This window comes from Heterodontus francisci, chromosome 19 (genome assembly GCF_036365525.1).
Source record: "Heterodontus francisci isolate sHetFra1 chromosome 19, sHetFra1.hap1, whole genome shotgun sequence".
NCBI lineage: Eukaryota > Metazoa > Chordata > Chondrichthyes > Heterodontiformes > Heterodontidae > Heterodontus > Heterodontus francisci.
The window spans coordinates 79,559,515-79,631,603 of NC_090389.1; the positions used below are offsets into that span (position 1 = coordinate 79,559,515).

A 72,089-nucleotide genomic window follows, 5' to 3' on the forward strand; every position below is an offset into this window, starting at 1 on the left:
ACAGAATTCATTTTAACAACTGAGGGGGTTAATTTCTTCTGGTAGCATTTTAGTGATTAATGCATCCGCATAAAATTGCTTTTGTGATTTATGGCAACCCAGTCATTAAAGCAGGCACTGAGGAATTTTTTCTGTAAATGTGTTAACCAGTGCAGTACCAAAGCCCTAACAAGAACAATCATAATTTGAAGAACACACACTAATCCCCACCCTAAAGCTAAAATTCTTTCTCTCTCTCCCTCTTCAGGTCTTTCACATGATTCATTACCAGCTTGCCGAGGTAGTAGAAGCTCGTCTTTGGAGAGGGGGCAGCCTGCATTGCTTTGAATTGTGGCTGCCACCCCCTCAGGCGTGGCCACGTTGATCTGGAGGGCGCGTTGTCTGAGCTTGGGCTGGTTGAGAAAAAAAAGGAAGCGGCGCAAGAGAGAGAGAGAGAGAGAAAAGGACAACAAAACCTGTCCACACACACACACACAGGCAAAGAAATAAAAACCTTGTCGGTAAGTCCCTTTCTATCAACCTTACCTCAAATTGGGGAGATCCTTCGACCTTTCTTAGAAATAGAAATTGATTTTAAAAAGCCTCTTTTATCGCTCCCTTTTTTTTTTGGAGAGGGGGGACTTTTCTCTTTAACAAGAATTGGTTCTGACAGGACATGTTTTTGTCCTCAATTGACAGGATTGTGAAGAAGGGGGAGGGGGGGAAAGCAGTTTATTTTAATTATATATTTTAGATTCTTACGCTTGATATATTGTGCGTGTCTGGTGTGTTAGTCTCTTGATGTCTTGGGTTGGATTTCACTGTTTTTTTTACCTCATTTTTTTCCTCTTTTTAATCATCTGTTGCTGACGGCCGCCATCTTGTGTTTGGAGGAGTTTTTTGGGGGTTTGACCCAACCCAAGGAAAGTATGAGCATCTTGAAGGGTGGTGGTGAGGGAGCACTCTGATCTTCATAGAATTTAAAAATAATATATTAAAAAATTAACGGAGATTTTTTTTTTAAAAAAAAGGTTAATTAACAGCCCCCATCACCTTCCCTTTTTTTCAAGTATAAAGTTGGTGTTTACAGGTCAGTATTGCTTTTTCCTAATTGGGGAGGGAGAAGTTTCTTATTAACTTTTTATTTTGTTGTGGTGTTTTTTTGTTAATGCTTTTAAGTCGAATTGATTCCTGCCTTATTTTTTTGCTTTAGACTGGGAATTCTGAAATGTCCCAATTGAGGCCAAAAAAAAAATTGTAGATGGTCATGGTTTTCTTTTAGGGGAAACAATACAAATCCGAAGCCTTTGTGTTTGCATGTTTTATGAGGGGATTTTTTTTTTAAACCTCGAAGGGTTTTATTTTTGAAATTGTAAAAGCGTTACAAGGTGTCTGAATTGCTAACGCGCTTTGCACGTCTGTTGGGGTTGGTTGTACTTAAAATGTACAATCAACGTTTTTTTATATATTTTTAAAAAACGGAAATATCAGCATATCTAAAATGAGGTAATCTATTTTAAAATGGCAACCGCCCTAAATTTAGATTTTCTTTGGCTTCAGTGTCTTGTCTTTTTTTGGCACATTGGCCATATTTTTGTTGAGATTTTTTTCGACTTTTTAAAATGGGGTTGGGGGGGGGGGGGGGTGTAGAAAGTTTTGATTTTTCTTCGTCCTTTTTTGTGTAAAATGTTGCCCTGATTAGAATAGTTGTTAAAATACGTCTAGCATTTGTTGTATTTGGTCTGTGTTAATTTCATCATGGGTCTCCTTTTAAAAAGATGCATATAAGGTCCCCAATAAAAGTGAAATGTTAATGTACTCGGACATGGTGTCATTTCCCTATTTTTTTTCCTCTCGATTTTGAGTAACTAAAGCTGTATTAATGTTATTTCCCAGCTGCAGTCTGTGAATATGTTTTGAAATGGCTGTGGCGGCTTTTCTGTTTTCAAGCCACGTTGACCTTTTTGCATGACACAAATGGAAAGATTTTTATAGTTTATAAATCAACAGAAGGAAGAAAAAAAATAAAGCCCAGGAGATGCATCCCAAAACAACTGATGTCTTGGCTAACTGCACATCTCTGGGGATGGCATTTTCTCAATGAAGGAAGCTTTTATTGTTTCCCATACGCAAAAAAAAAAGGGGAACTGGTTCTGACCCTATTGGGACAGCATAAAGCACAATTTCTTGCCTACATAAATTTTGTAAATGTTTTCAGTTTTATTTGAACTGGATTATTTTTACTGATTTTCCAACGTTTTTTAAAAATTATCAGATTAAAATGTAGTCTGTCATCCAGCATTGCAAAATCTATTGTTACATAGTACCCTGACACTTAACCAGTCAGGCCTGACGTACTAGTTGCAGTGAATTTCACCAAAACTATTTATGTGGCAAAATTTTGAACAAACCTGACCTCCTGTAAATGTCAGAATATATGACCTAAAACAACTTTATTTTTTTTGGAGGGCTTCCCTGATTGCTCAGAGATGGTAACTGTCTTGAGACTGGGAAGATCCTTGGTTTGTTCCCCTGTCTTTGAGTTGGCTAATACAACTGGGACATGTCAAATTGGCTGCAGTGCATCTGGATCAGGGAAGGGAGAACATCTAATGGTCATGTAGAGAATCCTTCTAGGTGTGCATGTTGATAGCCTGCTAATGCCTGTAGTCAAGGCCCACACTTGAATGAGTAATGGACATTTGAGTGTCATATTTTGATGGCATCTGGTGATATACAACTGTACTCTGGTAAGAAGTCAATGCCTGTAGCAGTGGAAGAAAGTTTCAAAATGGTTTACTGCAAGAGCTCTGAGCCAGTTACCACATTCGGTGTTCATGTACCTTCCAGTCAAACTTTGGATGTATATTACATGGTTGTTCTGGTGAAGAAAATGGTGAGAGACTAAAGAAGGGAAATGGTTGGAGAAAAAGGAATTCCATTGATCCTTCTCGTGATAGACAGAAAAATGTATGACCAAACTTTTAGTCATCCCTCCTAATATTTCCTGCTTTGGCTCAGTGACAATTTGTCACTTTTTTAATTCATTCATGGAATGTTGGCATCGCTAGCAAGGCCAGCACTTGTTACCCTGGAGACGGTGGTGCACCACAGCCTTGAACTGCTGCAGTTTGTGTGGTGAAGGTACTCCATTGTGCTATTAGGTAGAGTGTTGTAGGATTTTGACCTAGGGACAATGAAGAAACAGTGCTATGCTTCTAAGTCACGATAGTGTGTGACCTGGGGGGGATCATGGAGGTAGCTTCAATCCTATGTTCCTGCTCCCCTTGTCCTTCTAGGCATTAGAGGACATTTGGGACGTGCTGCCAAGTATCCTATAGATGGTACATACTGCAGCAGTGGTGCACTGGTGAATGTTTAAGGTGGTGGATGGGGTGCCAATCAAGCACACTACTTTGTCCTGGATAGTGTTGAACTTCTTGAGTGTTAGAGCTGCACTCATCCAGGCAAGTGGAGAGTATTCCATCACACTCTTGACTTGTGCCCTGCAGGTTACACTTCCGTGAAGCTCTTTGGAATATTTGCATATGTATAAGGCACTGTATAAAATTATTTTAAGTGGATAACCAGATATATGTCAAGTGAGGAATTCCAGAGCCCATATACTTATCAATGTCCAGTTTTAAAACTGGATTAACTTGGCTAAAGCTAATGTTTAACCAGCACCCTGGAGTACAACAATTCCCTTGTGAAAGGGGCCTCATTATTGTGCCTTAGTTCTGGGAAGTGCACACAATTGCCTACTAATCTGTGCAATAGCAACTATGCAGCAACTTTCCTGGCCTCCTTTGGCACTTTCCAAACCCCGACCTCTACCACATGGATGGACAAGGGCAGCAGATGCTCCAAGTCATAAACCATACTGAGTTGGAATTATATTGCCGTTCCTTTACAGTCACTGGGTCAAAAACCTGGAACTCCCTTTCCAACAGCACTGTGGGTGTATCATAACTAACATGGACTGCAGCAGTTCAAGATGGTAGCTCATCACCACCTTCTCGAGGGCTGTTAGGGATGGGCAACAAACGCTGGCCTTGCCAGCGATGCTCACATCCCATGAAAGAATAAAAAAAGCAATAAAATAAAATCAAAATACTGCAGATGCTGGAAATCTGAAATAAAAACAAAGTGCTGGAAGTACTCAGCAGATCTGGCAACATCTGTGGAGAGAGAAGCAGAGTTAATGTTTCAGGTCTGTGTTCTTTAATCCATTCTGATGAAAGGTCACAGCCCTGAAACTTTAACTCTGCTTCTCTCTCCAGATGCTGCCAGACTTGCTGAGTATTTCCAGTACTTTCTGTTTTTATTATTTTAAAAAAAAAAGCAATATTCTGGGGTATGGTGCATTCTGGTTATGTTACTGGACTGGTAATCCAGAGGCCTGGACTAATGATCCAGAGATGAGTTTTCAAATCCCATCATGGCAGCTAGGGAATTAAAATTCAGTTAATAAAATAAATCTGGAATAAAAAGCTAGTCATGGTAATGATGATCATGAGACTACCAGATTGTCATAAAAACCCATCTGGTTCACTGAAGTCCTTCAGTGAAGGAAATCTGCCATCCTGACTGGGTCAGGCCGATATTTAACTCCAGACCCACAACAATGTGGTTGACTCTTAACTGCCCTCTGAAATGGTCTAATAAGCCACTCACTTATATCAGGATGGGCAATAAATGCTGGCCTTACTGGTAATGTCCACGTCCCGCAAATGAATTTCAAAAAATATTCTCAGTAGGCATGGGATATAAGTACCAATACACAACAAGTAAAAATCACAATTGATCGAATAGGCTTTCATGTGTGATGTTCTTGATTTACTTCAAGCTATTCCCACACTGCCACGAGAATTGACAGACCTTTACAACAACAACAAAACGACTTGCATTTATATAGCGCCTTTAACGTAATAAAACATCCCAAGACACTTCACAGGAGCATTATAAACAAAGCAGGACACTGAGCAACAAAGGGAGATATTAACAAAGAATGACACCGAGCCACAAAAGGAGATAGCAGCTAGAAATCCAGAGGCCCAGGCTAATGCCCTGGGGACACTGGTTCAAATCCCACCACGGCAGTTGGTGGAATTTAAATTCAATTAACTAATAAAAATCTGAAATTGAAAACTTGTCTGAGTTTCACGGCACCATTGCTATCGATTGTCGTAAAAACCCACCTGGTTCACTAATGTCCTTCAGTGAAGGAAATCTGCCATTCTTACCTGGTCTGATCTATATGTGACTCCAGACCCACAGCAATGTAGTTGACTCTTAACTGCCTTCTGAAATGGCCTAGCAAGCCACTCAGTTGTCAAGGGCAATTAGGGATGTGCACCAAATGCTGGCCTTGCCAGTGATGCCCACATCCCATGAAAGAAAAAAAAGATGACCAAAAGCTTGGTCAAAGGGTAGGTTTTAAGGAGTGTATTAAAGGAGGAAAGTGAGCTGGAGAGGTGTAGGGAGGGTATTCCAGAGCTTGGGGCCTAGGCAACTGAAGACACAGCCACCAAAGGTGGTGCGATTAAAATCAGGGATGCTCAAGAAGCCAGAATTAGAGGAGTGCAGATATCTTGGAGGATTGTGGGGCTGGAGGAGCTTATAGAGATAGGGTGGCCATGGAGGGATTTGAGGACAAGGATGAGAGTTTTTAAATCGACATTGCTTGACCGGGAGCCAATGTTGGTCATTGAGCACGGGTGATAAGGGACCGGGACTTGGTGTGAGTTAAGACACGTGCAGCAGAGTTTTGGATGACCTCAAGTTTACGAAGAGTAGACTGCAGGAGACCAGCTACGAGTGCATTGGAATAGTCAAGTCTGGAGGGAACAAAGGCATGAATGAGGCTTTCAACAGCAGATGAGCTGAGACCGATGAAGTCGGGTGATGTTATGGAGGTGGAAATTGGCGGTCTTGGTAATGTTGCAAATATGTGGTTGGAAGCTCATCTCGGGGCCAGATGTGACACCAGTGTTGCAAACAGACTGGCTTAATCACAGACTGTTGCCAAGGAGAGGGACAGAGGCGGTAGCTAGGGAACGGAGTTTGTTGCAGGGACCGAAAACAATGGCTTCAGTCTTCCCAATATTTAATTACAGGAAATTTCTGTTCTTCCAGTCCTGGATGTCGGATAAGCACTCTGATAATTTGACAATAGTGAAGAAGTCGAGAGAAGTGGTGGTGAGGTAGAGCTGGGTGTCATCAGCATACATGTTAAAACTAATCCTGTGCTTTTGGGTGATGATCCTGAGGGGCAGCATGTAGACAGAAATAGGAGGGGGCCAAGGATAGATCTTGGACACCAAATGTAACGGTGCAGGAGCAGGAAGTGAGGCCATTACAAGAGATTCTCTGGCTCCGATTAGATAGATAAGAATGGAACTAGGTGCGAACAGTTCCACCCGGCAGACGACAGTCGAGACGTGTTGGAGGATGGTGTGGGCAACCCTGTCAAAGGCTGCACATAGGTTGGGAAGGACAAGGAGGGAAAGTTTACCTTTGTCACAGTCACATAGGATGCAGCTTGGATGAGAGCAGGGGTTGCAGGGTGGATGAGCAAACTGAACACAGCACTGTAGTGCTGGGGGCCATTCAAATGAGGGGAGTAGAAAGGAGTGTAGTAGTAGTAGTAGTGAGAGTATAGTTAGAGGAATAGATAATGTTTAGATTAGATTAGATTAGAGATACAGCACCGAAACAGGCCCTTCGGCCCACCGAGTCTGTGCCGAACATCAACCACCCATTTATACTAATCCTACACTAATCCCATATTCCTACCAAACATCCCCACCTGTCCCTATATTTCCCTACCACCTACCTATACTAGTGACAATTTATAATGGCCAATTTACCTATCAACCTGCAAGTCTTTTGGCTTGTGGGAGGAAACCGGAGCACCCGGAGAAAACCCACGCAGACACAGGGAGAACTTGCAAACTCCACACAGGCAGTACCCGGAATCGAACCCGGGTCCCTGGAGCTGTGAGGCTGCGGTGCTAACCACTGCGCCACTGTGCCGCCCAGTTCTCTGCAGTCGAGAGCGTGAGTCCCGAAGGCTGTGTTGCCTACCTGGTGCCAGTGTTAAGGGCATCTACTCGGGGATGGAAAGGAACTTGGAGTGGGAGAGGAAGGATCTAGTTGTCGTGGTCCATGTGAGTACCAACGACATAGTTCGGACTAAGAAAGAAATTCTGCTGAGGGAGTATGAGCAGCTAGGGGCTAAATTAAAAAGCAGAACCACAAAGATAATCTCTGGTTCCCTACCTGAGCCACAAGCAAATTGGCATAGGGTAAATAAGATCAGAGGGTTGAATGCATGGTTCAAAGATTGGTGTGGGAGAAATGGGTTTTGATTCATGGGGCATTTGCACTAATACTGGAGAAAGAGGGAGCTGTATCATTGGGATGGCCTTCACCTGAACTGTGCTGGGACTGGTATCATGCCGAATCGTATAACTGGGGCTGTAGAGAGGGCTTTAAACTAAATAGTGGGGTGGAGGGTTCAGGGGAGGGGAAATTTAGAAAGTTCATGAGAAAGAACAAGGCAATATGCAAGGTAGCAATGTGGGTAATAACCAGAGTGCGACAGGAAGGGACAGCGCATAAACATAAGAACGCACCAGCAAATAAGGTCAGAGTTGGAAAAAATGGTAAAAAGACAGAATTTAAGGCTCTTTATCTGAATGCACACAGCTTTCGTAACATGATGGATGAGTTCATAGCACAAGTAGAAATAAATGGGTATGGTATGATGGCCATTATGGAGAATGTGACCAAGGCTAAATATTCAAGGGTATTTGACATTTTGGAAGGATAGGAAGAAAGGAAAAGGAGGTGTCATAGAGTCATACAGCATAGAAACAGGCCCTTCAGTCCATCGTAGGCTAGCTTTGTTAATAAAGGATGAGATCAGTACAGTTGTGAGAGAAAGTGTGGCTTGGAAGATCAAGTTAAAGAATCAGTTTGGGTGGAGAGAAGAAATAGCAAAGGAAAGAAAGAAGTCACTGGTGGGAGTAGTTTATAGGCCCCCTTAACAGTAGCTACACTGTAGGACAGAATATAAATCAAGAAATAATGGGGGCTTGTAGGAAAGGTGCTGCAATAATTGTGGGCAATTTTAACCTTCTTATAGATTGAACTAATCAAGTTGGCAAAGGTAGCCTGGAGGATGAGTTCATTGAGTGTATTAGGGACAGTTTCTTAGAACAGTATGTTTTGGAACCAACCTGGGAGCAGGCTATTTTAGACCTGGCAATGTGCAATGAGACAGGATTAATAAATGACATTACTGCTATGCCACTGCCTCCCTGTGATGTCACTGGACTAGTAACCCTCTGGGAACAGGGGCTCGAGTCCCACCATGGCAGATGGTGAAATTTGAATTTAATTAATAAATCTGGAATTAAAAAGCTAATCTAATGGTGACCATGAAACCACTGTCGATTGTTGAGAAAACCCATCTGGTTCACTAATGTCCTTTTTTAGGGAAGGAAATCTGCTGTCCTTACCTTGTCCAGCCTACATGTGACTCCAGACCCACAGCAATGTAGTTAACTCTTAAATGTCCTCTGAAATAGCCTAGCAAACCACTCAGTTCAAGGGCAATTAGGGATGGAAATAAGTGCTGGCCTAACCGGTGATGCCCATATCCCACAAACAAACAAAAAAATGTAAAGGATCCTCAAGGCAAAAGTGATCATAACTGATCGAATTTCACATTCAGTTTGAGGGTGAGACGTTTGAGTCTGAAACTAGTGTCTTAAACTTTAAAAAAGGCAATTACAAGGGTATGTAGAAGGGTTGGCTAAAGTGGACTGGGAAAATAAGATGTCACATAAAATCGCCGGGTGCTCTGGTTTCCTCCCACAGCCAAAGATTTGCAGGTTGATAGGTAAATTGGCCATTATAAATTGCCCCTAGTATAGGTAGGTGGTAGGGGAATTGAGGGAAGGTGGGGATGTGAGAGGGTAATGGAATTAATGTAGGATTAGTATAAATGGGTGGTTGATGGTTGGCACAGACTTGGTGGGCCGAAGGGCCAGTTTCAGTGCTGTATCTCTGAATAAATAAATAAAAAGTTACTAAGAAGATAAGAGCTCATGGCGTTTGGGGCAATATATTAGCATGGATAGAGGATTGGCTAACACGAAACAAAAAGCTGGGATAAATGGGGCATTTTCAGATTGGCAAATTGTAACTAGTGGAATGCCATAGGGATCAGTGCTGGGGTCTCAACTATTTACAATCTATATTAATGACTTGATGAAGGGACCCAGTGAACTATAGCCAAACTTACAGATGATACAAAGATAGGTAGGAAAGCAAGTTGTGAGGAGGACACAGTGTGTCTGAAAAGAGATATAGATGGGTTAAGTGAGTGGGCAAAAATTTGGCAGATGGAGTATAATGTGGGAAAATCTGAGGTTGTCTACTTTGGTAGACAGATGAGAAAAGCAGAATATTATTTACACGGAGAGAGACTGTCGAATGTGCATTACAGAGGGATCTGGGTGTCCTTGTGCACGAATCGCAAAAAGTCAGCATGCAGGTGCAGCTAGTAGACTGTACCGAGAGTACTGCTGCGTACAGTTCTGGTCTCCTTACTTAAGGAGGGATATACTTGCATTGGGAGCAGCTCAGACATGGTTCACTAGGCTGATTCCTGGGATGAAGGGGTTGTCTTATGAGGAAAGGTTGAGCCTATACTCATAGGAGTTTAGAAGAATGAGAGGTGATCTTTTTGAAACATAAGATTCTGAGAGGGCTTGACAGGATAGATACTGAGAATATATTTCCCCTCGTAGGGGAATCTAGAACTAGGGGCACAGTTTTAAAATAAGGGGTCTCCCTTTTAAGACAGAGTTGAGGAGCAATTTCTTCTCTCGGAGGGTTATTAGTGTTTGGCATTCTCTTCGCCCTGCGAGCAGTCGAGGCTGGGTCATTGAATATATTCGAGGTTGAATTAGACACATTTTTAATTACAAGGCAATCGAGGGTTATGCGTGGGGTGGGGGGGTGGGGTGGAACAGGCAGGTAGGAAGGAAAGTGGAGTTAAGGCCACAGTCAGATCAGTCATGATCTTATTAAATGGTGGAACAGGGTCGATGGGCCGAATGGCCTACTCTTGCTCCTATTTCTTACTCTCTTGTGTTCATTTGTGACTTTGATCAGAGTTGTTTCGGTACTGTGGCAGGGGCAGAAACCTGATTGGAGGGAATTCAAAAATGGACAAACCAGTACTTCACCCTAGAGTTGTGTAGCTTAAAGGCACAACCCAAGTTTGGAAATAGGAGCAGGAGTATGCTGTTCAGCCCCTCAAATCTGCTCTGCCATTCAATTTGATCATGGCTGATCTACCTCAACACCATTTTCCTGCACTGTCCCCATAGTCCTTGATATCTTTACTATCTATCACTGAATCACAGAATTCTTACAGTGTAGAAGATGGCCATTCAATCTCTGTCTTGAATATACTCTATGACTGAGCCTCCACAGCCCTCTGAGGTAGAGAATTCCAAACATTCACCATCCTCTAGAGTGAAGAAATTCCTCCTCATCTCAGTCCTAAATGGCCTACCTCATGTTCTGAGACTCTGTCCCCTGGTGCTAGACCTCCCAGCCAGGAGAAACATCTTTCCTGCAGATACACTGTTGAGCCCTGTACGAATTTTGTATGCCTCAATGAGATCACCTCACATTCTTCTAAACTCAAGAGAATATAGGCTCAGTCTCCTCAATTCCTCCTCATTGGACAATCCCACCATCCCAGGGATCAGTCTTCTGAACCTTTGTTGCACTCCCTCTATGGCAAGTGTATCCTTCCTAGGGTAAGGAGACCAAAACTGTACACACTGCTCTTGGTGCGATCTTACCAAGGCTGCATACAATTGCAGCAAGATGTCTTTACTCCTGTACTCAAATCCTCTTGCAACAAAGACCAACAAACTATTTGCCGCCTTAATTGCTTGCTGCACCTGCATGTTAGCTTTCAGTGACTTATGAACAAGGACACTCAGGTCCCTTTGGACATCAGCACTTCCCAGTCTCTCACCATTTAAGAAATACTCTGCACCTCTGTTCCTACCAAAGTGGATAACTTCACATTTTTCCACATTATATTCTATGAGCCATGTTCTTGCCCACTCACTTAGCTTGACTAAATCCCCTTGAAGCCTCCTTGCACCCTCCTCACAACTTACATTCCCACCTAGTTTTGTGTCATCAGCAAGTTTGGAAATATTACATTTGGTTCCCACATCCAAATCATTGATGTAGATTGTGAATAGCTGGAGCCAAAGCACTGATCCTTGTGGTACTCTATTAGTCCCAGTCTGCCAACCTGAGAATGACCTGTTTATTCTTACTCTCCGTTTTCTGTCCATTAACCAATTCTCAATCCATGCCAGTATATTAGTCCCAATCTCAGGTGCTCTAAATTTGCTTACTAACCTCCTGTGTGGGACTTTATTGAAAGCCTTCAGAAAATCCAAATACGCCATATCCACTGGTTCCCCCAAAATCTGTAGTTGTACTGATAGGCTAGGGTTGTTTTCCTTAGAGCAGAGAAGGCTGAGGGGGGACCTGATTGAGGTATACAAATTTATGAGGGGCATAGATAGGAAGAAACTTTTTCCCTTAGCGGAGGTGTCAGTAACCGGGGGGCAAAAATTTGAGGTAAGGGGCAGGGGCATATGAGGAAATTTTTTTTCACCCAGAGGGTGGTTGGAATCTGGAACATTGTGCCTGAAGGGGTGGTAGAGGCAGGAACCCTCACAACATTTAAGAAGTATTTAGATGAGCACTTGAAATGCAGTAGCATACAAGGCTACGGGCCAAGTGCTAGAAAATGGGATTAGACTAGATAGGCTTGATGGCCGGCGTGGACACAGTGGGCTGAAGGGCCTGTTTCTGTGCTGTATAACTCTATGACTGCTGCTTTTCACAGTTCATGAATGCAGTGTGAAAATATCTAAAATAAATAATTTTGCTGATTGAAGTCCTATGGACAACCTAAGTTGGTTTTATAGAACAGTTGTGCTTAAAATTGGTGAGGAGCAGCAGCCAGAAGAACTTTGTTGGTGTCATTGTGATAGTTTTGTGACTAGTTTCAATATAGATTCTCATCACATTATACCTGTCAGAGAGGCAGTCTATGCAGTAGTTTCCTTTAATGATGCTGTGCTAATCTGTATTGTAATTCCCTGGACTCTGGATATGCATCTATTTCTCTACTGTTTGTACTGAAATACTCCAGAAAAACAGGCTAATTGTTTTAAGCAGGCTAGATGTCCCATTTGGAATGGGAGTGCCCTACATTTTTAAAAGAAATGTAAGCAAAGTTATTTTTAAAGCATGCTTATGATCTCGAAGTATACAAGTGGGGCAGCGAAGGAGGCTATTCATCCCATCGTGCCTCTCTTAGTATTTAGTTGAACAGCTAGCACTGTAATCCCATTTGCCTGTATCCTTTTACAGTTTTTGTTTTCAAATACCTATACAGTTTCAATTTCAGTGACAGTGTCTGCCTTCCGATGAAGCATTCCAAGCCCTAATGACCCTCTGGGGACGAGGGGGTGTTAATTATAATTTACCTCAATCTTCTAGTGAGGATCCTCAGATTATGCCCCATATTCAAGTTCATCAACCAGCAGAAGTAACCTTTCACTGTTTACCCACTCAAAATGTTTCGTAATTTTGAAAACCACTATTAAGTCCATTGTTAACCTTTCCGTGAGAAAAGCCCAATTTTCAAGTGGTTCTTCCGAATGATAACCTCTGTTTGTCGTAATCATTCTAATGGAAATTCATTATGCCTTTCCCATGGCTCCCACAACTGCATGCAGTATTCCAACAGTGACCTAACCGATAACCTGCACAAGTTCAGCATTACTTTCTTATTGAGTACCCCTATGTTTAAAATCCTGAAGCACATTTGCCCTTCTTTGTTGTCTTCGCCTGCAGTCAAACCTTTAAAGATCTCTGTATTTGCATCCTTAGATCCCTTTCTTCTGTTGAGAATTTTACCATTTAATGTATACTTTTATTCTTTTATCCAAAATATGGTATTTCACTGCATCTACTAGTTATCTACCCTTTGAACTAATTTAATGCAAGTCCTTTTTTTGCATACCTCACTTTGGGGAAAAAAAACTCATTTTGTACCAACCTCTATCCACTAAAGTCCAGCCTTTGACACCGCTTTTTACTCCTAGTCTGGATGTATTTAACCTATACTTCATCCATTTCATATTTAAATATCTCTTAGCTAGTCTGCTGTTTCATTTGCCATTTTCCAATCAGTTAATTTGTCATAAGTCCTCTGTCATCTAACTGAAGTTAGCTGGTTTTCCTTTTGGCCATCTTTATTGTTTACTCTGTTTCTAATGTGACTTAAATTGGGTTATGGGTGCTGTTCACCAAAATATACCTGCAGGTTGCTCTCTTGTCAGCATGAGTTTGACATATGAACTTGAACAAAAGTCTCCAACTCAGATTGTTTATAATCAACCCCCAAAACAGAAATAGTCATCCAAATTCTTTAAACTTTCCTTTCCTCTGAAGTTCAAAACTCCATTCATTTCCCCCCAAAATCATGTTTGGGATTGCTTGATTTTAACAAAGTCAGAAACCTGGTTGGTTTACTTTTGACTGCAATAGAAATTCTCCAGTACAAGCCAAAAATTAATTTTTTTGTCTTGGGGCCACACTCAGTTTCTCACAAACTAGAACTGTTCAACATTTCAAAACTGTATAATGGTTTTTTGATTATCAAATTTCTGGGATAATTTCCATCCCTGAACAAGGTTGCTATTGTTTTTCGGAAGAATGCAATAAATGAAAAGTTTTATTGTGCTATGAGTTCTTTTAATTCAAGGTTGTCACTCCATAGACCTGATGTCAACATTGTGGGTCTTTGTAGGCTGGAAGAGAAAAAAAATCTCTGGGTGACAGAAATGCAAACCATCCATATTGCAACTTCTAAGAAACATTGTAAGAAGGAAATTGGACAAACGCACAGTTTTGATGAATATGAGCATAAAAACGAACCCAGAATCTGCTTGTTTTACCACAAATCATGCAGCAAAAAAACTAAAATGAAGTAAAATGTGGCTTAAAATTTATTTTTAAACTAAGCAGGGACCCGGGTTCGATTCCGGGTACTGCCTGTGTGGAGTTTGCAAGTTCTCCCTGTGTCTGGGTTTTCTCCGGGTGCTCCGGTTTCCTCCCACAAGCCAAAAGACTTGCAGGTTAATAGGTAAATTGGCCATTATAAATTGTCACTAGTATAGGTAGGTGGTAGGGACAGGTGGGGATATTTGGTAGGAATATGGGATTAGTGTAGGATTAGTATAAATGGGTGGTTGATGTTCGGCACAGACTCGGTGGGCCGAAGGGCCTGTTTCAGTGCTGTATCTCTAATCTAAAAAGTGTGGGGGAGTGGATGGGAGGGGGTGTGGGATGGGGTCAAGGAGGGAAAGTAATTCAAACAAAGGCCAAATAAACAATATTTTTCTGGCACTGGGAACACAGAATGAGCTATTAAAAAGGCTGTCGAATACAGGTACATTGCACTGCTCTATTGGAGAAGCATGTCCCAACAACTACGGTACCGATTGTCTATATTCAAAATCAGAATGGGTAAGAGTTGTGTGCAAGTACAGTCCTGATTTGATTATTCTGAGTACATGGAGTCCTGATGGAAGGAATCTTCTTTAATATATTTTATTTGGATGATAAGCAGAAAATTATATAGTTTGGATTACTAGACAACAATGTGCATCAGTATTCCTCTCCACTTGTTCCTCTTTTGAAATACTCATTCAAAATATATATATCTTTTCTCCATGAAGTCCAAGAGGCTAAGACTTGAGCATAAGTGGCACCCAACTGGCTCAACTGTCTGTTGACAGATCTGACTGGATCATATTAAGCTCTAGCCTTGCTATCCTCTCTGCCAAACTGATTAGTTAATCTAGGATCAACTTGTCTCTTTTTTTCTTTTGGGCCTCCTTATCTCGAGAGACAATGGATACGCGCCTGGAGGTGGTCAGTGGTTTGTGAAGCAGCGCCTGGAGTGGCTATAAAGGCCAATTCTGGAGTGACAGGCTCTTCCACAGGTGCTGCAGAGAAATTTGTTTGTTGGGGCTGTTGCACAGTTGGCTCTCCCCTTGCGCCTCTGTCTTTTTTCCTGCCAACTACTAAGTCTCTTCGACTCGCCACAATTTAGCCCTGTCTTTATGGCTGCCCGCCAGCTCTGGCGAATGCTGGCAACTGACTCCCACGACTTGTGATCAATGTCACACGATTTCATGTCGCGTTTGCAGACGTCTTTATAACGGAGACATGGACGGCCGGTGGGTCTGATACCAGTGGCGAGCTCGCTGTACAATGTGTCTTTGGGGATCCTGCCATCTTCCATGCGGCTCACATGGCCAAGCCATCTCAAGCGCCGCTGACTCAGTAGTGTGTATAAGCTGGGGGTGTTGGCCGCTTCAAGGACTTCTGTGTTGGAGATATAGTCCTGCCACCTGATGCCAAGTATTCTCCGAAGGCAGCGAAGATGGAATGAATTGAGACGTCGCTCTTGGCTGGCATACGTTGTCCAGGCCTCGCTGCCGTAGAGCAAGGTACTGAGGACACAGGCCTGATACGCTCGGACTTTTGTGTTCCGTGTCAGTGCGCCATTTTCCCACACTCTCTTGGCCAGTCTGGACATAGCAGTGGAAGCCTTACCCATGCGCTTGTTGATTTCTGCATCTAGAGACAGGTTACTGGTGATAGTTGAGCCTAGGTAGGTGAACTCTTGAACCACTTCCAGAGCGTGGTCGCCAATATTGATGGATGGAGCATTTCTGACATCCTGCCCCATGATGTTCGTTTTCTTGAGGCTGATGGTTAGGCCAAATTCATTGCAGGCAGACGCAAACCTGTCGATGAGACTCTGCAGGCATTCTTCAGTGTGAGATGTTAAAGCAGCATCGTCAGCAAAGAGGAGTTCTCTGATGAGGACTTTCCGTACTTTGGACTTCGCTCTTAGACGGGCAAGGTTGAACAACCTGCCCCCTGATCTTGTGTGGAGGAAAATTCCTTCTTCAGAGGATTTGAACGCATGTGAAAGCAGCAGGGAGAAGAAAATCCCAAAAAGTGTGGGTGCGAGAACACAGCCCTGTTTCACACCACTCAGGATAGGAAAGGGCTCTGATGAGGAGCCACCATGTTGAATTGTGCCTTTCATATTGTCATGGAATGAGGTGATGATACTTAGTAGCTTTGGTGGACATCCGATCTTTTCCAGTAGTCTGAAGAGACCACGTCTGCTGACGAGGTCAAAGGCTTTGGTGAGATCAATGAAAGCAATGTAGAGGGGCATCTGTTGTTCACGGCATTTCTCCTGTATCTGACGAAGGGAGAACAGCATGTCAATAGTCGATCTCTCTGCACGAAAGCCACACTGTGCCTCAGGGTAGACGCGCTCGGCCAGCTTCTGGAGCCTGTTCAGAGCGACTCGAGCAAAGAATTTCCCCACTATGCTGAGCAGGGAGATTCCACGGTAGTTGTTGCAGTCACCGCGGTCACCTTTGTTTTTATAGAGGGTGATGATGTTGGCATCGCGCATGTCCTGGGGTACTGCTCCCTCGTCCCAGCACAGGCATAGCAGTTCATGTAGTGCTGAGAGTATAGCAGGCTTGGCACTCTTGATTATTTCAGGGGTAATGCTGTCCTTCCCAGGGGCTTTTCCGCTGGCTAGGGAATCAATGGCATCACTGAGTTCCGATTTGGTTGGCTGTATGTCCAGCTCATCCATGACTGGTAGAGGCTGGGCTGCATTGAGGGCAGTCTCAGTGACAGCATTCTCCCTGGAGTACAGTTCTAGGTAGTGCTCAACCCAGCGGTCCATCTGTTTGCGTTGGTCAGTGATTATGTCCCCCGATTTAGATTTGAGGGGGGTGATCTTCTTGATGGTTGGCCCAAGAGCTCTCTTCATGCCATCATACATTCCTCTGATGTTTCCGGTGTCTGAGGCCAGCTGAATATGACTGCATAGGTGTTGCCAGTAGTCGTTTGCGCAACGCCTAGCTGTTCTTTGTGCAGTACTTCTGGCTGCTTTAAGTGCTGCGGATGTTAAATCGCTGGGGGCTTTCTTGTAGTTCAAAAGTGCAATGCGCTTAGCGGCTATGACAGGTTCCAGCTCTTCATTATGAGATTGAAACCAGTCTGCATTTCTCTTCGCACTTTTGCCGTAGGTGGTCAAAGCTGACTCATAGATGGCGTCTCTGATGTGGGCCCACTTGGTCTCAGCATCCCCTGTGGGAGTGTTTTGAAGGGCTGTTACAAGTGAATTTAGAAATTTTTGTAACAGCTGTGGGTGAGAAATTCTGCTCGTGTTGATGCGCGGATGGCCCTTCTGCTTGGAATGATGCAACTTCTTTGTTCTGAGTCTAACCTTGCTGCACACCAGAGAGTGGTCGGTGTCGCAGTCCGCACTGTGGAAGCTGCGTGTGATTTGAACACTGTTTAAGGCGGCTCGCCTTGTGACAATGAGGTCTAGCTGGTGCCAACGACGTGATCTTGGGTGCCTCCATGAAACCTGGTGACAGGGTTTAGTGTGAAAGAACGAGTTGGTGATGCAGAGGTTATGATAGGTACACAACTCAAGCAGTCTCTGCCCGTTCTCATTCATCCTTCCAACGCCATAGCGCCCAAGGCAGGAGGGCCATGAGTCATGGTCGGCCCCAACCCTGGCATTAAAGTCCCCCAGCAGGAATAGGTGTTCGGTGTTGGGGATGCTGCTAATGATGTTATGGAGTTGTTCATAGAACTGGTCTTTAGCTTCAGGTGCGGAGCAGAGTGTTGGAGCATAGATGCTGAGTAGGTGTACTGGACCAGAGGTGGTGAGCAGTCGGATGGACAGTATGCGTTCCGAGCCATTTGAGGGAGGCTCTATCATGCTGAGCAAGGAGTTTCTGATGGCGAAGCCCACTCCATGCTGTCTTGGTTCTTCAGGATCCCTGCCCTGCCAGAAGAAGGTGTAGTCTTGCTCTGCTAGAGAGCCACTCGCGGGGAGGCGAGTCTCCTGAAGTGCTGCAATGTCCACATTGTCTGTTGACAGATCTGACTGGATCATATTAAGCTCTAGCCTTGCTATCCTCTCTGCCAAACTGATTAGTTAATCTAGGATCAACTTGTAGAGCAGAGAGAACCCTAGATTCTTTTCTCCACTATCAGCTGCCTTCTTAAAGCCCTCTCCACTGTGCTTTCTGTCCTCAATCTAACTCTTGGATATCTCTCCGCAATTTAGGAACCATCTATTCAGCTACTTGTTTTGATCACACCTCTGTGAAGTGCCTTGGATGTTTTTCTTTGTTAAATGTACCATATCAGTTTAGGCGGGAATGTGGAGTTGAGGTTACAATGAGATCAGCCATGATCTTGTTGAATGGTGGAGCAGGCTCGAGGGGCCAAATGGCCTACTCCTGCTCCTAATTCGCATGTTCGTATGTACACTCCCACCTCAAAAACCATTCTTGATGTCCTTGCAAACAACTGCTCATTCTCATGCTGCCTTCCTCTTCATCTATGTGTTGCCTTATGGTGACATTATCCGTAGACCTGCAGTCAGCTTCCACATATCTGCTGATGATGCCCAGCACTACTTCTCCAACACTTCTCTCAATAACTCTACTACCATCTGTGGTGTTAGATAACTTGTTTGACATCCAGTGTTCGGTGAGCTTCAATTTCCTCCAGCTAAACATTGGGAAAATCAAATCCTTTCAGCCTTTGCCATCAACTCCACCTCTTTCCCTAGGTCTTTCTCAAACTGAACCAGACTGCTCATACTCTTAGTGTCCTAATCAAACCCGAACAGAGCTTCCAATCTCTACCCTCTCCCATCACAAAGATCACCTACTTTGACCTCTAACACCACTTTCCTCCACCCCTGCCCCAGCTTACCTGCTGAAAATGGCCTCCTTCCAAATTTGACTACTACAATTCTCTTCTGATTAGCCTCCCATCCTCCAGATTCAGCTCACCTAAAACTCTGCTGCCTATATCCTGTCCTGCACCAAGTCCCGTTCACCTATCACCACCGCCACCCCCCCCCCCCTCCGTACTCACTGATCTAAACTGGTTCTTGCAGCCTGCAGCCCCCCCACCCCCAATCCTCCTTTTCCTGTGCCTCAAATCTAAAATTCTCATTCTCACCTTGTGTTTAAAATCGCTTTATGACCTCATCCTTCTTGATCCCTAATCTCCAGGAATAGAAACACCACCTCTCCTCCAAACGTTTTGCTCATCCGACTCCAGTCTTCTGTGCTTCCTCCATTCTGATTGGCCCACCATTAATTGCTCTGCTTTAGCTGTCTAGGCCCCACAGGCTGGTATTTCCTCCTTTAAAAGACCTCCCACTCTCTATGTCCCTCTCCTTTTTAAGGTCTACCTTTAAACACACCCCTTTGACCAAACTTTTTGCCACCTTTTCTAATATCACCTTAATTTTGTGTTTGTTCATTCATGGGATGTGGACGTCACTGGCTAGGCTCGCACTTATTGCCCATTCATAATTGCCCTTGATTCTCAGAGGGCATTTAAGAGTCAGCCACATTGCTGTGGATCTGGAGTAACATGTAGGCCAGACCAGGTAAGGATGGAAGATTTCCTTCTGCCAAGAAGGACATTAGTGAACCAGATGGGTTTTTACAACAATCGACAATGGTTTTTAGTTAGCTTTTTAATTCCAGATTTTGTTCATTGAATTCAAATTTCACTATCTGCCATGGTGGGATTCAAACCCATGTCCTGAGCACTAGCCTGGGCCTCTGGGATGCTAGTCCTGTGACATTACCACTACACCACCACCTCCCCTATTTTCTCAGTGTGAATTTTTCCTCACACCTCTGTGATGCACTTGTGGAATTATTCTGCAGTAAAGGTGCTATATAACAACCTGTTGTTACAGAGCAGCCAACAATCTTGCAGCTGATTATATTCCTTATTTCCTTCATCTCCCCTACTTGAACTGGTATTGGCTGCTCAAAGATAGCACTGGTCATATTTTTTGGCAAATGGCTTGGATGTTGATTTTCAAGTTTGCCAAAATGAGTTGTGAATATCTGGTGTTCACCACCTGATTGGCCCATCGACGTCTTTGCATTGCCTTTGTGCCTATATATTTTAGCTCTGATTGATAATTAGAAATTTTCGGTTCTGTTTTTGTTGAGCAGCTAATGAAAGGAAAATAAATCCTCTGATGTTCAGATGATGAATTAAACTCATTAAAAAATATAAATCTTAATCGCAGGCACACTTAGGAATTTGGAATGATTACATTTAGCCAATTCTTGTGTGACTTTTTTGTGGGATAGTAATAGGAAATACGATAGTAATAGTTATGACTGAAATTAAAAATTTCAACAATAACATAACTACATCGTACAAACTATACTGAGAGTTTAAAAACATAATTTTATAATGATGTTTTGAAGTGCTAAAGTTGGTGAGGCGTTTTGAGTTATAACCCTGTGACGTCGGCAGAACCCAAGGCTGTGGTATTAGTGATATTTTGCATACCTGATTTGTCATTGGAATGCACAGATGGTCCAAAGATGACTAGTGTTGGACAGCTTTTGCCAAGCCATTACATTTACCTTTTATATTTGTCTAGCAGTGCATATAAAGGGGTGGATTATGACCTGTTTAAAAAAAAAACAACGCAGGTGTGGTGCACCCATCACAAGTTTATTCTTGAAGATCCTGCAGTGCCTTATAGTACAAATAGTCACACCTTTTGAAGTGCTGCTATGAATGTTTCCTGGGAAGATCCATTTTTAATTTTTAAAAATGTGTGTCAAAATCTTGTGACTGTTTTATTACTTTACTGCTTCTTTGTAAAAACCTGATGTGTAAGTGTTCAGTAGGTGCACTGGTGTACTATATGGTATTATGATGATAGCTATTTTATTAGCAAACTTAAGTTTTTACCAGTTTCAAATTTTTTTGGGAGAGATATTTAGGTTTTTTATTTGTAACATTTGCTAGAGTACTGGATTTTACGTTTTTATTTTGGAAGATCATATGCAATTGAGTCTTAAGATATAAAATTTTGATGTATTGAAGTTCTGGCATGGTCCCATTCCCTGAACACCAAATCATATTGAATTCAACTTGCATATCTGTTGGATGTAAGGTATTGGTGGCTGCGCTGCCTGTTTGCTATTAACCTATTTGAGAAAGGCCAAATAAACTCTTACCTATTTAACATCGTGCTCATAGTTGCATCCTAGCAGTGTTTTGCTTCATTTTTCAGCCATTGTATTTTCAACACCTTCAATTCAATGAGGAGGTGGTGGAGGCAGGAACAGTAGCGACATTTAAGAGGCATCTGGACAGGCACTTGAATGAGCAAGGCATAGAGGGATATGGAATTTATGCAGGCAGGTGGGATTAGTATAGATAGGCATTATGGTCGACATGGACGCGGTGGGCCGAAGGACCTGTTTCTATGCTGTATGACTCTATAGTTCCTTTTGAAGTTTTCTACCACAAACCTTGCTGCTAAAGTAATATTGCTGTGACTGACAGCCAGTCTGATTTGGATTGTTTCATTGGTGCTGTGCGATTCCTTGTGAGTATACAAGACATAGCAAAGCAAGTGGATGAAAACTTAAGCAAAGCTAATTGTTATGGGCAATGTTTGGAGCAATATCCCCCAAAACATGTAATTGCTCAAGAGTATTGTGCGCTGCCAAATGCACTGTTGACATGGCAGTATTATGAAGCAAAACTGTGCCAGAATACCAAGTCTATGTGAAGTTCAAGCACAAAAAAGCAGAAATTAATTTCCACACTGGAAGAAGTACTGATAAAATAGATTGGCCAAATGCAAAACGAGAGATACCCCATTGTGTTTTTCTTGTGGAAAACTCAAGATGGTTTGGCTGGCTTTCTAAGGTAGTTTTGGTTGGCTACGCAATTTCAGCTGTGGTTTGATGAAGTTAAGTCCAAGTCTGTCAGATCTGAAATACCACCATTGATTACCTTGCAGAGGGTATTTTTAACACAGATGTTTGGGCTATTTTATAAACTTTTGCCAAATACTTGGGTTCAAAGGGAAGAAATGTTCACTGGGGGAAAAACTGCACCTTTCTGCTATGTGTTAATGTAAGGAAAAAGCTTGCTTTTTTTTATTCGTTCATGGGATGTGAGCATCGCTGGCTAGGCCAGAATTTATTGCCCCTCCCTAATTGCCCTTGAGAAGGTGGTGGTGAGCTGCCGCCTTAAACCGCTACAGTCCTTTGGGTGCAGGGACACCAACAGTGCTGTTAGGAAGGGAGATCCAGGACTTTGACCCAGCGACAATGAAGGAACGGTGATATAGTTCCAAGTCAGGATGGTGTGTGGCTTGGAGGGGAACTTGCAGGTGGTGGTGTTCCCATGCATCTGCTGCCCTTGTCCTTCTAGGTGGTAGAGGTCATGGGTTTGGAAGGTGCTGTTAAAGGAGCCTTGGTGAGTTGCTGTAGTGCATCTTGTAGATGGTACACACTACTACCACTGTGTGTCACTGGTGAAAAGAGTGAATGTTGAAGGTGGTGGATGAGGTGCCAGTCAAGTGGGCTGCTTTGCCCTGGATGGTGTTGAGCTTCTTGTGTGTTGTTGGAGCTGCACCCATCCAGGCAAGTGGAGAGTATTCCTTCATACTCCTGACTTGTGCCTTGTAGATGGTGGACAGGCACTGGGGAGTCAGGAGGTGTTACTCGCATAATTCCCAGGCTGTGACCTGCTCTTGTAGCCACAGTATTTATGTGGCTGCTTCAGTTCAGTTTCTGGTCAATGGTGACCCCCCAGGATGTTGATAGTGGAGGATTCAGCGATGTTCAATGGCATTACCATTAAGAGGAGGTGGTTAGATTCTCTCTTGTTTAAGATGGTCATTGCCTGGCACTTGTGTTGGGAGACATGTCCCCCAATGTTTATCTGCAAACCTGTGAAATCTGTTTCATGAATATATACATGCTACCAGGCAGTTACGCATAAAACTCACAAAAATGTTTGGATAACATCACAACCTTTTCCAGAGTGCATCTGTATAATAATAATTGGGACTGGGGCAAGGCAGACGAGACAGGTGACTATAATCATTGGTAATTCTCTGTCTCATCCAAAACTCTTTCATGATCTTAGTGCTGCAGAAATCATCATCTTGACTGTGGATCAAGCCACTCAAAATTACAAAAGTGTTTTCTGGCAATGTGATCAAATGTGTGGGGAAGGGTTGAAATTAATAACATTCGCATTCTGTAGATCAGGCAGATTATTTGCCGTGCATAGAATGGGGCGAGGGAGTAAATGAGTACAGTTGACTTGAGAGAGCTAGGGAGAAAGGAAAAAGACGAGCATTTATATAATGACTTCAAGACCTCGGGTCATCACAAAAGTCTTCACAGCCAATCAAGTACTTTTGAAATATAGTTACTGTTTTAATATAGGAAAGTAGTATTAGAGGCTGTTGCTTTCTTGCACAGAAATACCATAGTCCACGATTTAAAACAAGCCAGGTTCCACAAACAGCAGTGTGATAATGACCAGATAATCTGTTTTAGTGACATTTATTGAGGGATAAATATTAGCCAGAACACTGAGGCTAACTTTCCTCGAAATAGTGCCATGGGATCTTTTACATCCCGAGAGGGTAGATGGAGTCTCGGTTTTTATCTCATCTGAGAAATGGCACCTCTGACAGTGCAGCACTTCCTCAGTACTACAGTGGGAGTGTCAGCCTGGATTTTGTGCTGAAGTCTCTGGAGTGAGACTTAAACCTTCTGACTAAGGTGAGAATGCTGCCACTGAGCCACAGCTGACTTAAGGGAGCACTGGGGAAAAATTAAATCTTTACTGTCACACACATCTGATGCAGCCAGGGATTACTGCAAAACCAGAAAACACAAAAAATATATTCAGAATCTTTCACAAAGTAATTTCCATGGTGTTGCAGTGTAATTGAACGATCTGGAAGTCACCTTATTCAGTCTTTCATCGAATACCATTTGAGGGAAAGAATAATAACTAGCCCAATATTTAATGGAGCTTCTCTTGACCATTATTCATCTATAAACCTAATTGTAAGAATCCAAAAGGGAAAATAAAACTACACTAGTTGAACATTGTTAATGCAACTCTGCCATCTACTACTGTGTGTCTTGAACTAGAAGAAACCCTTTAGTTAGGTGTTATACACATGTTTCACTTCCATGCTCAAGAAATGGCTATAATGTCAATGATATCCACCTTTGTTGAATGTTACTATATTACTATTTGGATCAAATAAACTTCCAAGGTATGTTCCATAAGCCAGAAATCAGATTGCTATTTAAGCAGTAGTATCAATGCCAGTCAGTTTTTTACTTGTAATCAAGTCCATGTTGAGTTTCAACTGCAAATATGCTTTTTCAGTTTTCGGAGCAATTCATGAGTAATGAGGGATTCAGCCCAACATGGTGACGGGGTGGAGTTGTGCCGCCTTTGACTTAATTTGAAATTCTCTGGCCATCTCAAAATTGCGTGATAAGAACATTTGTCTGCCATTTAGAGATTGTATTTGAGAACCCTCCCCCCCCCCCCCCCCCACAAAAGTCATAGTTTGTTGAAAATTGAATCTCGAAACAGCATAAAACATTGCGGAAACTCAAGCGCAAGTGTTTTTGGGTGTATCTTGCTTGAGTTTTAATTTGCCCGGTCTTTTGTACTGGTTCAGCTGATTCTGCCGACATTACATTCATAAAAGAGCGGAAACTCAACCCACTGATGTTTATTTTTTTTACAGATTACCCTCTTGTCTTGTCTCCTCCCACCCTTTCTGTCCTCAAGGCTTGACATTTACTGGAGTTTAGTTGCTCTCTCAGTGATACCATTGAACTATGAAGGATGGCACAGCTTGAGTTCATTTCTGGCTTCATCCAATGTGACATATGCATTTTCTGCAGAGTTGTTCAGTGTTCATGAATGAGAACTATGGCCTGTTTCCCACTCTGGAATGTAGGAACTTTGTTGCTAATTGTAGCGGCACTATCACTGCCTGAGTTGAGATGAGCTAACTCTGCTTTTGAAGTCTATATAGATCAGATATGAAGAATTTACATTTGAATCACAAGTGAAGCATATTGTAAGTATGATTAATATTTTGAACATTATAGAATACCAGGTGGCTGGGCAAGGGAGAGGGGTAGTGCTGTTGAGTTGGGACAGATGAAGGGATACATTAAGTTCAGCAAGAAATGGGCATGATGAACTTAGACACAAGTCCATTTCAGTGTCTATGAACCACTTACATTATCTGCTCCTTTAACATATTAATATGTACATATATAATCTGACATTACGAAAAATAGCTTTAGAACAAGCTCTGTATAAACACTGAAAAAAGGAGCACAATGCCATCTAAAGCAAACCATCCCACTAACAACATATTTGAAGTTGATAGTTTCTGCTTCTTAGGCAGTCCCTCGGAAACAAGTATGACTTTCTTTCACTCCAGGGTTGTGGGTCCTTAGGTGACTGAATAGTCCAATTCTGGATCCGCAGGTGGTGTTTGGTGAGGCTAGTGAATGGGATGCTCAAAAACCATCCCACTAATGACATCTTTGAAGTTGACAGTGGATTAGTTAGAAAGTGCCCTCATTTGAGGAGACTTGAGATGGTGGGTATTTATATTTCATGCTTACTTTCTTTGATCTCTCTCAGTTCCATCTGTGAAAATGTCTGTAAGCAGCCGTATTGAGCAGTCTTCACCTCATCAAAAGTACAGATATTTCTTGTAAACCACTTTTTCTTAAACCCCTACATATACTGGATAGACAGTAGCAAATGCATTAAGTGCATTTAATGCAGTTAGTTAACTGAGTACCGTTGACTGTTTTGACATGAGTGGTCATTCAGCTTATTAAACAGATGAAGTATTGTTAATACCATTGAATAATGTCTTCCATTGCCAGATAATATCCATCTAAGTGAATGGATTTAATTTACACCCTGATGCCCAGTACAAATGTGATCACGAGTTAATACTCAAACTTAATTCTTAAGCATTTACAGGGGGTACTATTGTTAATGTGGAATAGCATGGTGGTATTGTTAATGAAGAATAGCATGTTGCTGTTGTGCCAGAAATGCGTGAAATTCCTTGCTGTGGAATTATTTTCATTAAGATTCTGCTATGTGAGTTATTACCATTTTTCTGAAAAATTATACTTTGAAAGGCTGACCAGTTTTCAGACTGCTGCCCCAAGTAAAACTTAACTTCGGTGTTGATTCTCAACGTTTTGAAAGAATGCTTTGAATTTCACGGTCACTGAAATTCTCTTCCAGGTGAGTGCATAGCTCCTGGTAAAACTTAATAGGCTCATTTATGCATGAGAATTACTTGCTTTTATGATTCTTTAGCAGTGTTTTTTCATTTATGTTCATTTGCCTAATGTAAAACTTTGTAGAACTCTAGAATCTCTCAATAGCAGACTGCACAAGTTAGGATGCTTGAGTTCTGAGGTTCTCCCCATTGTTATCTGTATTTTATATTTGGAAATGGGTAGACTTTTCTTTTCAACTTCCTGGTTAGTATTTATTCAACACAATCAACAGCCTCTGGCATAAATATTTGCAGTTAATTTTTTAAGAGCAAATATTTACCTGTACATTGAAGTTAATTTCACACAATATAGGCTGATGCTTCAGTGCATTACTAAGTAGTGCTATATTGTCAGAGGCATAATTTGAATATAAAAAATCCCATGACACTTTTTAAAGGTGAGGAGGAACTTCTCTGGTGCCCTTCTCCCTCAAAAAAGAACACTAAATCAGGTTAACTAGTCATTCATTTCATTAGCTGTGTGTTGTATCTTGTTCTGCACGTATTGGTTGTCAGTTTTAGTGTTATCCACACTCAAAAGCAATTTGTTAGCTGTGAAGGGCTTTGGGATGTTTAGAGGATAACATATGGCACAATATAGATACAATGTCTTTCATTGCTTTACTTTCTGCAGCCAACATGGCAGGTTTTTAATAGTTTTACAGAACCTAGTTTTAAAAAAAGCAGCCTAGTGCTGACTCATACTATATTTTTCTGGTATCGATTGCATGAAATGCTGATCCCACAAGCAGTGACATTACACTTGGAGTTGAGTATAATTTGCTCTTTGGGGCAGCACAGTGGCTAGCACCGCAGCCTCACAGCTCCAGCGACCCGGGTTCAATTCTGGGTACTGCCTGTGCGGAGTTTGCAAGTTCTCCCTGTGACTGCGTGGGTTTTCGCCGGGTGCTCCGGTTTCCTCCCACAGCCAAAGACTTGCAGGTTGATAGGTGAATTGGCCATTAGCAATTGCCCCTAGGTGGTAGGGAAATTGGGGGAAGGTGGGGATGTAGTAGGAATATGGGATTAATGTAGGATTAGTATAAATGGGTGGTTGATGGTTGGCACAGACTTGGTGGACCGAAGGGCCTGTTTCAGTGCTGTATCTCTTTAAAAAGAAAAGTGAGATAGTTTAACTTTTAGTTTCAATTTCTTTCCCCTCAGATCTCCCGAAGACAGTGGGCTATGCTAGGGTGCAGCATACCTCTCTGATATTTCAGGCAAGGGAATTTTTTTGAGAGAGAGAACCTGGGCAGTACATGTCAGTCAACTTCTCAATTGTGGAGCCTATCACAGCCAATCTCAACTCTCCTCCCACAATGCCTACATACACATTTCCAGCAAGGGGTGATGAATTGGAATGCTGTCCCCTTCCCCCCCCCCCCAACCTTCTGTTTTGGGGTCAAAAACAATTCAAAACGCAATAGCATAAATTCTTTTTTAAGAATCTACGGTTGGAATGTTTGTTGAAACCTGTTTACTGATGGCTCTAAATGAATTAAAATAGCTGAAAACAATGATGAGTTAAACGAAAATGTTTTACACTTGTCAGTATGTAAAAGTCAATCTGGTGTAAAGTTTATATGAAAAGCCAGCTTATGTAATGATGGTTGTACTTACTTGAAATATACATTTAAAAGTAACTTTGTGGGATCTTATCAGATTCTAGTTACAGTTTGTGACTATCAATATAAATATCCTAACGCCCTATTCAGTTTTATTTTGTGACTACACTGTATGCATATTAAATGCACATTCCCTGCCATGGCTTCTTATCAAGTGAAGGCAAGATGTTTTGTTCTAAATTAGTGCAATTTGCACCGTCAGCGCTGTAATGTTCCTGTCCATGCGGGTTTTAAAACCCTATTTAAAACCAACATAAATTTAAATAGGGCCTTCAGTGGATGAAAATATTCTAAGATGTTTCATTAAGCATTAGGGGGGGAAAAAATGAATGCCAAGCCAAAGGAGATCTTAGGGTGGGTGACCAAAAGCATGGTCAAGGAAATGGGTTTTTAAGGAGGATTTTAAAGGAAGATGGGGAAAATGAAGAGGCAGTGATTTCAGGATGGAATTCCAGAGCATGGGCCACGGTTGCCAATAGTGGGGTAAAAGGTGTGGAACCATGTGCGTATGAATGAACTTGGTATTATTGGCCTGTCAGTTTCACAAATTTTGTTTAGTTTTACTCTGCCCCTTGTCATGGCCAACATCAATCCCTTGAGGAACACCAAAAACTGATTATCTGATCTTCTATTTAATTGCTGTTTGTGGGAACTTGCTGTGTGCAATTTGAATGCTGCCTTGCTACATTACAACAGTGACTACTCTTCAAAAGTATTGGATGTAAAGCACTTCGGGACATCCTGAGATTGTGAAAAATGCTATATAAATGCAAATCTGTCTTAGTCTTCACTTTCCCCTCCACAAGAAAAAACTTTTAGCGCATTCATGTTATCGCCCTGCTAACCATATGGGTGGTGTACTCTGTCAGAGAATATGTAAGAACAAATCTCAATTTAAAGGATGCCTTTCTCAAGCTATATTCTTTTGTAGTTTCAACAATTAGAAAATCTATCCCTCCTGTACATGGACAGAATGAAATGTAGCAAAATTGTCCAAAAATAAATGAGTGTAATGCAGGTTAAAATCTGTTACATTCTTAATAGGAAGTGTACTTTACTGAATTATTACAAAATTTTATTTTTTTCTTAAACACTTATACCAGCACTTTCCAGCATTTCTCAGTCACCTCTCGTACTGTTTAATGCTTTAAATGTGCTGACGGGAGGCACTCTAGTGTTTGGTAGATAATTACCTTGAAGTGAGGACATTACTGGAAATGACTGAACTTTGAACAGGACTTCCTATTCATAACATGGAATGGAGGAAATTGCTAGACACATCAGTCCACTGCACTGTCTTTAGCTAATACTTTGAAAGCAGAGTATGGAATGAAAAATGCAGGGGTGATTAAATGTATGTTGCTGCATTGTAACCTTTCAGTAGGATTAATAATTAGAGCATTTCGATTGGACATTGGAGACCACGTTTCAGGCAAAAAATTAATGCAAAAGCTTGACTATATGTTTATTCATTGGGTATTTAACTCACTTGAAAATATAAATATTTTGAAAATCCAATATGACTGAAATTTGGAACAACTTTGCTATCAGACAATGCATTATCTTGAATATTTGCTATAAACAAAGCTAATTGCTTAACTCTTGGGTGCTCTTTTAAAGTAGCAATTCATGCTATATGTTAATTATTTTATAACTGGTTACATTCCTGTGTTTTGGGGAAGGACTTATGGAGGAGTGGGGAGGTTAAAGTAGATTGCAGTCTATGCTTGATTACCTTAGGCCTAGTCTGAGATAGAAACTGGAATGTGGATATGGAAATCTGATTGTCAAGTTTGCCAGTAAGCTTTCACTTATTCTAGAAACTGAGTCAAACTGCAAAATGTGGGACATCCTGTAGATTAATAGTTTTAAGTAGAACTGAACTGAACTACTGGTGTCAGCAGCTTGAATGGTATTTATCTTTTGAAACCAAAGTATGTTAAGTATGCATTACACCAAGGATTTCAGCTTGCTTGCCATAAAGATTCTTTAGAATTTAGACGCCACTAAATATTTTATCGGAAATTTGGTGCACTTCTATATTTTGTATGTTCTGTTTGACAAAAGACTAGTAACAATTGCAATTACAAAATAAGCACTTCTATTTTTGATGTTGGTTAGAAAATCTTTTTATTGTGAAGGTAACATTACGCTACAATACCAAATACACACATTTAAAATTTCATTTGCTTTAGAGTCATAGAGTTATACAGCACAGAAACAGGCCCTTCGGCCCATCGTGTCCATGCCAGTCATCAAGCACCTATCTATTCTAATCCCATTTTCCAGCACTAGGCCCATAGCATTGTATGCTATGGTATTTCAAGTGCTCATCTAAATACTTCTTAAATGTGAGGGTTCCTGCCTCTACCACCTCTTCAGGCAGTGTGTTCCAGATTCCAACCACCCACTGGGTGAAAACATTTTTCCTCAAATCCCCTCTAAACCTCCTGCCCCTTACCTTAAATCTATGCCCCCCGGGCAGCCATAAAGACAGGGCTAAATTGTGGCGAGTCGAAGAGACTTAGTAGTTGGCAGGAAAAAAGACAGAGGCGCAAGGGGAGAGCCAACTGTGCAACAGCCCCAACAAACAAATTTCTCTGCAGCACCTGTGGAAGAGCCTGTCACTCCAGAATTGGCCTTTATAGCCACTCCAGGCGCTGCTTCACAAACCACTGACCACCTCCAGGCGCGTATCCATTGTCTCTCGAGATAAGGAGGCCCAAAAGAAAGAAAAGAAAGAAAGATGCCCCCTGGTTATTGAGCCCTCCATTAAGGGAAAAAGTTTCTTCCTACCTGATCTATCAATGCCCCTCATAATTTTGTATACCTCAATCATGCCCCCCACCCCTCATCCTTCTCTACTCTAAGGAAAACAACCCTAGCCTTTTCAGTCTCTCTTCATAACTGAAATGCTCCAGCCCAGGCAACATCCTGGTGAATCTCCTCTGCACCCTCTCCAGTGCAATCACATCCTTCCTATAGTGTGGTGCCCAGAACTGTACACAATACTCCAGCTGTGGCCTAACTAGCATTTTATACAGCTCCATCATTAACCTCCCTGCTCTTATATTCTATGCTTCGGCTAATAAAGGCAAGTATCCCATATGCTTTCCTAGCCACCTTATCTGCCTGTGCCGCTGCCTTCAGTGATTTTTGGACAAGTACACCAAGGTCGCTTTGACCTCTACTCCCTTCAGTTCAGGGAATGATGATTCAAACTCTTTGTGGAGACTTGTTTCCTCGTCCCACTGTTGCTTTTACCTGGTTTGAAATGGAAAATCTTGGCAACATTTTCCAAGTCAAGGGAAAATAAGTTGCACGGTGAAAAATTGGCTACTAGTTCACAACAAACCCATCTCGCACTGCTGGCCCCCCCACCCTCATAGCGTCGTCTGTCCAAGTGCTGACGAGCCTGCTGCGTGTTTTCTATCACATTGTATTTTTAATTCATTTTCCAACATATGTAGTTTATTTTTATCTCTGCGTTCTGCAATTTCTCTTGTGTATGAACTGCAGCCGATATTGAGGGCAGTTACATAAAATGATGTGCAATATACAGCTCAGAAACAGGCCATTCAGTCTAACTAGTCTATGCTGGTATTTAAGCTCCACGCTCTCATTCCAAGTGCCTCATCTGAACCTTTCAGCATATCTTTCTATTCCCTTTTCTTACGTACTTGTCTAGTTTCTTTTTGAAAGCATTTAAGCTATTTGCCTCAACCACTTCTTTTCGTGGTTGGAAGTTCCGCATTTTTATCATTCTGAGTAAAGCAATTTCTCATTTCCCTATTGGATTAGTTGTGACTATCTTGTACTTATGGCCCCTAATTTTGCATTCTCCCACAAGTGGCAACATTCTCTCTACCCTGTGTAACCCATTCAACATTTTGAAGACCTCTGTCAGGTCTCATCTAAGTTTCCTCTTTTATTTTTAAAGAAAAGAAACCCCAACCTGCTTAGCCTTTCTCAGTAGCTGTACTCTCTCAGTTCTTATACGATCTTTGTAAATCTTTCTTGCATTTTCTCCAGTGCTTCTATATCCTTTTTATAAAGTGGATACTATAACTGTGTACAGTACTGTTAACTGCAGACTGACCAAGGTCCTATACAATTAACATGATCATCAGCTTTAAATTTTATACCCCTGGAAATAAATCCTAGTGCTTTTGATATTTTGACTTGCTTTGTTGACCTGCGATGCTGCTTTTCATAATTTGTTCACCTGCTGTCCACTTCTACCCCAGTTTCTTTTTTAAAGTGCAGATGACATTTCTCTTTTTCCTATTAAAATGCTTCACCTCACGTTTATCTGTTAAAATTCATGTCACTTAACTGCCCAGTCTGCAGGTTTTCTAATATTTTTGTATATGATGTTGCATCCTTCCTCGGTGTTAGCTAAACCCACAACCACCTCTCCCCCCCCCCCCCCCCCCCCTCAAATTTTTGAATCATCTGCAAATTTTGATAGTTACTTGATAAGTCCAAATCACTAATTTCAAAGGACTGATCCTTGAGGAACATTGCTTCCTATGTTCCTCCAATCTGAATAACTACCCTCTACCCCTACTGTCTACTTTCTGTGCTTTTTTTTTAGCAAATTGGCTATCCATTCAGTTATTTGTCCCCTGACTCCACATGTACTGATCTTTATCATTAGCCTACTGCATGGTTCCTTATTGAAAGCCTTTTGAAAATCCAAATATATAACTACTGCATTACCCCAGACTATTGTTTTCTTTACCTCTTCAAAGAATTCTATCAAGTTAGATAAGCATGACGTAGCCTTTCAGAATTCATGTTTTTTTAAAACTATTTTCTGTTTCTAGATGCTCTGTCACTTTTAGTGTAGATTCAGGTATCTTTCCTATCACTGTCATTAAGCTAACTGGCCTATAGTTCCCAGTTCTATCTTCCTTTTTGTATATCGGAACAACATTAGCTGTCTGCCAGTGTGTGTGTGTGTGTGATTTATTTATATATTTTCTGCCATTTGTCTGTCATTACCTGTGAGCTTATCTTGCTCATCCTTTTAGTGGCCCTATCCCTCTTTTTTTTCCTTTATGTACCTATAGAACACTTGAATATTTCTTTATATTCCTTGATTTCATAATTTTTTCTGAATTTCCTGTTTTTTAAAGACTTTCCTCCCAAGTCCTTTCTTGCCCTTTTGTCATCCTCTGCTTGAGTAATTAAGTACTATCTGAATGAATGTCTTTTTCTTTATATTCAATCTTCTCCTTTTTGTCCTTGGTTACGGACAAGAAAGTGAGTCATTGTTCCTACTCTTGATTGCTGTCATGTAAGTGCTTAACCATGCTGAAACATCTGAAATGGCTGCTCTTCCTGTCTCTGCACCCTAACTCTTGGAGTTCCCCAAAGATCCATCCTTGTCCCACTCCCAATTTCTCATCTACGTGCTGCTCCTCAGTGATTTCGGCGGGATGCATTATCATTTTTTTTAAAATGTTGTTTGTAGCCCAGTAGCAGGCCAGATCTGACCTGGCCTGATGCTAGGCAGCAAAGCCAGCAGCAGGAGACTGCAGTTGGGAATAGTCATTGACAATTGGAAAACATTGGGGCTTGGTGGGGGGCTCGGAGCCTGGCAGCGAGGAGAGAGGTAAAGATTGGGCCAGGTTGGGGGGGGGGGGGACTCAGCATGCCAGTCGGGAGGGAGGGTGCAACTGCACTGTTAGAGCCTGATTTCAATATATAATGGAGTGCCTTATCTCTCAAGTGGGACACTGACAGGCCACGCAACCTGCTACTGTAAAAATGGCGGCATGTGTGTACACACCAGGTTGGGTTTCTTTACTTGATTTTTGAAAAAACTGTTAAGTTTCCTGCCTGTCGTCGTCGGGGGTGGCAGGTTAACCTCGACCCATGATATCGGGTTCCGCGCGTACGCCGATAAAACCCAGCTCTACCTCATCCCCACCTCTCCTGACCCTTCCACTGCCTCCTTGTTGTCAGACTGCTTGTCTAACAGCCAGTCCTGGATGAACTGCAATTTCATCCAATAAAACATTGGGAAGACTGAAGCCAATGTCTTCAACTTCTGTCTCAAACTCGGTTCCCTTGCCACAGATTCCATCACCCTCCCTGACCACTGTCTAAGGCTGAACTGACTGTTCACAACCTCTGCATCCTCTTTGACTCTGAACTGAACTTCCAGCCCCATATTCTCTCCATCACAAAACGCTACTTCTACCTCCATAATATTGCCTGACTCTGACCTTGCCTCTGCTCATCTGCAGTTGAAACACTCATGAATGTACACTTGACAATTCGAATGCTTTCTTTGCCACCCTCCCATCTTGTATCCAGCCTAAGCTTGAGCTCATCCAAATCTGTGCTGCCTGTTCCTGACCTGTGGCAAGTCCCATTCACCCTTTGCCCCTCTGCTCACTGGCCTACCTTAGCTCCTAATCCACCAGTGCCTTGATTTTAAAATTCTCATGTTTTAATCCCGCTATGACTTTGAATCTATCTATCTCTGTAACTTTTTCCAGCCCGACAACCCTCCAAGAATTTTGTGTTCTGCCAACTCTGTCGTCTTGTGAATTCCTCAAGGTCCTAATTTCTGGAATTCTCTCCTTAAATTTCTTCACCCCTCTCCTTTTTAAGACCATCTTTGAAACCTATGTCTTTAACCAAGCTTTTAGTAACCCAGCTTCATATCTCCTCCTTTGGCTCTGTTAATTTCAGTCTAATTACACAATCTAAAGCACCTTGGGATATTTTATTACATTAAAGGTGCTATATAAGTGCAAATCATTGTTAATAGATTTATGTAAAAATGTTGCATGTCTCCCTGTGCAGTAGAATAAGCTGGTGTTTACTGTTGATGCTCACATACGTAGATGATGTATGGATCGGAGTACCTGGCTGCCATGGAACTGTACTGCAACAAGGTATCCAGCAAGAAGGCAGTGGGAAGAAAATTGAGGGCTATGTGCAAATGAAGGGCAGGGGAAGCAATATCCTTTCTTTTGTTCTTTACAGGTTTGATGTACTTTATGAACGGGGGACCCATTCAATATACAGTGGCGGTATCCCATGCTTTAGTTTCAGCAGAGTGCTGAGAAACATGGAGAACATTTCCTGATGAAAACCTGTACTACTATTTTGGAGGAGAGATTGATTGGAAATCCACTCTCCAAAGTAGTCTCAAAGCCAGGTTGAAGCTCAAAGTAGTTCTCCACCAGGAATTGACAGCACTTTGACAATAGAAAATTAGTTGGAATGTTTTCAGATGAAATTTCCAGCAAAAACTTAAAGCAGTGCTTCAACAATCTTCCATGATTGTGATTTGAGCTACATAATCTTTTGATTATGGATTGGAACAGCCCAATAGTGAGGTGAGAGTGACTGCACTTGACATCAAGGCAGCATTTGACCGAGTATGGCATCAAGAAGCCCTAGCAAAACTGGAGTCATTGGGAATCGGGGAAAACTCTCTGCTGGTTGGAATGGTACTTAGCACAAAGGAAGATGGTTGTGGTTGTTGGAGGTCAATCATCTCAGTCCCAGGGCATCACTGTAAGAGTTCCTCAGGGTTGGCGGCACAGTGGGGCAGTGGTTAGCACCACAGCCTCACAGCTCCAGCGACCCGGGTTCGGTTTTGGGTACTGCCTGTGCGGAGTTTGCAAGTTCTCCCTGTGACCGCGTGGGTTTCCGCCGGGTGCTGCGGTTTCCTCCCACAGCCAAAGACTTCCAGGTTGATAGGTAAATTGGCCATTCTAAATTGCCCCTAGTGTAGGTAGGTGGTAGGGAAATTGGGGGAGGCTATGAATTCTGCGGCAAGTAACTGACCTGTCTCCCCAATGCCTATCCACCATCTACAAGGTGTTAATCTGTTCATTGTGTGACAATTGTTTGATTGTATGCAGGTGGAGGATGTTAATTGGGGTCTTACTTGAGCACTTATAAGCAGACACTGAGACTGGTGAAGAGTTTTGAGTGAGAAGTTACATATCTGTAATCCTTTTACTCTTCTGTACAATAAATGTGAAACTGAGTAAAGATGGGCTCCAGTATTATCCTTGCAGAAGCTTTCTGGAGTTTAACACAGGCACAAGTCAGGAGTGTGATGGAATACTTTCCATTTGCCTGGATGGGTGCAGCTGCAACAGCACTCAAAAAAAAACTCGACACCATCCAGGACAAAGCAGCCTGCTTGATTGGCACCCCATCCACCACTTTCAACATTCACTCTCTTCATCACCGATGCAGTGGCAGCAGTGTGTACCATCTACAAGATGCACTGCAGCAACTTACCAAGGCTCCTTCGACAGCATCTGCCAAACCCACGACCTCTACCACCCAGAAGGACAAGGGCAGCAGATGCGTGAAAACACCACCACTTGCAAGTTCCCCTCCAAGCCACACACAACCCTGACTTGGAACTATATCGCTGTTCCTTTACTGTCCCTGGGTCAAAATCCTGGAACTCCCTTCCGAACAGCAGTTTTGATGTATCTACATCTCAAGGTCTGCAGCAGTTCAAGAAGGTAGCTCACCACCACCTTCTCCAGGGCAATTATTAATGGGCAATAAATGCTGGTCTAGCCAGCGATGCCCATAATCCCACGAACAAAAGTTTTTAAAAATGCTGTCAGTGGCTGGGGTGCGAAGCGAGAGAATATTCTACTCTCATCTTTGAAGTTACATGAGTTTTTTTTCATCTTTTATTGAAGATAAAGTACATAAGAACTGAAGTTGGCAGTTCAGGCCCTCAGCCCTGTTCGGACATACAGTCAGATCATGGTTGACCTGTACCTCAACTCCATTTACACACCTTTGCATCACATGATGCCCTTACCCAACAGAATTCTCCCAATTACCATCTCGCAAATATCAATTGAACCAGCATCCACAGTCTTTTAGCGAGAGTTCTAGATTTCCGCTACCCATCCTAAATGGCCTGGCTCTCACTTTAGAATGATGATCCCTCATTCTGGATTCCCGCCAGAGGAAATAACTTCTCTTTGCCTACCCTGTCAAATCCCCTTATCATTTTAAATACCTGATTCGATCATCCCTCAATCATCAAGCTTAAGTATAAACCAAGTTTATACAGCCTATCTTTATAATTTAACTCTTGAAGTCCCAGTATCATTTTGTGAATCTACTGTATCCCCTCCAAGGCGGTATACCATTTCTAAGGTGATGTGCCTAAACTGAATGCATCATCCAGATGGGGTCTGACCACAAGTTTGTCCAACCCCTTTGAGATCAAGACCAACCTTTTATTGGCCTTTTTACTAACTTTTTGTAGTAGTACACTAGCTCTTATTGATTTATGTTCAGGGACACCTAAATCCCTTTGCTCCTCTGCAGCTCCTAGTCTGTCACTATGAAGAAAATATTCTGCTTTGTCTTTCTTGGATCCCAAGTGGATAACATCACATTTCCTCACATTGAATGCCATTTGCCATAGTTTTGCCCATTTACTTAATCTGTCTGTCTCTTTTTATAACTTCCTGCTCTTATCCACACAGCTTGCCGTGCATCAATGAGAGCAATGCTGCTCATCATGCAGTTTATTTCAAAATCATTGTTGTATTATTTAGAAGCCTAATCCAATTTCAGTAGATAAGCCTGGAGAATTTTTTTCAGGTGTTATTTTGATACTTTCAGAAGAAAAATCTGTTTTCTTTCTGAGTATGCACTTTATTTCTATAAACGTCTTCCATCATGGCCTTCTAAATTGTCTTGTTAAGCCAGCATTTGTTTAGACATACATGGAATGTAGCAAAGGTTTGCAGATTGCTGGTGCCCACAGCAAACAATGTTCTTGGGCAGGTCAAAATGATCACTGCTGCATTCTCTTGGTCATAGTCTGTGACACAGCCTCAGGCGAAGCCATAAAGGTTACTGCCGTCTGAGCAATTGGATCAAAATTAAAATAGTAAATGTGCTAAGATTTTATATTGCGTTTAGAAGCTGTAGAGTTGCATGTTGATATATCCTCCAGTAGCATATGTATATAAAATGTATGCACCTGCAGCTTAGCTACCTGACCCGTGAGGGAGGAAATGTCTACATGTGTATGCTGCTTATACCCAGAAGTCTAATGGAGATTTCCTTTATCATTAAGTCTGTGTCAATTCAGCCCAAAGTCTGAAATGTCTGAGGTTCTGTTTCACTACATATAAGCCAGTTTATTACACCACTAGATCTTCTAGCCTATATTTTCCTTACCTTTATTACTTGATTTTCCAGGTGGTATGGTGTCCTGTTGTGCAATTGGAAGTGCCACCTTGTTGAAATTGTCCTAGGTGTGCGTTCCATTGAATTTTACATGGAATCTACAGCATGGAAATAGGTCATTTGGGCCAACTGGTTTGCGCCAATGTTTATGTTCAACATAAGCCACCTCCTACCCTAACTTTCCATTGCTTTCTCCCTCATATGTTTATCTAGTTTCCCCCCAAAAGACATCTGTGCTATTCTCCTGAACTACTTCATGAGGTTGCAAGTTCCATATTCTAACCACTCTCTGGGTAAAAGGGGGGGGGAGGAAATGAAAATTTTTGAGGGAAAAGTGAGAGTGATGAGTAGCAATAGGAGATCTAATTGACATTTCATGAGACCCACAAGAAAAAGAGACTCCAGTGCAAGAGGTCAGGTTCTTTATCTTAATAGACACCGTGTTGGTGGGAACACTGCAAATCGACATTGACCCCATCCATTCCTCCTTGTACAGGTCCAGTAGGAATTGATAGTAATCCTTGCATTTATACAGCTAGTCACATTGTCAGAACACCTCAAAGCATTTCACACATTGCACTGATTTTGAAGTGCTCAAACTGTCATTTAGACAGATACATAGAATTATTAATTACATTCAGTCTACTGCACAGAAACAGGTCTAGTGGGCGGTCCACTGGCAGCAGAAGCACCTGTAGGAGGCTAATTTATTTTAATGTTTATGGCTGTCTTGGTTCCGCATGCCATTTCCTTCTGGTTCTGACATGCAATCCACCCATTTGAACAGGTATCCAGGGTTGCTTGGCAGTGACAAGTATCCTGGAGGTCGTGGAAGGAACATAGTAATATCAATAGTAAGTATATTTCAGCTATTTCCAAGTTCTTTTTCTTGGTTTTTTTAATATTCGAACTTACATTCTCATGAGCTTTTGAGCCAAAAAATAATTTATTTTATTTTCCCTAGCACCCATGCTGGCTTGATTAGGTTTCTTAGTGGAACTAGCACCACCCTGCCATCCAAATCTGACATGTCTGGAGTAAAGGGGGCCCTAAACAAGGATGCCAAGCAGGTCGGGCTGCATGAGCGATACTGTGCCTTCATTTGCACATGGGTGAAAACACCTTGCTTTTAGTAGACCAAAAAGAAGCTGCAACAATAGATCCCAATGATGGTGCTAAAATATGGGCAGCATTCTGCAAGTTTCCAAACATTTTGCAGTGTAAACCACAAGGTAGTTTATAAGGAGAAAAAGTTAAAAGAAATCAAGTACTGAAATCAATTTTGAACACTCCACCTACAAAATGAGCCTGATTTGTTGAGGGTTCAGGGCAGAATGACAAGGGGTTTTGAATACTTAACAGTTAAGTATTGTAAACAGGTTAATTTGTTAGAATTTTTTTTTTGGTAGGAATGGTTTGTTTGAGATTTTTGGGAGTTTTAAGTAAACATATTTCCATGGAAATCTGTGGAATGAAAAGGGCTTTATTTAAACCATATACATGCTATACTATCGAGGTTTTTGAATTTTCAATCAGCAGTCAACTTGTTTGTCTTTAGGATGGAAGATTTGTACTTCTGTTTTGTAAAGTAGGAATATGTGAAGAAAAATGAATGAAAATTTCAGTTTTGGATGGTATTTATGTATTTTTTCAGTTAACACAAAGTACAAAATCAAATTGCAGAACATTGCAAAATAGAAAGGAAGAGTTCCAAGTGTACTATAAAAATAATTAACTGCGTATTAAGTAACCACTGCACCATTTCTGTAGAATGCTAACTATTTTTTTAGCCATAATACTTTTGCATTTTGTTTGTATTTCCTGCTTCCATTTCTAAGTAACAGCTGAAAATTTTGTTCTTTACGTGCCAAATACTGCATTTATTTAACAGTTCTTCGTATGACACTGTTTACTACAGACATTTTTTTTTAAACCTTGTGCTGTACTTGGCTTACGTTATTAATTGCCTTCCAGAGTGAGCAAAGAATGCTTGACATGATACTTGGATATTTAAATTCATTGTCTGACAGATGTTCTGAATCAGAAATTTGTTACCAAGAAACACTTTTTAAAAGCATGTGAACAACTTAACATTTTTATATTTTATATCGAGTAACATTTTTGAACAAAATCAAGATTTGGCCTGAATATTTTTAACCACACTATTCTTGTTGAAAAATTGGAAGTTTCTTTTTCATCTAAAGATTTGTATTTCAATGTTGGACTTTAGATTGAGTATTAGATCAACATGCAAGAGCACTGTTCTCTACCCTCTACAAAAGCATAGCAATAATATTGATATAATCTTCACTTACATAGCGTAAAAGCTTGTATAAGGATTGACAAGATCTGGGAATTGTGGCCCCATTCTGCTTTTTATTTCCCACCTCCTTTCCCTGCCACTTAAAAAGAAAAGTAACTGGATTAATCCACAATATTGGATTTACTGTCCATACCTTCATTTACTACCCAGTTGAGAGGAGTGACTGGAGACTTCCTTTGGGTTTTTGCCAGCTGGTGGATCTTATTTTCTCCCCTATAGCAGTGTCTGGCTTTCACATACTAATTTTCGTGCAGTTATACTGTTGAAATTGACAACTTTGCAAACAGAGATTCTGCAGGAACCTGTACGCTCACCAGAACATGCTGGAGCTCTGACACACTGATTGTTGTACTGCCTACCTTTTTCAAAGATATTGCATCAGTTGGCTCATTGATGTACCCATTGTGCTTAATGAGAATTATCTAAACCTGTAAACCAAGAGTTTTATTATTGGACTTGGAAATAAATGTGTACCTGAACAAATGGTCCTTCTAATTAGTGTTCTGTAAATGTATTGGTAACTATCTGACTTGTACTGTATTCCCAAATACTGATTCATCTAACTTTTCATATATTCTGTATTAAACCAGGCAATTGCATCACTGGGAGCAGAAATAAGCTGTACAGACCACCAGAAAGTACCAGGTTCATTGTCCAGTCTGTACTAAATTAGTTATTCTCAGTCATTTGGCCAGCTACAATTGACCTTAGTGCTTTATGCTTCCAGAAAGAGGTCCCACTAGTACTCTCAAAATCCAACTGCATTTTGAACTTTCTTAATTTTTAATGGATTCACAAAATGAGATCATAAATATCTGCAGTTTTTTAAAAAGAAAAATGTCCTAACTGTTGGAATGTATGTATCCAAAAAAGAGAAATGATTTGTCCTTTAGTGGCTTGTAACTGTAACTTTTGTCCTTTTACAGTGATGGCTGCCATACGCAAAAAACTGGTTATAGTTGGTGATGGTGCCTGTGGGAAGACATGCCTACTGATCGTCTTCAGTAAAGATCAGTTTCCTGAAGTGTATGTTCCAACAGTTTTTGAAAATTATGTAGCAGATATTGAAGTGGATGGAAAACAGGTTGGTAGTAAATGCTATAAAGTTCTATTGTTTAGTACACTAAAGATGTAACATCATTTATAAGATTTTAATGACCATATTCTGTTATCTGGCCTTCCTTTATAAGGCCAAAATCCAGCTTGTATACAAAATATCTTTTCATTTACTTTTGAGTATATTAGTATAGGTTTATCGTCAAAATTGGGATGGGAGAGGAATGGGCTGATGGATGGAGCATTGAAGGAAATGCCACCAAAGTTGTTTTTTGCCAAGTTGTTTATGGATCTTCCCTTGCTCCTATGCTGAAAAAATACTCCTCATGCTTAAGTAATGTTTTACCATTCTTGTAAATTATTTTGCACTAATTTAAGTTTTTTGAACTAGTGCTACAACATTTTTCTCCCTTGACTTGGGTAGCAGAATGGTTTCTGAAATGTTGGAATTGATGACCAGATTTAGATACTACTTAGACTTGCAAACAACTTGCAGCACAGAAACAAGCCTTTTGTCTCAACTCTTTTGTTTATGTTCCATTCGAGTTTCCTCCCATTCCTCTTCATCGAACTCTATCAGCCTGTCCTTCTATTCCTTTGTCCCTCGTGCTAATCCATTGTTTAAATGCATCTATACTATTTGCCTCAGCTACTCCTTGTGGTAGCAAGTTCCACATTCTAACCACTCTGAGTAAAGACATTTCTCCTGAATTTCCTATTAGATGTATTGGTGACTTTCATATGTATGGTCTCTAGTTTTGGTACTAGAATCATGTAAGGAAATGTGAAGTTGGTGGATTGAGGCACACTAAGTAAAGGAAATCTGTCTCTTTTCTGTGCTCTATCTGACTTGAGAAATCTTAATCCTAATAGAATGCAAAAGGATGAATGTGTTGCACTCTGCAGACATCCTTCCAGGTGAGCTTAGCTTTTCAACAAACTCCACTAATTAGTAGCTCAGAAACTCTTTAGTAGAACACTCATTCACTGTTTTGGGTTCCTAACAACATTCCCACTTAGCTTTCCTTCTCTGCCAAATTGTGCTTAGCAGACCCTTTAGAGGGATTCTTCTGATATGAAGTCTGTTTTCTTTTAAGGAAAAAAGTCAATTAAATAAGTTTGATCCATCTGTCTAGTGTATATTCCCACAGGAGAGTGTTTTAAGTATTCCATATTTAAGATGCTGAAAATTGATTATTTTAATCTTCTCCAGGTTGAACTGGCACTTTGGGACACAGCAGGACAGGAAGATTATGATCGACTTAGGCCTCTCTCCTATCCAGATACAGATGTTATTCTAATGTGTTTTTCTATTGATAGTCCTGACAGTTTAGGTAAGAATGTACCTTTGTTATACTGGCTGGAAGAGCATTTAATCTCACTCCTGTCCATTTGGTTATTTTTTATTTTAGTTTTGAGACATCATTCAAGTTTGCTTAGTTAGAAATTATTTCCTTTTTTAATGAAGGGTAATATTTTAACAATAGTACAAGAGCGTTTTAAGGAAGTTAAAGCCTATTAAAAAATACAATTCTAAAGGGGGTGCAGGAGCAAAGGGATATGGGGGTATATTTGCACAAATCATTGAAGGCTGTAGGGCAGGTTGATAAAGCATATGGGATCCTGGACATTATAAATTGGGGTATAGAATACAGAAACATGGATATTATGATAAACCTGTGCCTCAACTAGAGTATTGTGTTCAGTTCTGGGCACCGCTCTTTCGGAAGGATGTTGAGGCATTAGAGAGGGTGTAGAAAAGATTCACGAGAATGGTTCCAGGGATGAGGAACTTCAGTTACATGGATAGGGTGGAGAAGCTGGGTTTGTTCTCCTTAGGGCTGAGAGGAGATTTGATGGAGGTATTCAAAATCATGAGTGGCCTGGACAGAATTGATGAGGACAAACTGTTCCCAGTGGCCAAAGGATCCAAAACTAGAGGACACTGATTTAAGGTGACTGGCAAAAGAAGCAACTAGAAATGACATGAAAAGCTTTTTTACGCAGCGAGTGATTGGGATCTGGAATGCGCTCCCTGAGAGTGTGGTGGAGGCAAATTCAATCAAGGCCTTCAAAAGACAACTGGGTAATTAACTGAAAAAAAAATTGCAGGACTACGGGGGAAAAGATAGGCGTGTGGGACAAGGTGAGTTGCTCTTGTAGAGAGCCGGCATCGACATGACGGACTGAATGGCCTCCTTCTGTGCTGTGACCATTAAATAGATAATTGAAGTGAATTATGATGCCACATTTTTGAGAGATATATATAAGCCATAATTTTAACTATATAATGGTTTTACAATTGAAAAGTGCCCAACTACCACTTTTAATTTTTTAACAGGTCTGGAAACAGACTTTATTATTCATTATCTTGTAAAGTAATATCTGTAAGATTAACAATTGGTGTGCTGACTAAAATCTTGTTTTGCAGTCACACTACAAGTAGTGTATCATGTTATTGGCTTTCATCCTACTTCCATGCAGAGGTACTTTTGGCTGTTCTCTTCAGCTTTTTACATGTCATTTCAATTTAGTGGTGTAGTTAGTCTTTGCATGACTTTTTTTTACTAGTCTTCTGAAAACATTGTTAGGAATCTTCCTGACATTGAAGGCTTTTGTGTGTTACTTGTCTGGGAATTGGAAGCTGCCATAACATTGTCAAAACTCCTTTTAAAATAAAACTGAGAACACTGTTAGCTTGAAAAAACATCATGGAAGTCTAGGTTTTTAAAAAGAAACTTTTCTCTGAATTTGCAAGGAGAGAGACACCTGGGTTGGGTGGGTGCTTGAATATATGTTTGAAGGCAGCAGGACAGCTTAACAAAGCAGTTAATAAAACATGTGGAATCCTGGGCTTTATAAATAGAGGCATATGGTACAAAGGACCGGAAGTTAAGCTGAATCTACATAAAACACTAGTTCATCTCCAGCTGGAGTATTGTGTCCAATTCTGGATACTGCACTTTAGGAAGGACGTGAAGGCTTTGGAGTGGGTACAGAGAAGTTTTACTAGAATACTTCCAGGGACGAGGGATTACAGTTAAATGGATAGACTGGAGAAGCTGGGGATTCTGCTTGGAGCAGAGAGGCTAAGAAGAGATTTGATAGAAGTATTTTAAATCATGAAGGGTTTAGAGAGTTTCTCTTTATTCTATTTCCAGAAAAGGAAAGACTTGCATTTGTATAGCGCTTTTCATGACCACCGGATGTCTCAAAGCCCTTTACAGCCAATTAAGTACTTTTGAAGTGTAATCACTGTTGTAATGTAGGAAGCATGGCAGGCAATTTGCGCACAGCAAGCTCCCACAAACAGGAATTTGATAAAGATCAGATGATCTGTTTTGTGATGTTAATTGAGGGATAAATATTGGCCAGGACACCAGGGAGAACTCCCCTGCTCTTCAAAGTAGTGCCATGGGATCTTTTAGTCCACCTGAGAGGGTCTGGGTCTAGTGTCTCATCCAAAAGATGGCATCTCAGACAGTGCAGCGCTCCCTCAGTACTGCACTGGAGTGTAGGCCTTTGGTCTTTTTTTGTGTTCAAATCCTGGAGTGGGATTTGAACCTGGAACCTTGTGACTCAAAGGCAAGGATGCTACCAACTGAGCCTTGGCTGATGCTAGCAATGACTGAAGAGTCAATAACAAGAGGGCACAGATTTCAGGTGATTGACCTGAAAGAATCAAGAGACGACATGGAACCTATTTACACAATGAGTGTAGGATTTGGAATGCACTGCCTGATAGGGTGGTGGAAACCGATTCAATCACAGCCTTCAAAAGCGAATTGGACAAAGACTTCAAGGAGAAAAAATTGCAAGGATATGTGCAAAGAGCAGGGGAGTGAGACTAGCTTGGATGGCTCTTCGAAAGAGCTGACGCAGACTCGGTGTGCCAAATGGCCCCCTCTTGTACTGTATCATTCTATGGTTTGATGTTATAAAAGTAAAATATACATGTTTTAATTTTTTTTCTCTCTGAATTAGAAAATATCCCAGAGAAGTGGACTCCAGAGGTGAAACATTTTTGCCCTAGTGTGCCCATTATCCTTGTTGGGAACAAAAAAGACCTGAGGAACGATGAGCACACACGAAGGGAACTGGCAAAAATGAAGCAGGTTAGTGGAGAGCAATAGGAAGAAATGATGAGGATCATTACCATCCTCTTTTAAAAACAACGAGTTAATGGTTCAGGTTGAGAGTTTAAATCCGTTGCGATAAATGGTGCCCACACAGAATAACAACTTATCGGGCTGAATTTAGTGAGCCCATTTGGAGCAGGAATGGAAACATGGCGGGTCGGAGAATAACGCTGGACGTATCCACCCGGAAATCCAATGTCATGACATTGGTTCCGGATTTAGTCAGCGGTGGGAAAGCGTCAAGGCAGAGTTGCCACCCCGAAGCAACAGGGTTGCCATATGAATTGTACAACAGTTAGATATAATACATTTGCATGAAATTTAAAGTGATTCAGTGGAGGGCTTAGAATTAAGTGGATGACGGGCAGCCCTCACATGCCGTTGGATTCCCAGCCATTGAAAGGTGGCAGCACCGAGGCAAAGCTTCAGTGCCACGATGTCCAGTACTGGATAGGGGAAGAGGGGGGAAGCGAGGCCATTGTTGGCCTGCAGTGCTGTGTGCTCATGATAGACAGATTTTTGGGGTCTCAGGGAATCAAGGGGTATGGTGGCCGGGCAGGAAATTGGAGTTGAATCCTAAGATCAGCCATGACTATATTGAATGGTGGAGCAGGCTCAATGGGCCATTTGGTCTACTCCTCCTATTTCTTGTATTCTGCATGGGTGGGCTTGGTCTCAGGTGGTCGGCATGGGTGGCCATACTGTCGGATGAGAGGGTTGGCTATCGGCAAGGTTGGGCACTGAGGGTCATCAACATGGATGCCGAGTAAACAAAAGTAATGATGCCACAGCGACCGTCGCTGCAAGGACAGCGCTCTTGGGCCGACTGATCACCTGGCATGGGCCTCATATAGCCTGTCTTTGTGGACTGCTGTGGCATAATGCAGTGCCTCCGATGTAGAGAGGGCCAGGAGGCAGCCTCACCTGCCCTCAAAGCTCATCAACGAGAGCAGCAGCAGCCAGCTATGCCCAAGAAGGGCCCACCCGCACCAGAGAGCGTACCGGACTTGCCTCAGCTACCTCCAGATGTCCAAGTGGCATTTTCAGCGAAGACTGCAGCTCTCCAAGGAGTCCATCACCAACTTGTGCGCCATGCTTCAGGACGAGTTGCGACCTATGGGTTTTGGTGGTCACTCTATGCCAGTGGCCCGGAAGATCACAGTGACACTTAACTTTTAGGTGTCTGGATCTTTCCATGAATCCATGTGGGATCTCCTAGGCAGGAGCCCACCGCTGCATCAAAGAGGTGACCGATGGCCTGTTCAAGAGGGTCGGCGACTATGTGCACCACCTGACTAACCCTGACGGTCAGGCGAAGAGGGCTATTGGATTCAGGACCATCGCTGGATTTTCCCGGGTGTGATCGATTGCTTGCATGTGGCCATCAAGGTTCCAACGGACCAGCCAATTGCCTTCATCAACATGATGAGCTTCCATTCCATCATTGTTCAACGGGTCTGTGACCTCTGGTGTGTTTCCTGCAGGTGTGTGCCCATTTCCCTGTAAGCAGCCATGATGCCAACATACTTTGACGGTCCCTATACATCTTTTCAAGCCCCCCACTTGCCTTCAGGGATGGATTTTTGGGAACAAGGGCGACCCATTGAAGATATGGCTACTGACAGCTATGAGGAACCCTTGGACTGCAACAGAGGAGTGGTACAAGTCATTGGGCTGCTGAAGATGAGATTGCATTGCCTAGATCGATCCGGTGGAGCCCTGCAGTATGCCCCATCAATGGTCGTGTGTATCGTGGTGGTCTGTTGTGCTCTGCACAATCTAGCACTGCAGAGGGGTGAGGCCTTGCCTGAAGAGGACACGATTGATCGCCACTCCTCAACTGACGAGGAGGTCGCGGAGGAGAGTGATGAGTAGGCAGCACTGATGTTGAATCCCTTGCACCAGAGCCCAGCCATGTTGAGCAATGGGCCAAGGAGGCAAGCGACAATCCCATATTTACCTGCTTCCAGCCACCACGATGACCTCTGAGTGCAAGCAATAAAGACTTATCTAAAAGCATTTAGTCTGTCGCCTCCTTTCTGTTTGGGTTCCGTGCCTAGTGCTCAGCTTAACCACGCGCTCTGGCCCAAGTGAAATGCTTACCAAAGGAGGGCTGTGTCTACACTGGGAGCTCACTAAGAGAGGGGTGAAGTCAGCATCTCTAATAAGGCATGAAGGAATAAACATCTTCCACAATGAATGTTAAATTCAATAATGAGAAAACTTTATAACAGAAAACAAATGGCAAATTTAAAACACCCGTGAGACCCGAAGGGTGGTTTTCTTCATACCGTTACGAATGCTTCTATGAAGTGTGACCCCTGCAATAGCAGCTAGGCTGCAGGCAGGCTGCTGATTAGCTGCCCCTTGACCTGTGATGACATCGGCGGGCGTCCTCTGGTTGCCAAGGCCTGGAGGCTCCCAGCTGACTGAGGGTTGCCTGCACAGGTGCAGGACTCTCCTTGTGCATTGCAGCTACTGGAACTGGGCTCACTAGCGGAGGGGTGGGGAGCCACTATGCACACTGAGTGCCCTGAGGGGAGCTCCCAGTTGTGGAGATCAGTCTCCCTTCCTCCCTTTCAAGGCTCACTTGAATCTCCCAGCTTTGTCCTTCTCTCGCCTTGCCACTGCTTCATTGAGCTCATAGCCAAGGTGATGGTGTGTAGGTCAGCATACATCTGTGGGATCTGGTTCTCCATGAGGGTTGCCAACCTCATTATGGAGGAAGCCATGCTTGAGAATGGCAGCACTCAAGGTATAGTTGGACCCCTCCATCATCAACTTATGGCTGCGCATTCCCTCTGGCATCTCTGCCAGATGTTGCCTTACCTCTCTCAAACTCCAGAATGCCCTGTGCCCTGTCAACATCAGAGGCTTGTCATCAGCCTGGGGCTCAGCTTGGGCCTGGCCACCAACTGTCGACCGACTGCGTGGCCTCAGCTGTCTCAACCTCAGCCGGCTATCACTAGTTTGTGACCCTGATGCTCAAGCCGAGCATAGACCCACCGAGGTGAAAGTATCTGCGCTGATGGTGCACCGTCTGACTGGTCCTCCTCAGGTTTATTGCTGTTCCCGTTCTGATGGAGCCTCCTGTGGATGCCAACCTGCATGAGAGAATGCAAATGTGTGGATTCGGCAATGCAGATCATGTCATGATGTCCATGCGTGATGTGGATCTCCAGAAATCTGTTGGATGTTGATTGAGTACGATCCTTGCTGTCTTGCACAGAGACTGCAGTCTCACCTCCGCTATTCAGTGGTTGCCCTGGCTCCCCGTTAACTCCAGTGCTTCATTCCCAGCTGCTGAGAGGCAGTATATCTGTAATTCCTCTGCCAGTCCACAAGTTCTTTCTGTTGTTATGGGCCCGCTTGTCCTGCAAGTGGAAAGAGGGAGATAGTCATACTTCACAGGAAGAGCTACAGGACAAGTGTGCTAGTGGCAGCCCCACATCCCCTGCTGGGGTTTCCTGTATGGCTCATCCTCACGTCAGCTCTCGGGGGAAGTAATGGGTGTGAGTAATGAAAGTAGGTGGCTTGTGGCTGAGATGCAGCCATGCATCTGGCAGGATGAGTTGATGGCTGCTCCCCATGTCGTGCTGCCTCCCACTTCGCCACATGCAATCCTCAAAAAAAAAAAAGAGTGGTATGTAGCACTCACCTTGTCAGACTGCAGGAGGTCATTGACTCTGTTCCTGCACTGAAAACATGTCTGGGGGGGTGACCACATGGCTGTTTACTGTTACTGCAATTTCCATCCAGGCTTGCTTGGTCAGGTGGGAAGACTTCATCTTGCCATCGCTGGGGAAGTGAACCTCCCGCATTTCTCTGACCACCGAGAGAAGAATATCAAGGGAGGCATCGCCAAACCAGGGAGAAATTGCCTAACCATGGGGCCACCCTCTTACCTCTGCTATACTGCGGTTTCCTTGTACGGGGTCCAGGAGTCACTCCAGCACCAGTTTCAGCAGTAAACAGAAAATGACTCAAAGGCAAGTAATGAAGGCAGGGCTGCAGGGCTTTAAATATGGCGCCAGCACCTGCTCCGGAGTCAACCAATGCTGCATTCAGCGTCTCAAATCCCACCCCCATCGCGTGATTGGCTGGGCTCCGCGCCTCCATTATTGTGTGACGAGCAGTGATGGAAACCATTTCCAGGTCCGCTGCCGGAAGCCGTAATGGGAACACTAAATCCAGCCCATTGTTTCTCCTTCAGACACAAGTTTCTTCTAGCACCCCACATTCTCTGCTTTTACTTCGGTCTTGGGCTCCGTGTTGTTTTTGGTTCATTTTTATTAAACGTAACAATGAAGTTTTGTTTTTTTCACAATGTAAGCTTTGGCTGATGCTAAAACAAAAGGCTTTTGAGGTTGTTTATCCAGTGTGTATTTTTTTCCACTTATTTTGCAAGCTGATTTTTCTACAGAGGGGGAGCTTCTAAGAGAAGTTGATCATGGAGGGCCTGATGCGCCTGATGGTTTCACGTAGTTCTGGCATTGTTCTGGGAACAGATTGCCTATCCACTGAGTTCCCTGGAATGATACTGCGGAGAGACGGCAGAGCTATTAAAAAAAAAAGGGACTGTTGGGAGAATTGATCCACACCCAATTTTCAGCATACAAAACTCCATGCTTTGCGAAAACTTGAATAAGTTTAGTGCTTTTTAAAAAATAAAAATACAAATCTATCCTACTAATGACTACATTTAATAAACCTTACCTTTGGCAAGTTGGGAATGTGTAGGTAGTAACTAGGACTAATTTCAGCTTTTCTTTTGTAGGTTAACCAAGTAGATTATAAATTCTACATTTTTGTGTAATATTTTTGAAGTTGTCCTTTTTTTTCTCTCTCTCTCTCTTCTACAGGAGCCTGTAAAACCCGAAGAAGGTAAAGAGATGGTCACTAAGATTTGTGCATATGGGTACATGGAATGCTCAGCAAAAACTAAAGATGGAGTGAGAGAAGTTTTTGAAATGGCCACACGGGCTGCCTTGCAAGCTAAGCGCACCAGGCATAAGGCTTTTTGCAGTGTTCTATAAAGCAAAAATGCAAGCCAAGTGTACCCTACCACACACAGTCACTTGATTTTTTTAAAAAAATCTTGAATTGATGTTAAATTTAGTGTCTTGATTATACTGGCCTTTCATTTACCTGTAATACAGTTTCTGACAACTCCGTTTGCTATCAACATTTAAAAGCCAACCAAGGTTTTTCTTTTCTAGCTCATTGATGTACTGATGTATAGCTATGGTCGATTTTACAATATGCATGTATGCACCTAAACTTTGGTTAGCCATTACTGTAACTTTTTTTTTTGTTGACCTATCTACGTTACATGATCAACAGGTGCCGCCTCACTGGTAGGAAATAGCACTCTGTCAGCCTGTATTGCTCAACATAGAACCAAAACAAGAATTCAATTTGCCATCACTGTTTATAGATGTAGCTTAATTCAACTTTTGTATAATTGGATTTCATAATGCTAATACTGTAGCCGCTACAGAAATTTTTAAGTGTATTGGAAAAATAAAAGTTGAATTCATTTGTATAAAGCTTGGTAACTTTCTGAAACTGATAACTCATGGAGATTTTAATTGAGGGAGGGCCAAGAGTTCGGGAAAGGCAGATGGTCTCGGTTCTCGGACCTTGCTGATTACGTGAATTGCGGTTCAGCTTGTGAGAAGTAAAGCTGGCAGCAACTCATTAAACAAATTGGCATTGTCAACAGCACCATGCATTCAATGCCTTCTATTTATCATATGTTAGTATATGTACTACCTGCCTTTATGTTTTTTTTAACATTGGAGATATATCAGAGGTTCTGAATGTACCTCACTTGCAGTTTAATGGGTGTGGTTTTTTTTGGCTGTATCAGTAAATAGTTACCAGCAATACTAATAGCAAAATAAAAATCAGTTTTTAAAAAAAAAGTCTATTCTTTACACTTTCTGTAAGTGTTCTTAAAAAAAAATGAAGTGCCAGTGTGCCATCTTCTTTGCACTGTTCAAGTAATTTTTAACCCTTAAACTACCAGAAAAAATTGAGTTGGTTGCTTTCCAATGCTTTCAGCTGACACAAATGCATATTATTGTAATGAAACTACTAAAACATCAGTAGAATTAGAACATTACAGCGCAGTACAGGCACTTCGGCCCTCGATGTTGCGCCGACCTGTGAAACCATCTGACCTACGCTATTCCATTTTCATCCATATGTCTATCCAATGACCACTTAAATGCCCTTAAAGTTGGCGAGTCTACTACTGCTGCAGGCAGGGCGTTCCACGCCCCTACTACTCTGAGTAAAGAAACTACCTCTGACATCTGTCCTATATCTATCACCCCTCAACTTAAAGCTATGTCCCCTTGTGTTTGCCATCACCATCCGAGGAAAAAGACTCTCACTATCCACCCTATCTAACGCTCTGATTATCTTATATGTCTCTATTAAGTCACCTCTCCTCCTCCTTCTCTCCAACGAAAACAACCTCAAGTCCCTCAGCCTTTCCTCGTAAGACCTTCCCTCCATACCAGGCAACATCCTTTCCATCGCTTCCACATCCTTCCGATAATGCAGTGACCAGAACTGCACGCAATACTCCAGGTGCGGTCTCCCCAGAGTTTTGTACAGCTGCAGCACGACCTCGTGGCTCCGAAACTCGATCCCCCTACTAATAAAAGCTAACGCACCATATGCCTTCCTAACAGCCCTATTAACCTGGGTAGCAACCTTCAGGGATTTATGCACCTGGACACCAAGATCTCTCTGTTCATCTACACTACCAAGAATCTTCCCATTAGCCCAGTACTCTGCATTCCTGTTACTCCTTCCAAAGTGAATCACCTCGCACTTTTCCGCATTAAACTCCATTTGCCATCTCTCAGCCCAGCTCTGCAGCCTATCTATGTCTCTCTGTACCCTACAACATCCTTCGGCACTATCCACAACTCCACCAACCTTAGTGTCATCCGCAAATTTACTAACCCACCCTTCTACACCCTCTTCCAGGTCATTTATAAAAATGACAAACAGCAGTGGCCCCAAAACAGATCCTTGCGGTACACCACTAGTAACTAAACTCCAGGATGAACATTTGCCATCAACCACCACCCTCTGTCTTCTTTCAGCTAGCCAATTTCTGATCCAAAGCTCTAAATCACCTTCAACCCCATACTTCCGTATTTTCTGCAATAGCCTACCGTGGGGAACCTTATCAAACGCCTTACTGAAATCCATATGCACCACATCTACTGCTTTACCCTCATCCACCTGTTTGGTCACCTTCTCGAAAAACTCAATAAGGTTTGTGAGGCACGACCTACCCGTCACAAAACCGTGCTGACTATCGCTAATGAACTTATTCTTTTCAAGATGATTATAAATCCTGTCTCTTATAACCTTTTCCAACATTTTACCCACAACCGAAGTAAGGCTCACAGGTCTATAATTACCAGGGCTGTCTCTACTCCCCTTCTTGAACAAGGGGACAACATTTGCTATCCTCCAGTCTTCCGGCACTATTCCTGTCGACAATGACGACATAAAGATCAAGGACAAAGGCTCTGCAATCTCCTTCCTAGCTTCCCAGAGAATCCTAGGATAAATCCCATCTGGCCCAGGGGACTTATCTATTTTCACACTTTCCAAAATTGATAACACCTCCTCCTTGTGAACCTCAATCCCATCTAGCCTAGTAGCCTGAATCTCAGTATTCTCCTCGACAACATTTTCTTTCTCCACTGTAAATACTGACGCAAAATATTCATTTAACACTTCCCCTATCTCCTCTGATTCCACACACAACTTCCCACTACTATCCTTGATTGGCCCTAATCTAACTCTAGTCATTCTTTTATTCCTGATATACCTATAGAAAGCCTTAGGGTTTTCCCTGATCCTATCCGCCAATGACTTCTCGTGTCCTCTCCTTGCTCTTCTTAGCTCTCCCTTTAGATCCTTCCTGGCTAGCTTGTAACTCTCAAGCGCCCTAACTGAGCCTTCACGTCTCATCCTAACATAAGCCTTCTTCTTCCTCTTGACAAGCGCTTCAACTTCTTTAGTAAACCACGGCTCCCTCGCTCGACAACTTCCTCCCTGCCTCACAGGTACATACTTATCAAGGACACGCAGTGGCTGCTCCTTGTATAAGCTCCACATTTCGATTGTTCCCATCCCCTGCAGTTTCCATCCCCAACCTACGCATCCTAAATCTTGCCTAATCGCATCATAATTTCCTTTCCCCCAGCTATAATTCTTGCCCTGCGGTATATACCTGTCCCTGCCCATCGCTAAGGTAAACCTAACCGAATTGTGATCACTATCACCAAAGTGCTCACCTACATCTAAATCTAACACCTGGCCAGGTTCATTACCCAGTACCAAATCCAATGTGGCATCGCCCCTGGTTGGCCTGTCTACATACTGTGTCAGAAAACCCTCCTGCACACACTGGACAAAAACTGACCCATCTAAAGTACTCTAACTATAGTATTTCCAGTCGATATTTGGAAAGTTAAAGTCCCCCATAACAACTACCCTGTTACTCTCGCCCCTGTCGAGAATCATCTTCGCTATCCTTTCCTCTACATCTCTGGAACTATTTGGAGGTCTATAAAAGACTCCCAACAGGGTGACCTCACCTCTCCTGTTTCTAACCTCGGCCCATACTACCTCAGTAGACGAGTCCTCAAACGTCCTTTCTGTCGCTGTAATACTCTCCTTGATTAACAATGCCACACCCCCCACCCCCTTTTACCATCCTCTCTGTTCTTACTGAAACATCTAAATCCCGGAACCTGCAACATCCATTCCAGCCCCTGCTCTACCCATGTCTCCGAAATGGCCACTACATCGAGATCCCAGGTACCAACCCATGCTGCAAGCTCACCCACCTTATTCCGGATGCTCCTGGCGTTGAAGTAGACACACTTTAAACCAGGTTCTTGCTTGCCAGTGCCCTCTTGCGTCCTTGTAACCTTATCCCTGACCTCACTACTCTCAACATCCTGTACACTGGCACTACATTTTAGGTTCCATTCCCCTGCTAAATTAGTTTAAACCCCCCCGAAGAGCACTAGTAAATCTCCCCCCCAGGATATTGGTACCCCCCTGGTTCAGGTGAAGACCATCCTGTTTGTAGAGGTCCCACCTACCCCAGAAAGAGCCCCAATTATCCAGGAAACCAAAACCCTCCCTCCTGCACCATCCCTGCAGCCACGTGTTCAACTCCTCTCCCTATTCCTCGCTTCGCTATCACGTGGCACGGGCAACAACCCAGAGATAACAACTCTGTTTGTTCTCGCTCTAAGCTTCCACCCTAGCTCCCTGAATTTCTGTCTTAAATCCCTATCTCTCTTCCTACCTATGTCATTGGTGCCTATGTGGACCACGACTTGGGGCTGCTCCCCCTCCCCCTTAAGGATCCCAAAAACACGATCCGAGACATCCGAGTAGTTGTACTATAAAATATTTGTTTGAAGTAAGTGCTTAATATACAGTTTGAAGAATATTTTAACACTTCAATTCTGCCCACTACATTTTTAAAAAAGTTTTTTAGCTTGAATTCTAGATTTTTTACAACTCCTTCGAACATACAGCACTGACACAGCTATTCAGCCCAACTCGTCTCTGTCAGTGTTAATGCTCCATACCGCCTTTCTCCCACCCTAAGCATATCTAAGCGTAGTCTTCTATTTTTCCCTCATGTAGTTATCTAGCTTCTCAAACACTTCCCTTACTTAATCTGCTTTCTACACCTTATTTTCCTATTTTTAAAAAACTTGGAAACTCTTTAATTGCCGCATTTCTTCCATCTGGCTCCCTTTCTTCATTTTTGAAGGCAAAAGCCCCTTCTTGAGAAAAAGTATGCTTTTGTTTGTAGCCTATCTAGCAGGCTAGTATATTTTCAGTTAATCGAACTGCAGAATTTAAAGATTTGATGTGATTAAATCATAGACGCTAGTGAATCTTTTGACTGAAGAAGTATATTGGTCAGTGTTGCCGGAGTTTGGTGCCCAGATGAATTAACTGCTTTGGTATAGTCATTCAAGCAGCCAAAATTCTTCACTCTGCTTGGTTTAGCTAAAGAAATTGTATTTCTTCATGTCTATGGGGTGTTGGGAAGAAGAGAGAATAGCTGTATCCAAATTGTACCAGTATGAACATGGCTTTGAGTTTGCTTGGAACTTCCATTTTATAAGGTATACTCTACTCCTTTGAAAGCAGCTTCCAGGGGAATGGAGGTCATGGTCACTGTTCACTGTCTTTCTACGGGATGATAACGCCAACTGCTTAGTATTATCATTGCTTAGATTGGAAAGTGGTAAGATGAGAGTGCAATCGTGTACCATCAGATTGTCATTTCGGCTTGAGACTAACAGTCGTATTGCCTTAAGAGTGTGTTTTTTTTAAACAATCCAGGAAAACTAAGGATTTGCTCCACCTTATTTTTATTTTGTTCTTCCACGTGGTAGTGTCTTTCAATTGCTTCAATTCTCTGAATCGCCCTGCTATTCCTCATTTGCCCTTGTATTTATTTTTCTATGTGGCTGCACTTCTGCATTGAAGACGTATTTTAAGGCATTGCACTGAAATAAAATGTATTTAGCTCCAGGAGTACACATAGGACATGGTACAGTGGTTTCTTGTAAACTGCATAAAGCAAATTGAAAGGAAAAAGAAATGGAATATAGAACTGCATAAAAGTGTAAGAATTGGAATTAAATGTGCTCTGTTTAGGCCCTAAGCTTTGGAGTTCCTTTCTAAATCTCTTGGCCTCTCCACCTATATGACACTGTTTTAGAACCTCTTTGATCAAGCTTTTGGTCACCTTTCCTAATTGTGTCCTTTGGCTCAGTGTCAAATTTTTTTGTGAAGTGCCTTAGGAAGTTTTACTATGTTAAAGGTGCTATATACATGTAAGTTGCTATGAATGCTGTGTGACTGCTGGAAGGTAGAATCAATTTATTTGTTCTCCTTTATCAGAAAGGATAAAAAGACTGTCTCCATCATGCTGTCTTATGTTCAATAACGAAGTGTCATGCAGTCCCCCATCTACCAAAAATGAGGCACACATTATTTTGCCACATGAACATAAAAACTTAAAATTGCTGCTGGGAAGAAAAGAGGGCCCATCACAAGGAATTGCCAGGCCCCTCGCTGTCTTTTGAGAAAGGGGCAAGGCAGCTAAAATGGCCAGCTGAGACCTGGACCCTTTTACTACAAAGCAAACTAACTAGAAAAACCCATGAAGTTTATTCCCTGTTGCCAGATGAGAGTTCATCAAATTATGAACTGACCAAAAATGCTATCCCAGGGGCATATGAATGAGTTCCTGAAGCCTATCGCCAAAAGTTTAGAACCTTCAAGAAGCAAGCTAATGAAACTAATCTGGAGTTTGAAAGAAGTAAGCAGCTGGCTTTTGACCAGTGGCTGTGAGGGCCCTTAAAATACAGCTCAGCTATGAGACTTTCAGAGAAGTAATTCTGTTATAGGAATTTAAAAACACCCCCATTCTCAATAAAGACACATGCAGCGGGTTCTGATAGCCCGGCAAGCAGCCGTTCTGGCCGATGAGTTTGCCTTAATTTATAAGTCGATTTTCCAGGGGAGAACCTTTCCTAAACACTCCCACAAATCTGAAAAGCACAAAGGGTGGGAAAGTGATAGGAGTCCTGGTAGAAAAAGGAAAGGAGGAGACACAGAGGGTCCTCCTCCAGCCAAAAAGGAAGGTGCTGCGAGCAAGAGTGAGACCCAGAGACTTGTGTGCTTCCATTGTAATAAAGCAGGGCATTTAAAAGCTGACTGCTGGAAACTAAAGGGAAAACTGGTAGGGTTAATCAGGGCACACCTGCTCAGTGAAGAAGAGACCCTGATGGAAAACACAGAACAAGCTGTGGCTTTAACTGCAGTAAGAGTGCAACCCAGGAAGCTTACTACGGCCAGTACAGGAAAAGTTAATAGGATTCTTGAAGATTATCAGAGTTTTGTGTCTGAAGGGAATGTAACCTCATACCCCTCGAGTGGAGCAAGCAAGCCCATAGTGGTTCTCAGGGACACAAGGGCGACGAGATCCCTTTCACTGGGAAAATGCCTGACCTTTCCCCCAGAGAGTGCAGTGAACATCAAAATGGTGGTGAATGGTAGTGGAGGGCAATTTATGCCTGTACCTGTACACCAGGTGCACCTGGAGTGTGACCTCATTTTGGGACTGGTGACCATAGAGATTGTCCCTAGTTTGCCTGTGGATGGGGTTGACCTGCTCCTAGGTAATGATCTGGCAGGGGTGAAGCTGGTAGCTTCCCCAGTAGTGAAAGAAAGACCGCAGGAGGTCAGAGAGACAGGGCCATGGCAGGAGACGGTCCCCTGCTGTGTCCCTGAATGTGTAGTGGGTCAGACCATGATCAAACCAGCTCCCCCAGAGGAGACTGCATTGGCACTGCAGGCAAATGACCATGAGGTCTGCGTGGCCGAGACTTTCCTTGGAAAGTTAGGAGACCTAGGGAATTAATTAAATGGATTTTCCCTAGGTGAGGCTCAGCAAGCTGACCCAGTATTGCGAGAGTTAGCACAGGCTGCTCAAACTGAAAGTGAAGCAGAGGGAGTCCCTGATTGCTACTATTTAAAGAATGAGGTACTGATGAGGAAAAGGAGTTCTCCTCACAGACCTGAGGGCAAGGAGTGGACAGTAGAGCCACAGAGGTACCAGGGAGAAATATTAAGAAGGCCCCTGAGACTACAGTAGCAGTAAATGCTGGTATATGAAAGACCAAAGCCCGCATAAGCCAGCAGTTTGACTGGCCAAAACTCCACAAAGGTGTGGTGGAGTACTGCAGGAGTTGCCACATGTGCCAGGTTGAGGGGAAACCCCGACCTACAATGAAACCTGCACCCCTAAGTCCTGTACTGGTGTTAGGAGGACCCTCCAGCAGAGGGCTGGTGAACTGTAAGGGACCCCCACCGAGAACAAAAGTGGACAGCAGGCACATGGCTGGCAAACGTTTAGAAAGAGAAGGGGAAAAAGTGACCAAGAGGGCAGGTTAAAGGAAGTCCGGGATGGATCCCAAATGAAAACCCCTACTGTCCCGTCAACCAACCCTGAAAAATTAGACCCCACATCCTCCTATTTATTTAGAGATACAACACTGAAACAGGCCCTTCAGCCCACTGAGTCTGTGCCAACCAACAACCACCCATTTATACTAACCCTACACTAATCCCATATTCCCGACTGCCTACCTACACTAGGGGCAATTTACAACAGCCAATTTACCTATCACCTGTAAGTCTTTGGCTGTGGGAGGAAACCTACGTGGTCACAGGGAGAACTTGCAAACTCCACACAGGCAATACCCAGAATCGAACCCAGGTTCTTGGAGCTATGAGGCTGCGGTGCTAACCACTGCACCACCCTAAATGCAGACTCTAGAAGCACCCCACTGAAGTTGCTAACAGCATTTACAGGAACCTGCAAAGACAAAGACCTTTAGGGGGCACAGAAACCATGAGGGTGATGCCTCACCTAGTCAAAGTGTCACAGGAGAGTCCAGTCAAGTCTGCACAAATACCTGCAGGTAAGAGTGCCCCAGAGACCAAAGGGGAGATTAACAAAGAATCCTCCCCCACAGTTAGGAAAAGGGAACCACCCATCCCCTGAAGTCAAAAGTCTTTGCATGACTCAGAGAGTTCAGGATTAACCCGCCCACTTATAACTCCTGAGGAAAAAAAAGGGGAAATTAAAGCAACACTGGCACCCAGAAAATACCATTTTAATAAGCTTTAGGATTGGTGAATGAATGAGAGAAATGCATGTTTTTTTTTCTGTATCTTACATTTCTGTCAAACCTTGTAAAGAAATGCGCTGGTTTCAAATTGCATTTCATTCCGCTGGGTGTGGAAGTGTCATGCAGGCCCCCACCTGCCAAAAATGAGGCACACATTATTTTGCCACATGAACATTAAAGCTTAAAATTGCTGCTGGGAAGAAAAGAGGGCCTACCACAAGGAATTGCCAGGCCCCTTGCTGGAAAGACCTTTTCTGCATATTGATAGACAGTGTTGGAACAAAGGACCCAGTCCCTGCTTCCCCAATACACAGAAGACCTGGTGAGGCCAGTTTAGTCACATGACTAACTGGCTGTTTTAATTTGAACTTGCCAAAGAGTTTTGGAACTCAGAAAGCTCTTTTCTCCTGGACTGAGAACCCCCTTTTCCTGTCTGCTCCCATCTCTTTCTCACAGAACTGAAGACTCATTGAAAACACAGGGACCCCAAGAGAGAAAAGTCTCCTACAGTGAACAAAGTTTAAGAAGAATACTGAGCCCCAATGAAAAGCAAGATCTACCTACAATCAAAGATTACAGTGAGCTCGAAGCACAGTAATAAAAACCGTCTTCGGAGATTGTCTCAAACTTTTTTACTTGATGTTTTCTTCTCTTTTTTGTCTCTTTTTTGCATGTGTGTATCGCGTATGCATGCTAGCATGGGGCGGGGCATGTATCCATAGGCGTTAACCCAATTAGAGTTTAAGTTTTAATAAATTTAATGTTTCTTCTTTAAACCTAAGAAAAGCTGGTGTGCTCATTTCTTTGCCTTCTAGTTGGAAAGTGGTGAAAAAGGATTCACAAAGGGGGAGCTCAAAACACAGCGTTTTAAAATTAAAACCTGTTACAATAAAACCAGGTGAAGACTGTAAAAGACCCCTCAACAGCTTTCTCACCTGGTCGTAACAGAAGGAATATTGTCTAAAGCTTCAGACAGGTGTGCTGTTTTAATCTTGCCGAAATTGCTATTTTTGGAAACATTTTTTTCTACTGTCAGTTTAAATTTGTTGCTACAACCTTTCTGCATGGTCCTGCTACTGTGTAATGGATGGTGAATATTCTAATATCTGGAAAGTAATCTTGCAGCTTCTGTATTTTGATAAAGCCTACTGTGGCAGTCACCTTTGGAAGAATCTTTTGGCATTCTGGTGGGACATGGGGCAACATTTTCTCTGCGGGCTTCAGAACCCCGCAGTCAGGCTGAAATGTGGGTCAGAAACCTGCACTGTGTAAGAAACACTCGCTCTTTGTGATTTTTCCCAGGGCAGTCAATTCATGGCCAGAGGGTGAGCTCGCGTCCAATAAAGGACGGCAGGCAGGCTCTCTAAGCTGGACGGCCAATCAGAGGCCTTGCAGTTTGAAAGGAACAGCAGGATGCAATGGAAGGTAAGTAAGACAGGATGTCAAAATGGCGGTGCCCTCCAACTTGTTTAAAATATTAAAAAATGGCTTTTGCAGCCAGGCCACGACCGTGAGGGGAGGAACCCCCCTCTACAGGGCAGCCTGTGGCTGCTGCACCCAGGCAAGCAGGCAGGGTGGGAGGGCCTCTAATCCCCCAGAAAATACCAGTCAGCGTCCTTTAATTGACCTTAAGTGGCCGTTAACGACCTCAATCGGCTACCTCCGCCTGCGGGTGGAAAGCCCTACTACTCATCCCGCTACTGTGACAATAGCCTGGGGGCAGGGTGGAGCCGGGGAACTGGCACGCAGGCCAGTGGTATATTTTTATTTCTCGCCTGCCTTTGCTTCCAGCCCCAGCAGAGCCTAAAAATCAAGTCCGTGGTGTTTGTTTTAACATATGCCCCCGAACAATGAGATACAGGTTCAAGGCTGCAGTTTGGTCAGTCTGAATGCTGAATTCCTGAACTAGATGCTCTGGTTATAGGGATAGTACAGAGTACAAAATGTTTATCGCCACCACACCTCCTAGCATTTTATTTTATTTTTTAAAATGGCAATACTTGCGGCAATTGCTTTTAAGTTATCCTGAAGGATTGCACTGGAGGAAAATATACATTTAAATAAAAAAATTGTTAGGAGCCACAGTTTACTTTTACTTCAGTTCCTTAATTTGTATTATCTGATGATTCAATTTTTAAACACCAAATTTTCATTTTGTTTATTCAATAAATCACAGTCAGTAATAAACTGTGCTGAGGGCATCCAGGTATTGGATGGAGCTTTACATTTGTAAAACAATTTTTGTTACTGTTTTGCACACACTAATTCCTAAATAACAAGTTTCTGATCATAGTTAGTGTTAGAGGGAAAGTTGAAAAGGCAGATTACATGGGCTACTTTTGTACAAGCTGTTCCTGATTGCTTACACATGGTATTGTCTGGAGCTGGGACAAAAATTATTTATCCCTGGGCCAAGGAATGATGTGTACCATGCAGGGGAAAAGGGAGAACAGAATAACCAAAACAAGGAGCATACAATTTTTAAAAAATCTTTTAGTCTTGGTCATATTATTCTTAGAGCAAACTTGATTGAGAGAAAATTACAACATGGTGTGGAGGCAAGGCAGGCATTTCATGAGTATGTATAGCAAAGGACTATTGAAGATATTTTAAAAGATGCAGGAGATGCACCTTTACCTGCTCTGGTAAATTGTGTTATAGTGATCTGCCTAAGGGCAGGTCCTCTGCTCATTTCTCCGCACCTCGCGGTCTTGCGCTTTCCTCTTCAGTTGCTCATAGGAGCCTCCCATTTTCAATTTCAAGTTGTCTAACATCATCATTCTCTTTCTCCATCTTGGTCTACATCCCTCTAATCTTCCTTCCATCACCACCTCCCAGTTCTCATGCATCCAACCTTGTTTTTTCTTGATATTCACTAACAATCTATCCTCCTCCACCACCCTGAGAACTGCTTCATTGCTCTTGTGTTCTCTCCAAGTGACTCGTTCCATCCTTCTCCAGAACCACATTTCTTTACCGCCACAAAAGAGATCCGAGCTAGAATAACAGTGGCAAAGAATGCATTCTCCAAACAGAAAGAACTGCTTAGTGTAGGAATGAGTAGAGAGCTTAAAGGATTATCATGACTCTGATTTGGAGTGTCTTCTTGTACTGGGCTGAAATGTGGACCTTGAGAAAAGCAGACATCCATTGAGGCAAGTGGTGGTGGATTAAAACCCTTAGCCACAATGAGTAGCTAACAAAGGAGGATGCCTTTCATTTGTAGTTGAAACCTGAGATTCAAGTTCAGCTCTTTTTAAAATTCACAAATAGCATGTGCTGATGACAGAATCATAGAATGATAATAGCACAGAGAAAGGCCATTTTGTCCCATAGTGCCTATGCAAATCAAACTAATTGAATTTGTTTGAAGTTTAACTATATGTGAATCACAAGGTTGACATGAAACATCTGCAAATAATGAATTTTCCTCTTTCATAAAGCTAAGCAGATGCAGCTAATAAAAGGCCCTTCATCATTAAACATAAGATTTTCTTTTCTCATTCCCTTGTGTAACCATAAAGTAGAGGTTATTAAATGATTATAAAAATAAATTACAGAGCTTTTTTCCCCCAGGTCATTATCCTATGCTCATTTCATGAGTGGAAATCACATCAAACTATTACGGGAAATTTATATTTGCTATAAATGCATCTTTCTGTTTACCTTTATGTTATCTCTCCACATTATTTCAAATCAATAATGTGAGACTACAATAGTTCAAAGGAAGCTAAATCTGGGATTAGATGAAAGTAGCAGTTCAATATCATAGCTAAAAGCAGTAAATACAGGAAATGTACAGTGGGTAGACTGACATTAGAGACAATAATGTTTTGAGTGTAATCCTTCATTAGAAATTCCCAGTGGAAAATGAAGAGAAAAAGTGGATGTTAGCAATTTGTGGGCAAAAGCACATAACCTGCAAATGTGAGTCCTGAAGCCTTTGTAAAATGGTTGGGACATAACTTTATCCATTATATCACAGTTTTATTATCAGAAAATAACCTGGATATCTGATCAGAGGATGGGATTTGCTGGCCAAATAAAGATTCATAATGTAAGGATCTGTATCAATTTAAAAGAAAGCTTTAAAATATTGGAATTGATCATCCAATTTGCCATAAATGGACATCCTAATCTACTGCCAAATAGCACCTCAAATCTAGCATTTCCAACAATGCATTTACTTAATTTTGCAAATTGCAGATTTGTTTTTATATTTCTAGTATTGTAAAGCAGATCTTTTAAAAGTACTAAGCCAATGGAGCAGATATTGTGTTAGGATTCTGATTAACTTGGCCTGCTGTTGACCATGTGCCTTTGGTATAAATAATCTGATCTGTTGTAGAGTTTACTCAAAGCAGTTATTAAGTTTCTGTGAAAGGCAGTATAGGTATTTGCATTTGATGTATAAGAACCCATTTATTTTTCTTTCCAATGGAAAACTTGCTTGTACGATATTGCAGGGATAGCCCATCTGTTTGAGGTAGGGTGTTAGAGCACCCATTTGTGGGCCACTCCACAAACTGCAAAATTGAGATTTCCTTCCTGTGCTGAGTGAGAGAGAGAAAGTAAGTTGACTTGCATAAATAAATAGTATTTATTCCATTTTTCAAAATGTATTTTAAGGAAGTAAAGGGCACATACCCTCTCCATTTCTTTTCTACTCAATCATGAGGTCCCACCTAAATCCTATTTATCAGCTTACTTCCAGATTCCCACACTCACCAGTTCCCAAACAGTGAATTCACAATTTTAACTTGTAAACAGTAGCAACACCTCTATCGGATTTTTCTCTCGCTTCTTATTTATTCCTAGCAGCAAAAAGATGTTGCATCAGTCGTATCTCCCCACCTGGTATAGCTCAGATTGTGAAATATAAGCAGTAGCAGATCAACCTCCCTCCTCCCACACCTTGTCCAGCATACTATGACATCTTTGAATTCCTACTCAGTATAATCATCACCATTACCTGTGTTTAATATAAAGCTGTGATTGTAACTAACTACATGATAACTATGAATCAACACTCAAGATTGCCTCACAACATTGAGTCATAACATTCTTTCGAGCTGATTAGAAACATAGCACATTGGCAGGGTCAGTGGAAACCTAAGGTGGATAACATATTTGCAAGTTTCCACTGAAATGTTTAGGCTTTTATATATAAAAAAAACACATGAAAACAGGATTAATTAAAAAGTCTGTTTTCAACTTACTGTTGTTCGTTCTAGTGATGAATGGATGAATGTCAATTTTGTGTTCATAGCTATGTCTTGTCTAATAAGTTAGTATTTTTCCTTGCTTCAGTATGCTCTCTGTGTTTGGCAAAAGAAAATACATCAGTTTGACTGATGCAAATGAGACTTAGCCCTCAAAATGGACCAGGCCTCCAGCCACTAGAAGCCCACTCAGTGGAGGGCAGACAATTTTCACCCCAGTTGAATAGCCCATGTATGATTCCTTTAAGCAACTCATAGAACCAATTTGAGTAGCTGAGTGTATCGCCTCATGAGCCTGGATCATTCTTGCCTCTGAGTTAGAAAGTTGTGGCTTAAGTTCCTATTCCAGGACTCAAGGAAGTAATTAACACTTAATTGCATGTACTGAGGAAGTGCTATTTTCTGGCTGTGCTGCTTTTCAGGTAAGATGTTAGAATGAGGTCCTAGGTGTTGGTTCAAGTGGGGCTATTTAAAGACAAACAAAGCAGCTTTTGACTGAGTATGCCATCAAGGACCCCTTGCAAAACTGGAGTAAATGGGAATCGAGGCAAAACTCTCCGCTGGTTGGAGACATACCTAGCGCAAAGGAAGATGGTTGTGGTTATTGGAGGCCAAACATCTGAGCTCCAGAACATTACTGCAGAAGTTCCTCAGGGTAGTGTCCAAGGCCCAACCATCTTCAGCTGCTTCATTAGTGACCTTCCTTCAATCATAAGGTCAGAAGTGGGGATGCTTACTGATGATTGCACAATGTTCAGCATCATAACCTCAGATACTGAAGCAGTCCGTGTAGAAATGCAGCAAGACCTGGGTAAGTGGCAAGTAACATTTGGGCCACACATCCAGGCAATGACTATCACAAACAAGAGAGAATCTAACCATCTCCCCTTGACATTCAATGGCATTAAGATCGCTGAATCCCCCACTATCAACATCCTGGGGCTTACCATTGACCAGAAACTGAACTGGTGTAGCCACATAAATACCATGGCTACAAGAGCAGGTCAGAGGCTTAGAATCCTGCGGTGAGTAACTCACCTCCTGACTCCCCAATGCCTGTCCACCATCTACAAGGCACAAGTCAGGAGTGTGATGGAATACTCTCCACTTGCCTGGATGGGTGCAGCTCCAACAACACTCAAGAAGCTCAACACCATCCAGGACAAAGCAGCCCACTTGATTGGCACCCCATCCACAAACATTCACTCCCTTCACCACCGCCGCACAGTGGCAGCAGTGTGTACCATCTACAAGATGCACTGCAGCAATGCACCAAGGCTCCTTAGACAACACCTTCCAAACCCACGACCTCTACCACCTAGAAGGACAAGGGCAGCAGATGCATGGGAACACCACCACCTGCATGTTCCCCTCCAAGCCACCCGCCGTCCTGACTTGGAACAATATCGCCGTTCCTTCCCTGTTTCTGGGTCAAAATCCTGGAACTCCCTTCCTAACAGCACTGTTGGTGTACCTACCCCACATGGACTGCAGCCGTTCAAGAAGGCAGCTCACCACCACCTTCTCAAGGGCAATTAGGGATGGGCAATAAATGTTGTCCCAGCCAGCGACACCCACATCCCATGAACAAATATTAAAAACAGCAGTTGTCCTGACCAACATTCCTCCCTCAATCATTGTCATCAAGAGCAATAAGCTTTTGCAGTCTTTATGCTGTTCCTAGTGGGACCAGATCCACGGCACAAAAATACTACTATTTTGGCAATCTTATTCAGACAAGCTACAAGTTAAATTTGTGAAAGGTGCTCCGTTTTGCAATCTTCTTCCAATATTCTCCTCTGATCAATTGAAGGTGCTTATTCAGGCTAAATATGGTTGTACTTGAATACCTTAGCCAAGTGACAATTTCTTTTGCGTTTGCTTAGACAGTGAAAGAAAGACTTTAACCACAACAACTTATATTTATATAGTGCCTTTAATGTAATAAAACATCCCAAGGTGCTTCACAGGAGCATTATAAAACAAAGTATGACACTGAGCCACATAAGGCGATATTAGGTCAGATAATCAAAAGTTGGTCAAAGAGGTAAGTTTTAAGGAGTGTCTTAAAGGACAAAAGTGAGGTAGAGAGGTGTAGGGAGGGTATTCCAGAGCCTGGGACCTAGGCAGCTGAGGCACAGGCACTTAATATGGATTAAAATCAGGGATGCACAAGAGTCCAGAATTAGAGGAGTACAGATATCTCGGAGGGTTGTGGGGCTGGAGGAGATTACACAGTTAGGAAGGGGCAAGGCTATGGAAGGATTTGAAAACAAAGATGAGAATGTCAAAATCAAGATGTTGCTTGACTGGGAGCCATTGTAGGTCAGAGAGCACAGGAATCATAGGGGAATGGGACTAAGTGTGAGGTAAGCCTACGGGCAGTAGAGTTTTGGATGACATCAAGTTTATGGAGGGTAGAATGTGGGAGACCAGCCAGGAGTGTGTTGGAATAGTCATGTCTAGAGGTAACAAAGGCATGAATGAAAGTTTCAGCTGCAGATGAGCTGAAACGGGGCAAAGTCAGGCCATGTTACAGAGGTGGAAATAAGTGGTCTTAGTGATGATACGAATCGGTCGGAAACTCTTCTCAGTGTCTAATTTGACACCAGGGTTGCGAACAGACGGGCTTAATCTTAAAATGTTGCCAGAGAGAGGGATGGAGTTGGTAGCTAGGGAATGGAGTTTGGAGCCAGAACCAAAAACAGTAGCTTCCCACTATTTAATTGGAGGAAATTTCTGCTCATCCAGTACTGGGTGTTGGATAACTAGTCTGATAACTTAGCAACAGTAGAGGAGTTGAGAGAGGTGGTGGTGAGGTTGAGCTGGGTGTTGTCAGTGTACATGTGAAAGCTGATGTTGTGCTTACGGATGATGTCGCCAAGGGGCAGCATGTAGATGAGAAATAGGAGGGAGCCAAGGATAGATCCTTGGGGGACACCAGAGATAATGGAACAGGAGCAAGAAGAGAAGCCACTGCATTGACTTGCATTTATATATCATTTTTCACAACCTCATGACATCCCAAAGTCCTTTACAGCCAATGAAATACTTTTGAAGTGTAGTCACTGCTGTAATGTAGGAGCATTGGCAGGCTATTGACTTGTGGAAGCTCACTACAATGAACTAATTCTTCTGTTGTTCAACACACACTCACTCACTTTTTAACAGGGGTCACTAGAGATCAGTCAAAAAACAGGAAGCTCAATTGAATTATCTCAGCTGGATGTTCACAATGAGGGATTATCAGTCCTCAGCTACCAATGTGCAATTCTGCGAATGTATGACGCAAGTGAGATTGTGTAATATGAAGTCACATAGACTAGAAACATTCTAGGTTCAATTTCTGTCTTATGCTGAGTTAGCTGATCTTTGCCAGATTGGTGAAATGGTTTTCAATTGATCTCTGCATCTGCCCAGCACTTAATCCTTTCGAAGCTGGGGAAGCAAGCACTGTGAGCTTTGGCAGTCCAAGGTACCCACCTACAATTTTGCATCATGCCTGCAAAAGAACAAGGTGTAACATTAAAGGCAGAAGTGACCTGTCTGTGCTGCAGTGTGGATGCAGATTATATTACAGCAGGCAGCACATCTTTGCTGCTGCCTCTCAAATGAATCAGACTTGCACCAGACAATTAAAAAAATTCATTCTCAGGGTATATGGGTATCACTAGCAAGGCCAGCATTCATTGCCCAACCCTAGTTACCCTTGAGCAGGTGGTGGTGAGCTGCCTTCTTGAATTGTATGATGCAAGTACTCCTGCAGTATTGTTAGATAGGGAGTTCAGGATTTTTATCCAGTGACGATGAAGGAATGGGGATATACAGTCAAGTTGGGATGAATGTGTCACTTAGAGGGGATCTTAGAGGTGATGGTGTTACCATGCATTAGTTGCCCCTGTCTAGGTAACAGCACCTTTGATAGGTTTTTGAGGGTGGGAAGGTAACAGAGTGTGGGCACAGTGCTGGTGCTAAAATGTAAGTTCCCTGGCATTGCTCCTTTGCTCCTACTGAGAACATTAAAACTGTGTGTTTCCTTTCAGGAAATTAATTGTTCCTATTTCCAGAACAGATGTAAAATATGCCAGTAGCAGAACCTGTGCACAAAGTCTAATCTGGACCTGCAACCAAGTGGTTAAAAAAATTGAGCAAAGGTATAAATAAATACGTATAATGGGCCCCCAAAGCCTCCTTCAGCTGCTGCCATGCACTCAGGAACTTCCATTGTGCATTGGCGTTGTTAAGAATCCATTTGGAACCAGAGTAAAGGGAAGAAAATTTGGAAGGAAAAAAGCTTTAATGCAATATTGTGAACTTTCCACAGCCTATACAGATGGTTACTTTTTAACCTTGTAATAAATAGTTCTCAGGTGCAGTGACAGTAGACTCCCAGAATCCAGGTGAGATGTAGTCAGCAGACTTCCAGTAGGTTAGAATCCTTGTCTAACCCTATTGCATGGCAATGAAGAAAATCATGTGCCTTAAAGTTGCTCTTTTGGTATTATCTCACCAGGGTTGGTAAAGTTACGAAAAGAAGATGTCTGTAGCCTAATTCATGATCACCCGGACCATTATTTTGTGGCTCTTGATCTCTCAAGAAAAAAAGTCAGATTAAAAAGAAATCCCTCATTCATTTAACATCTAAAAATACAATATCAGATTACTGAACCCTTTAAGAAATTCATAGTCTAGCCAGTCTTTCCCCACTGTAGATAAGTTCTCATTTAGTTATTTTTATCTATCAACAGATTTCTCTATTATCTTCCAACCCTGAAAGAATGAAAACATCACTTAAAGTGTTCAAACTGGGACCCATTGGATCATTACATTTATATCTGTTTGAGGTCAGGCATACATATCATCCATTAGCACAGTTTTCCTGATTCACAGTATCTCGAGAATTCTGTATTTTTTGTGTTTATTGGCTTACTGCACATTATTTCTGATGTTGCGTATTACTATTAAACCTCTCAGTGTCTACCCTGTCAAATCCCTTCAGAAGCTTTTATGTTTCAATGAGATCACCTCATTTTTCTAAACTCCAGCGAGTATAGGCCCAGTTTACTCAGCGTGTCATCATAGGACAACACTCATCGCAGGAACCAATCTAGTGAACCTTCGCCATACCGCCTCCAACGCAAATATATCCTTCCTTAGATATGCAGACCAAAACTGTGCACAGTACTCGAGATGTGGTCTCACCAAAGCCTTATACAATTAGAACAAGACTTCCTTATTCTTGTACTGCACATTCCCTTGCAATAAAGGCTAACATGCCATTTGGCTTCCTAATTGCTTGCTGTACCTGCATGCTAACTTTCAGTGTTCCTTGTACAAATACAACCAGGTCTCTCTGAACATCAAGATTTAAAAGTTTCATGCCTTTTAAAAAATCTTCTGCCTTTTTAGTCTTGCTACCAAAGTGACTAACCTCACATTTCCCAACATTATACTTCATCTGCCACCTTGTTGCCCACTCACTTAACCTGTGTATATCTCTTTGCAGCCTCTTTGTGTCCTCCTCACAGCTTGCATTCCCATCTAGCTTCGTGCCATCAGCAAAGTTAGATACATTACTCTAGGTCTCTTTGTCAAAGTTATAAATATAGATTGTAAGTAGCTGAGGCCCCAGCACTGATCCTTGCAGCAATCCAATAGTTACAGCCTACCAATTAGAAAATGGCCCGTTTATCCCTACTCTCTGCTTCCTTTCTGTTAATCAATTCTCCATTCTTGCTAATATATTACCCCCAACTCCAAGAACCTTAACTTATGATTTAACCTTTTATGTGGCACCTTATCAAATGCTTTTTGGAAATCCAAGTATATGACATCTACTGGTCCTCTTTATCTACCCTACTGGTTACATCCTCAAACAAACACTAATAAATTTGTCAAACACCACTTCCTTTTCATCAGGCTAACTGACCTGTCGTTCACTGTTTTCTCTCTCCCTCCTTTCGTGAATAGTGGGGTATAATTTGCTAACTTCCGATCCACTGGGACCTTTCTAAAATCTAGGGAATTTTAGAAAGTCATAACCAGTCCATCCACTATCACTGCAGCTACCTCTTTCAGAGTCCCTGGATGTAGGCCATCAGGTCCTGTGAATTTGTCAGCTTTTCGTGCCTTAAGTTTCTCCAATATCTTATCTGTTGATATTAATTTCCTAAAGTTCCTCACTCTTAATGGCCCCTTGGTTACCCTATATTTCTGGTATCTATTTTGTGTCTTCTACTGTGAAAACAGCCACTAAATATTTGTTCGATGTTTCTGTTATTTCTTCATTCCCCATAATAATTTCTCCTGTCTCTGCCACTAAGGGACCAATACTTACTTTAGCTACTCTCCTCCTTCTTATAAACTTGTAAAAGCTCTTACAATCTGTTTTGCTATATTCCTGGCTAGTTTATTCTCGTGTTTCTTTTCCCTTTTTATCTACATTTTGGTCGTGCTTTCCTGGTATCTAAAATACTCACAATCGTCAGTCTTACTATTAGCCTTTGCGACATTATAAGCTGCTTCTTTTAATCTAATACAATCCTTAACTTCCCTGGCAAGCCATGGATGGATCTTTCTTGCTGAGTTATTGTTTGTTTAATGGTATTTTTGTTGAACGTTTTGAATTGTTTCTTTAAATGCCTTCCACTATTTATTTACTGTCATACCTTTCAGTCAATTAACCCAATCAACCTTAGCCAGCTCTCCCCTCTCATACCTATATAATTGGCTTGGGACTAGAGTACGTTGCTTTCAAACTAAATATGGAATTCAACTGTATTATGATCACGTTTTCCCAGAGGATCTTCTACTATGAGATTACTAATTAAACCTGCCTCATTGCACAATACCAGATCTAAAATAGCTTTATCCCTCGTTGGTTCCACCACATATTGTTCCTTTAGCGGAGGGGTCAATAAACAGGAGGCATAGATTTAAGACAAGGGGCAGGAGGTTCAGAGGGGATTTGAGGAAAGAAGTTTTCACCCAGAGGGTGGTTGGAAACTGGAACGCACTGCCTGAAGAGGTGGTAGAGGCAGGAATCCTCACAACATTTAAGAAGTATTTAGATGAGCACTTGAAATGCCATAGCATACAAGGCTACTGGCCGTGCTGGAAAATGGGATTAGAATAGTTAGGTGCTTGATGGCCGGCAGAGACATGATGGGCTGAAGGGCCTGTTTCTGTGCTGTATAACTCGATGACTCTAGCCCAGAGAGACCGACTCCCAGATCATCTAGAACCTCCCTCGACAACCTGTGCCTCATAAATGGAACCATCTCTTGCAAATTCCCTCTGTGTTCAAAAGGGTTTCTTGTATAGGCTGCTCCTG

The 72,089-nt window shown here is 42.3% G+C and overlaps 1 protein-coding gene across 4 annotated transcripts; it reads left to right on the plus strand.

The window, feature by feature from the left end:
* The first annotated feature begins 255 nt into the window (after positions 1–255).
* LOC137380236 (transforming protein RhoA-like) lies at positions 256–51,305 on the plus strand. 4 transcript variants are annotated; one of them, XM_068052072.1, is made up of 6 exons: positions 256–500; positions 39,026–39,092; positions 41,488–41,645; positions 42,831–42,951; positions 45,602–45,732; positions 50,619–51,305. In XM_068052072.1, coding segments are annotated over exons 2-6 (585 nt in total). In that variant the 5' UTR covers positions 256–500; positions 39,026–39,091; the 3' UTR covers positions 50,793–51,305. The 4 variants fall into 4 exon arrangements, with proteins under 4 accessions (XP_067908173.1, XP_067908175.1, XP_067908174.1 ...); XM_068052073.1 differs by lacking the exon at positions 256–500 and adding an exon at positions 886–1,069; XM_068052074.1 differs by lacking the exon at positions 39,026–39,092.
* The last annotated feature ends 20,784 nt before the right edge of the window (positions 51,306–72,089 follow it).

Bases quoted from the DNA above. Each gene is read 5' to 3' on its own strand.
- LOC137380236 (XM_068052072.1), top strand. The intron at 41,646-42,830 runs GTTGGTAGTAAA...AATCTTCTCCAG, and splicing joins TTGAAGTGGATGGAAAACAG to GTTGAACTGGCACTTTGGGA. The intron at 45,733-50,618 runs GTTAGTGGAGAG...TCTCTTCTACAG, and splicing joins AACTGGCAAAAATGAAGCAG to GAGCCTGTAAAACCCGAAGA.